Source organism: Opisthocomus hoazin, chromosome 1 (genome assembly GCF_030867145.1).
Source record: "Opisthocomus hoazin isolate bOpiHoa1 chromosome 1, bOpiHoa1.hap1, whole genome shotgun sequence".
Taxonomy (NCBI): Eukaryota; Metazoa; Chordata; class Aves; order Opisthocomiformes; family Opisthocomidae; genus Opisthocomus; species Opisthocomus hoazin.
This window is the reverse complement of record NC_134414.1, coordinates 85,473,608-85,545,696: the sequence shown is the minus strand read 5'-3', so window position 1 is coordinate 85,545,696 and position 72,089 is coordinate 85,473,608.

The following is a 72,089-nucleotide window of genomic DNA, read 5'->3' as shown; positions in this document are numbered from 1 at the left end:
GGAAATGGTTGTTTGGTTTTATATCTTTAGAATCTAAATTATCATCATTGCCATTCAAAGTGAATTCATACGAAATCTTTTTGTACAAATTCTTTGTGATGAATCTGGCAGGGGGAAAATATAGAGACACATGTAGTTGTGTTGCATACAATGTATAACCTAATGGTCATTTTGACTTGCAGTGGGAAATGCCTCTTACGCGAGTCGGTTACTTTAAAAAATGGGTCGTATTTTATTGAGGAATTTCAGGACTTTTGAAAACTCTACTCAGTAAATTTATGTCACAATTTCAAAAGACTAAAAAAATACACCTGTGAAATTTGATGCGTGACCCAGATCCTGTATATGCAGGCCTGTTTTCTAGTGGTAAAGATGTGAATTGGTCTTTATGGAGGGTTGTTCAGACTCTCTTCAGCTGCATTTAGAAGTGTTGCTTACTGAAATTAATGTTTTTTGGTAGAGTTTTTCTCATGTCTCTTTTCACACTTTGGATATGTATTGCACAAATGTAATTCGTGTATTGATTGGAGATGTCTGTTAAGTGAATACACGAAGTTTTGTTGTTTATCTTATGTAACACGATGCTCATGTCACCTTTCTATAACGGTCTTTTTTGGGATTCAACTTATGTGAATTACTCTCCTAAAATAAATGGAAAATTCATCCATTTGATCCATGGTGCCAATTTAAGAAATAATATCTTTTGTAAGATAAAATTATTCTTAACTTTGTGCACAGCCTAGAGAGGATTTTGAATCAGAACATGAATCACAAAATCACAGAATAATTTATGTAGGAAGGGACCTCTGGAGGTCATTTAATACTATTCCCCTCTTTAAGTAGATCAGGTTGTTGAGGGCTCTGTCAAATCTTGCAGACCTCCAAGGAGGTAGACCCCATAGCCTCTCTGAGTAACCTGTGTTGATGTTTGACCATAGTCATGGTAAAAAGAAGTTTTGCTTTTATCTAATCAGAACCTCCCTGCTGCAAGATGTGTCTGTTGCAAAGTCTGTTTCTATCCTGGACATTGAATGTTGGGGACTCTTCTCTAGTGCTGAGGACAGCTGATGGGGAATAGATCACATTCGTAACACTAAAAAAGCTTGTCCTGCATAAGTGGGAGGTTGCATCCAAATGCTGTTGTGAATGGCTCCTAGCCCTTGTCAACTCTTGTCTAGTCCTAGGAAAGGTTTGGAAGCAAAATGTGAAAGCCAAAAAAGTACAAAGGACATACCAGGGATTCTGCTTGTTTAACAGCACAGATCAAGTTCCAGTGCTTGGAACTAGCACTGCTTAATTTAAGTAGCTGTTCCCTAGATCCATTTAATTGAATAATGTAGATATGACCTATAATTCTGTAAGAAATACGAGATAGTAGTGTGTAACTGATATGGTGTGTCACACCTACTGATAGGTGCATTTGTTTTCTTCCACAATAGCACAGATCTAGCTATTCACACACCTCAGAATGTAAGGACAGTCTTCCAATGGTATGGTTAACAGACATGATCACACATTAAGCTTTCAGTTTCTGAGAGTATGTGAAACATGGCAAAAACAAGGGAACACAGTGTTGCTGCTTTGTCCTTCTCTTCGTTTGCTGTGCCACATCGTTAGTACTGTTGGTACTGTTTGGTAGAACATATTATAGTTTCTGTGACTTAGAGAATGGTCTTCACAGAGCAAACTCAAGATCTGTGCAGTAAGGTCATGCATTTTCAGCATAGAATCATAGAATAGTTTGGATTGGAAGGGACTTTTAAAGGACGTCTGATCACAGAATCACAGAATCACAGAATGGCAGGGGTTGGAAGGGACCTCTGTGGGTCATCTAGTCCAACCCCCCTGCCAAAGCAGGGTCACCTACAGCAAGCTGCACAAAACCTTGTCCAGGCGGGTCTTAAATATCTCCAGAGAAGGAGACTCCACAACCTCCCTGGGCAGCCTGTTCCAGTGCTCCGTCACCCTCAGAGGGAAGAAGTTCTTCCTCATGTTCAGACGGAACTTCCTGTGCCTCAGTTTGTGCCCATTGCCCCTTGTCCTGTCTCTGGGCACCACTGAAAAGAGCTTGGCCCCATCCTCCTGACACCCACCCTTCAGATATTTGTAAGTATATATTAGGTCGCCTCGTAGCCTTCTCTTCTTTAGGCTGAACAAGCCCAGATCCCTCAGCCTCTCCTTGTAGGAGAGATGTTCCAGTCCCCTCACCATCCTTGTAGCCCTCCGCTGGACTCTCTCCAGTAGCTATTCATCTTTCAAACCCTTCATCTTAATCAAAACCCCCTGTAATAAGCAGGGCCTTCTTTGACTAGATCAGGTTGCTCAGAGCCTCGTCCAACCTGACCTTGAAGGTTTCCAGGGATGGGGCATCTACTACCTATCTGGGCAACTTGTTCCAGTGTTTCACCACCCTCATGGTAAAAAATTTCCTCCTTACATCCAGTCTAAATCTACTCTTTTAGTTTAAAACCATTACTCCTTGTCCTATCAAAACAGGCCCTAATAAAAAGTTTGTCCTCATCTTTCTTCTAAGCCCCTTTTGAGTACTGAAAGGCCTGGATCCTACTCTTCTCCAGGCTGAACAGCTCCAGCTCTCTCAGCTTTTCCTCATAGGATAGGTGTTCCATCACTCTGATCATTTTTGTGGCCCTCCTCTGGACCCGCTCCAACAGCTCCACGTCTTTCCTGTGCTGAGGACTCCAGAGCTGGATGCAGGACTCCAGGTGGCATCTCACCAGAGCAAAGTAGAGGGGCAGAATCACCTCTCTTGACCTGCTGGCCACGCTTCTCTTGATGCAGCCCAGGATAAGGTTGGCCTTCTGGCCTGCAAACACATCTCTGCTTGCTTTCAGGCTCCTTCTTCTCAGCTGCCGCTGATTTGTCCCTGTATATTGATCAGATTTTTTCAGGTTTCACAAAGACAGTTGCTGCATTTGGGATATGTTTTTAGTATTTGCACAGCTTTACCTGTATCCTGTCAGACACTTCTCAAGTAGATATATAATTTTTACAAAACTATCCCCATTACAATGCTCTTTTCATGACCAGATGTGTGCACCAGATAGGGAACTTGGCAGAAATTTCATGGACTGCCTCTTAACACTTATCAAAATATTTATTGTAAATGTAGCTCTTTGAGTATTGCCAAACATTAGTAGCTGAGAGTTGGCCGATTAACCAGAAATTAATTGTTCTTTTTCAGAAGTCAGCCAAATTAATGCAACATATTTTGCTTAGTAGGAAATACATTAATTTTAGCTGAAGTCTGGTTTTAAATTCAGAGGAGTTGTTACAATGAGAAATGAATGACTAAGATACATATTGCAATTTTCATTTCTTAGCGGACCAGTGGGTTGTTCGGATCTCAGCTAAAGGAGTAGGTAGTTAAAAGTCATTACAATCTGTAGCTTTTCATTGACTGTTGTTACTGAAATAGACTAGTGGAAAATATCTGTTTCCTACTGAGTTTATGGTAATGAGACCAGTACTGTATACCTGTGGATCATTCCAAAGAGTGGAGTTCAAGGGCTGTTTATTTTAGCTTTTCCATGTTCCAGTTTTCTCACTTGACAACAGCATGTATATGTGTTCTGGATCTAGAACTGATGCAGAGCCTACATGAAATGAATCTGTATGAAAGCAGGAACCTATATAGAAGGATATTAAGTAGCTGACTTCACCTAATTTGATTTTTTTCTGTTACGACCCTATCTAATACAATTAAATCTATGTGCATGTGTACCTCCTTTTCTGTGTGTGTCTTCATTATCCATAGCACTAAGTTTTAATTTCTGATTGCATTGTTTCATGTGTTATCTATGCATCTCATCAAGTAAAGCTCTATAGCTTATGAACATCCATCAAACTTCCTCCAGATCTATCTGTTGCAGAGACTCTGTTGCCTTTTTGCCCTACAATCAGCCTCTCAAATGTTCTCAAGTCTGAGGGCTGTACACTCAGAGAATGTGTAAATCCTTGAAACCTAAAACTATTTTATTAAAATGAGATTTCTTTCTTCTGGCATGATAGGATGTGTTTTAATTTTGTAGTTGATGCATGAATAATAATTGCTGCAATATGTTCAATAAGTATGCTTTAAATGTTAGTTCCTCTTCTAGATATTCTGTCTTTTTTGAAGTCTGGCAAATATAATTTAGTGTACCAGTCGGCAATACCTTTAACCCATAATGAACTTTGTATATGCTTTCAGTACATATTACATAGGTAGATAAAACAATATCTACATCAATATCTACATGTATAAATCTAACTCCCAATATCTTCCGCTCTCTGCAGTGTTTGGTAAGCTTTGGAGTTTTAACATACACAAGACCTATGACTGAAAACAAGCAATTCTTCATCTGTGCTCTTTTCCTTGACGTTATTGGTGCTCCAAGTCTGCCCATTTGACCTGTAGGTTTTATTTTCTTAAAAGCACCTTTGATCCTCAGCTGTTTAGCTTCCGCGAATGGAATCCCAGTTTGCCATCAAGAAGCCTGGAACAAAAATTCCATCCACCAGCATGTGTGTGTACCTATATATCTATCTCCAAATATATATGTGTGTATACATACACACATACATACTTGGAGATAGAGAGAGATATATATATTCCACCCATCAGTGTGTGTGTGTATGTGTGTGTGTGTGTATGTCTACAAAATTTCAATTTATACATAAATAACCTATGGCTTAGGCTGATATAACTGACACAACAAGAAGCCATAATATTAGGGATATTAGAGAGATGAACATAAAATTCCACCATATGGTCAATTATACCCCTTATCAGTGCTTCAAGATTTAAAAGACTTCAGTTGTGTGAGAGATATAGACACTAGATAAAAGAAGGATGTTTTAAAAAATAATCTTGCATATAATGCCACCTGAGTCTAGAGGATAATGTACAATTTGTTCTAGCTAGTGTAAGCTAATCACTAGTTCAACAAATAAAATTCTTTAGAACGTGTGGTTTAAAAAGTTCCGTAATCCCTATCTTATTCCCTTCATCTTAAGCCAAATATTTTTGCCAATATATGACAGGAAGAAAAGATATTCTATATTTTTAAGATTTACTATGTATAGCAAAATTATCATTATTGATGTAATACTGTGTCATTCTTTGTACAGGTGGGTAGTGAGCAGTCATCCCACAATATAGAGATATTACAGATAAAACCAAACTAGAATAGATGAGATACAAAAATATATAAAAGACCTATTATGTTTTTTTAGACATTGTATTTCAAATTTACTATGGTTAAATATTACTTTGAACACCTGCCGCCTTCTCTTTCCAACCTGCTTGTTTAGCCATTGTGTCATGACCACTAATTTGATCCTTAAAGTTATTTTCAAAGTGATGAGCTGTAGGAAACTTTGGTAGTTTGGGGCAAATGCTTAATATTTTGGCATAGACTCAGATCATTAATAGGAGGATTAAGAGTTAGGTGGTAAACTTTTGCAATGAGTATCATCACTCCTAGCATACACCCTGAAATTCCATGATCAGTGGCTGCCTAACCTTGCTTTTTTAGGTGTGTAAGTTTCACCTAAAAAAATTATGAGGTATTCAATCATGTCTCACGGCACCCAACAAAGGGAATCTGAATCCACGTAAAAGAAAAGGAAGGTTAAAGAAAGTGTACACCCCCCAATGACCAAGAATGGCAACATCGTATCAACACATGAGAAAGCTGGAGTACTCAAAACTGTTTTTGCCTCAGTCTTCACTGGCAACGTCTCTCCTCACCCCTCCACAGTTGATAAGCTGCAAGATGGGGACCAGAGGGGCAAAGCCCTTCCCGGTGTAACTGAAGACCAGCTTCGGGACCACCTGAGGAACCTGAACATACAGAAGTCTATGGGACCTGACAAGATGCACCCCAGAGTCCAGAGGGAATTGGCTGATGTAGTTGCCAAGCCACTCTCCATGATATTTGAAAGGTCATGGCAGTCAGGTGAAGTCCTCAGTGCCTGGAAGAAAGGAAATATGGTGCCCATTTGTAAAAAATGTATGAAGGATGACCCTGGGAACTACTGACTTCTCAGCCTCACCTCTGTGCCCAGGAAGATCATGGAACAGATCCTCCTAGAAGCTATGCTAAGGCGCATGGAGGACAGGGAGGTGATTCGAGACAGCCAGCATGGCTTCACCAAGGGCAAATCCTGCCTGACCAACTTAGTGGATTTCTATGATGGCATGGCTAGATCAGTAGACAAGGGAAGAGCTGTAGATGTGATCTATCTGGATTTCTGTAAAGCCTTCGGCACAGTCCCTCACAACATCCTTCTCTCTAATTTGGAGAAATCTGGATTTGATGGGTGGACTGTTCAGTGGTCAATGGCTCAATGTTCAAATGGATGCTGGTGACAAGTAGTGTCCCTCAGGAGTCCATACTGGGACCAGTACTGTTTAACATTTTCATCTATGACTTAGACAGCAAGATCGAGTGCACCCTCAGCAAGTTTGCAGAAGACACTAAGCTGAGAGGTGCAGTTGACATGCCAGAAAGACGGGATGCCATCCAGAGGGACAGGGACAAGCTTGAGAAATGGGCCTGTGTGAAACTTATGAAGTTCAGCAAGGCCAAGTGCAAGGTCTTGCACCTGGGTTGGGGCAACCCCCGCTATCAATATAGGCTGGGGTATGAGGGGATTAGAGAAGCCCTGCCGAGAAGGAGTTGGGGGTACTGATGGGTGAAAAGCTGGACATGACCTGGCAATTTCTGCTTGCAGCCCAGAAGGCCTACCGCATCCTGGGCTGCATCAAGAGAAGCGTGGCCAGCAGGTCAAGGGAGGTGATTCTGCCCCTCTACTCACTCTGGTGAGACCCCACTGGGAGTACTACATCCAGCTCTGGAGCCCTCAGCACAAGAAGCACATGGAGCTGTTGGAGCAGGTCCAGAGGAGGGCCACAAAGATGATGCGAGAGCTGGAGTACCTCTCCTATGAGGAAAGGCTGAGAGAGATGGGGCAGTTCAGCCTGGAGAAGAGAATGCTCTGGGGAGACCTCATAGCAGCATTTCGGTACCTGAAGGGGGCCTATAGGAAAGATGGGGAAAATATTTTCAGCAGGGCTTGTGGCAATAGGACAAGGTGTAATGGCTTTAAACTAAGGGAGGGTAGATTTAGACTAGATACAAGGAAGAAATTTTTTACCATGAGGGTTGTGAAACACTGGAAAAGATTGCCCAGAGAGGTAGCGGATGCCCCATCCCTTGAAAATTTCAAGGCCAGGTTGGACGGCGCTCTGAGCAACCTGGTCTGGTTGAAGATATCTCTGCTCACTGCAGGTGGGTTGGGCTAGATGACCTCTAAAGGTGCTTTCCAACCCAAAGCATTCTATGATTCTATGATTCTATGATTCTATGATTCTAAGCTTCTTAAATCTATTCTTTTGCCTGCAGAATCAGGTTACGTTAATTGACAGATGAGAAAAACAAATACCTCAGTTATTACATGATGTATTAACTAGACTCCAGTTAGCATATTATGAACCATATTAATTCCTATCTGTAGCATATTATGAACCATATTAATTCCTATGTGATATAGCTTTGGATAATCCCATCTGGAGCATAAATTTGTATAAATTATAATGAGAAAGTAGGCAAATGGTTATTTTCCTCTAGGATATAAGTTCTGTAAACTGGGCTGAATATGAATATTAACCTAGGCTTTGAACTAGAACTGTGTGGATGGCTTCAAGGAAGACATGGGTCTGTTTGGGCAAAAGAAGGAAATAGGTGCAGCACTGAAATTAGAAAGGACAGAAAATGTGGAAGTTGAAGATGGTTTCTTGCTGCTTTATCTGGTATATACTGTTGTGCTGGGGGAAAAAAAATGGAAAACAAACAAAAAAAGGACTCCTCTTTACTTTTTATTCTCTATATGTAGCTTGTTTGGATCTGTTACTGCTATGTCCTGGGTAATTGCTATGCCCACTGTTGTTTTAGAAAAGGATCAGTTTTGGACAGTCAAGTCCGTTTGTCCTAGAGCTACAATAGTCTTCATTCTGAGTCCTCTCAAAGTATTTGGAGTAAATTTACAACCAAGCTTAGAATATATGTCTATATATAGTGAGGGTGATGAATGATTGATTGTGAATAATTTTCAATATTGATTAGAAATAAACATGACTCATATGTACTTGTACTTAACATAATATATGGTTAGGTTGCAGTCCTGCTAGGAAGGAAATAAATATCCGAAAGAAGAAAGCACACTGCAGATTTTGAGTGACTTTATGCTATTTTGAATGAGTTTGTCATTTCTTAAATATAATGTGATATACCATTTAATAAACATTAAGACAAAGTCTAAAATAATGCATCATATGAAGACTCCTATTATCTTTGAGTGTATATACTTATATGTGTATTTAAACTAACCTCATTTGTTGTGTTGCAGACTGGGCATCACCACATGGACAGCCACTTGGAGAGGATATTTTTCTGTCTACGGAAACACTAAGTTGTAGATAGGATTATATATCCTCATTCTCTCTCCCTTGGTCTATTAAAAATTCATATTAGCATAATTTTATTTATCATTATGGCTGCTTTCATTATAGTGCTGTCAAATGCTTTTTCATTATGTTTAGCATAATTTCTATGTGATGGTAAACTTCCTCTTTTATTTTCTATATTATTATTCTGGCAAGAAAACATTGTCTGTTCTGCAATTTGCATGTTTTTATTTTGTCTTAAAACTATTATTTTTTCTACTGTTCATAATTTCATGGAAATTTGTAACAAATGCTACCTGAGGTTTTTCAAATACATGACTTTCAATTTATGGATGCATTACTTAGTTCATTATGTCCATGAGTATACAAAGCAACATTTAAAACCAGTTTGCTAGGTAAAGACTCAAATCCTTCCAGGTGTAGTGACTGCAAAAACCCACGAAATAACCCTTGTCTATTTTATTGCTAAATCAAATAGAAGCAAGAACAAAGACATTGAGATTTAATCACTTCTATTAAAGAGATTTACTAGAAAACTTGAGAATTCATTACGTATGGTAAATTTCTTTGCATATTAATTCAGTTTATTAGGGCACCTCATGGCTGGTGGGGACACCTCACTGTGGGTCAGGGCAAGCCCTGGCAGCCATGGCCTGTCCCACCCCCAGGCAGGAGCTGGGCAGCCGGGGAGCAACAGGGCAGCCCCAGCCCTGGGCGCTGGGCATCTCTGTGGAGACAGGGATGGACTGAAGCCCGGCCAGCACGTTGGCCCCGTGGGTGGGCCCAGCTCAGCAACATCCACAGCCAGGCAGGGCAGGCTGTGGAGAGCTGGAGACTGGCCCTGCTGTGGCATCACTGGGGCGGGGGCTGATGGCCCCGTGAGGTTGACGTGGGGTCCTGGGCTCTGGGCAGGGTGGGGGGGAGTCCTGGGGAGCTGACATGGGGTCTTGGGGCACGGGAAGGGTGAGGGGAGCCCTGGGGGTCCTGGGCAGGGACAGGCAATGCTTATGGTGCCCTTGGGGCCCAGGCCAAACACATGGCTTTAAGTGTTAAGAAATAATGGTAAATTCGTGTCATTTTTCAATGATTTTTTTAATCATATTTGTTTAATTATTTACAGCATTGTAGTCACCTTGAGTTTTGCTGCTGTCCTATTGATTTAGATGAGTTGCAGTAATACAGTAATTTGAGAAATGTTTTGGAATATTCCGCATTTGTTGTATCATTTTGCCCCTCTTCAGCTGAAGCTAGCTTTGCCTTTTTCCTAAACCAGTGAATGAAAAAAATAGTGATTAGGTCAGCAGGAACAGGAGTTCATTAATAAGTATGGACATGCTTTGTATGTGTGACTGTATGATTGTACGTGAAATCAGATTTAATGTGTCTGTCACATTAAAACATGCAGAGCTGGCATGCTCATCAAAGCTGTTAACAAAACATTGTCTTTGATAGATTTTACTGAGGAAAGATTTGACAAGAGAACAAAGTCTTGAACTGGGAGAACAGTTATAAATTAAATGAGCAGAAGACTCATGGTCAGAGTGTGAATGTGAGGCCACTCTGATTGACTCAGAGATCCATGGAGAGCTCTGTATAATCCTTTGCAGGACCTCCGAAAACAGATGTCTCCACATTCCTGTGGGGAGGAGCGATCTCTCTGCTCAAATGCTGCAACAGGACGGTAGGTGGGATAAATGGATCTTGCTATAAAATGGTACTAAGTTGGAGGGACAGCATTTAATGGCAGGGTTGCAGGAGATGTGCTAACTACCAGGTTTTAAGACAAAAAAACATTTTTTTTCCTTCTTGAATCTGACAGTTTGTTGTGCATATGGGGGATTGAAACCAAAGCCACCAGTTCTATTTCAAAGACATTAGTGAGTACCTAGTAAAAACTAATGGTCTCAGGCTTTTAGAATACTACTATCGGGAGGTTTAATTTGAAGAATTGTCTGTCTGCATCATGATGCCCCTGACATGTAAGTCACATCATATTTGTTCGTAGCTGTCATTTCTAGAGAATTAATGTCCAGTAATTCTAGCATCTGCACATGAATTACCAAGACTTCTATGTAGTTTATAATATCTTTGTAGTAGTTTCTCCACAAATATCTACAGGGAAAAAAAACTAAGAAGATGTTTAAAATAGATAAAGGTTGATATGCTGAACCACTAAATGCTATGATTAACAATCTTTCCTGCAATTATATTAGATCTTGGGACTTTCTTTAAAAGAAAGCTAAAAAACCAGCCTCATACAGATTTATTTTCTGCTACAGTGTAGTATATTGTGAATGTTCTTAAAACCTCAATTTCTTATACGTAGTAATTTTTGTGTTTAAAAGCATAATATTTTAAGGGTATATAATATAAATACATATCTAGTCTAATTCTTTCAATATAAAGAGATCTAGTTTTGTAAAGACATATGTGTTAATGATTTCACAATTAGCCTAATAGGGTGTGTTTTGAACTCCTTAGGAGATCAGAATACAGAATCCTGTCAACTGGAAAGTAAAATTAGATTTGTTGTGTTCTATTTGCTTCTATCAAATAAATTTTACAAGATTAATAGTCATATAGCTGCTCAACTCTTGTTTAAAAGCAGTAGGACATAATAAGAAAACAAGGAATGTACAAAGACACAAGAGCTACGTGTATTACGTTAGGATTCATCTGACCAGGCGAAAGTGTGGCTTATGTCTACATTTGAGCTGCTTGTCTATAATCTCTCTACAGTCAACAAAGAGGAGTAAAGAGGTTTATTTAGATACACACAAGTCTATGGGCCCAGATGGGATCCGCCCAAGGGTGCTGAGGTACCTTGCATAAGTGCTTACCAAGCCACTGTCAATCATTTATCAGCAGTCCTGGCTAACTGGGGAGGTCCCAGTTGACTGGAGGTTAGAAAATGTGATGCCCATCTACAAGAAGGGCCGGAAGGAGGACCTGGGGAACTATAGGCCTGTCAGTCAGACAACATTTTCATTTCTAAAACTCATTCCATTCGAGCTTTTCAAAGAACACCATGAACTTTGAGCAAGTTTCAAGAAGGAAACTTAGATGTTTGAACAAAATTGATCTAAAAATTACACACCTGGACCTAGCAAAGTGACTCTAGGAAATTTAGTCAACCTAATCACAACAGATAAAGAAGAGAGAGTTTGGTCCTAAGATATGTAGCATCTAAAAAGCCAGATCATGAGTAAGGAGCTATTACAGTTGATAGGGAACATTAAACCCAAAAATGTGTTTGCTGTTTTGGCCACCTCTAAGACGGCAGAAGAAAGAAAAGATCTGTAAAGCAGCAAACAAACACAAACCCAACTCTCTCACTTTCATGATTAGCCACTGAGTTAAACAATGAGAGTTGTGTTTTCTATTCTCTGTTGCCAAGTTCAGCTTTGTTTATATTTTATTACTGGAATGAAGAAGTGGAAAATTCTGTATGAGTTTATGACATGGACTCCTACCAGACAACTGACCTGCTGCTGCCAGCTGTCCTCTCCCAGTCCTGTTGGCCCTTTGTTCTTGACTGATAATTTAGCAGGTTGATATGGGGCTGCTTCCAGATATTTTGTATGCAGACAATTAAAGCATTCTTCTGAGAAATGAGATGTGTATTTCAATATTCTTAGACTGTTTGTAGTCCAGGATCTAAACATGCTTTTTTCTGAACAATTTTCTGCTCTCCATCACAGTCCTCTGTATTCTTACTTGTACTACACTGTAAGCAAAAATGCAGAAATGTATTCTGGTGATTCTTTTTGAAATCAAAATAATCTAAAAGTAATCTATTTTACATTGTGGACTCATAAGCAATTGTATTAAGGATGGCAAACAATACATTAGCATGAGAATGAACACTAGAATAGGGATGGGGGAATCAGTCTTCTTTAGCTAACTTCTCAACCAGAGAGAATATATTGTGTAACTGCACCCTTTGTTACAGTAAATGAAGATTTACCACGCCAAGGGTTTGAAATACTTGGCTAATAATTGGAATGATTAGCTGTCTAAAATGATTAGCTGTTGATAGATAAAGAAGAATTATTTTACAGGAGATATAGTGCCTAGAATATTAGAATTCCCTACCAGATGTGTTTTTGACACTATGGAATCTATTTGGACTAACACATCATTTATGATCAATCAAATACAAAATGTAAACAAGAAATATCTTGTGGGGTTTGATTACCCATTTTGGTTGTATAATAGTGGCTATTAGCAGAACTTTGTTTGTGTATTTATTACTCTAAAATGTAAAGCTCTAAAACAGGAGTAGACCATGCAAACTCCTTGAAGTGAATGATTTATTCAGTATGTTTAACCTTGTTAAAATTTACGAAACATCTGCATGTAAGCCCTATAAATTTGTTCATGATAGAATGAATCTTTTTGCTATGAACATAGTTTAAAACACACATCAACAATTTCCAGCAGGAACAATGAACAATTTCGAACAGGAACAAAGCACAATCTTCAACAGGAAATAAAACCAAAAGGATTTGTTTGTAGTAATTGTTACCTCTCCACTGGACAGCTAAAACATTTGGAGTGAGGAGGGAAACGAAAGTGAGTTCAAGATGGCTCATGCTGGTGAAGCTCCAACACTTGATGCATATATAGTGTTATTGATGCAATTGTTCCATTAGAGTGCTCACAAATAATGTCAACAAAACAGGGGCACAGACAACCCACAAACTCTTATGCATATGCATATATGCATGTCTAGATTCACATTGTCAGTCACAGAAAACGAAAAAAGGGGTTATAAATAATATAAATAAATAAATTCACCCTGGCTGTTTTCACCAATGTTGACAAATGTTCTCAATGTATGACAAGAGCTACGCAAGAAAGAACTAAGAAGATGAAACCCAGATTACTCCTTAATGGCAGTCCTGGGATTTGATCTGCTGCCTTCTGTGTCCTTGTTATTGGTGCGTTGAGGGAGACATGTCCTTCAATATACTAAATTCACATCTGTTTCTCCAGTTGGATAGACTTTTAAGATTCAAATGTGATGGTGCAGCTGTTGACCTTCTGCACATGTTGTCTCCTCCTTTGAGGATCAAGAATTAATTTTCTCCTTTTACAGAACAAAGATACAAATAGTTTTCTTCAGGGGCTAGTTTGCATTAGGCTCTTCAGCACACTCAGCTCTGTGGAAAGACAATTTGCAGCACACATTTCCATCCCAAGGTTCAGTCACTGCTCCCTAGCCTAATTTCCCAAAGAGGGAAGGCACCACAGAAGGTCAAAGCCACAAGGGTGCTTTCCCATAGCTGTGAGGTAGGCCAGGTTCACTGGAGGGTGGAAGAGCAGATAATAATTTACATAGTCACCTGCATATAGAGAATTTTGTATTTATGATGTGAACCTGAAGTTCAATTTGCAGACCATACTGCATTAAAATACTGTTGCAGGCATTCATGGTCACACAGAAAAATGTGTTTTTATATGCCATTTTTTGTTTCAAGCCCTCTTGTATATGTGCCTGGTCCTTTAGCTTTCTTTGCTTTCAAATATGTGGTGACTTGTGTGCATGTGGGAGGCTTAGGGAGGCAATTTTCACAGTGAGTCACTGGAAAACTGAAAACATGAGGGAGAGTTACAGTAATTCCTTCATTAAAATGTTTTAAAGTAACAAAATAATATAAATGATGATTTCACCTTCTTTCAACTTATTGATAGTACACAGTAATAATATTTTATGAAAATTTATTCTAACAGTGCATTTTTAGAATGAAATTTTTACTGCGCTTAATACCGTGTTATAACATTCCTTTGTGTTTTAGTGTGTATGCCAGGACATTGTTGGAATTAGGAATGGATGATTTCCACACCCTGAGAGAACTAATGAAAATTAGTATAAGTAGTTCTGTGAGGCATGAAAGATAGTGAGATTTTGGCGAGAAGATGACAAATAAAGGTTGAATTTTGCCTCCACAGAAGAATGAGGAAAGTAGTCAGATTATCTAGCAAGGGCTGTAGAATCCTGTTTGGGGAAAAAGAAAAAAGCTTCTTCATTACATTCCCATGATTTGTTCTAGTCCTGCTGACACAGGCCATTAAAAACCTTGTTTATGTTTTAGAGACTTTTTTAAAGAGCACTTTGGGGCTTTATAGTGTTTGTAGAATGTTCTTTATAGTTAAAATTACATGCTGAGATGGCAGGCTGCTGAGCTAATATATTGTTACACTGATTAAATTGATTAAAAGCTTCATATTTGACAGGCAAATTGTAGAGGCTGAGATCTCTTTATTGCACATTTCAGTAATTCAGCTCATGTCTTGTCCTACCTAATAATCACTTCTCTGCCTCCCTGTTTAGGAATCATCTCAGCAGCGGGTACATCTTCAAACAGCATATTAGCTTCAGATCTGAATTACATGAGTCACAGTGCATTGGCATTACAAAAGGCTTATTCAAGGTAATGGCTTATTCAGTAAAACACTTGAAATATATTCCTTTTTGGTTTTTTTTCCTGTCTTGCTATACTGTAGACAAAGAAAGGAACCCTTGATTTTTAGATTAGAAAATAAGAGATTTCTCTTACTATAGCTGTGGATTGACAGGAGAGGTCATACTACAGAAGCGTTTTATGTCCTACTCAGAACAACATATGCTTACTTACAAATGTGGGACAGAGCAGAGCACAAAACCTTGCAAGAAAGCAGTAAACATATAACAGGCAGATCAAGAAGATGATTCAGTAACTGAAATAAGCTAAAGAAGAGGTATTTTGCAAAGAATGTGGAAATAAGGAGAGTTTTTCCAAAAAAAACCCTGAGGAAATCTAAATTGCTTTAAATAAATGTAGATGCCTACAGACAAATCTTCAGGCTTCTGATGGCTGTGCAAAGTACAAAATGTTCACAGCTTGCCAACAGGAGAGACTGAAGTTAGTCCAGAAATGCGAGTCAGCTGACAAAACTACACAGACACAGGCAGTCAGTGCCCAGCCACAAACTGCACTTCTGCACTGCACATTCCTGATTCGACACAGGCATTAAGCATTTTTCAGGGTAAAAGCAGGCTTGTTTAACCATAGATCAGTTCCCAGCCCAGTGACTCTATTAAATGAAGAATACACTACTTGCCTATTTTACAGCATGAAAAGTAAGAAGATGAAGTGTGTCTACCTGGTTCAGACTGAAGCTCCATTAGCTCAGTACCATGAATTGCTGATTTTGCTCAATGAACCCTACAACCCTGCTACTGTCTATCAGAAATTTTAAAACTTCTGGAGTGGTGGTGACGTTCTGCCTGCTCTTTTCGGATGGCACTGACAAAGTTTCTCTTTGGATTTTACTTTCTGAAACTACTTGCAATGTGGGCCTCACAGTATCCTGTGACAGTGAATTCAGTAACAGAATTATATTCCATTTTAAACCTGTCACTTCATTTGGAGACCCAGTTTTCTTTTATTGTGAGGAATAATAATTAATCATTTCACTCCTGACTTCCTTCCTACCATCCATTATGTCAGAGACCTCTGGCTGTCTCCATACCTTATGCTAGTAAAGCATCCCAAATACAGCAGTGTTTCCAAAACTGCTCTAACAGCACTGGGAGCTGACAGAGAACTTAGTACAGGTGTAAAGACAGTTTAAATGTTGGTCTCTTTCCCTCTGCAAAGATGAATCTAAAAGGGGAAGCATAAAGGAAAAATAGCTCGGGGTTGGCTTGGAAAGAGGTAAGGAAAGCGTCAAGGGCATATAGGACTCTCAGCCACATGAAAAATCGGAAGACTGCATCTCCTAGCTGCTAGAAGTTGACACCCTTTGGTCTTAACATTTATAAATGCCGCTGGAAAGAAGGATAAGAAGGTGTAGTACCTGACCGTACTTGGTAGGGCCTGCTGTGAAGAACAGGTGGCCGGAATCTGATGTGCTTGCCTGACACTAGTGGAATAGACACTGTCTTCAGAAAGTCAGGGAAGGAACTAAAAAGCCTTCTGACCTTTTTTTTTTATTTAAACTATTTTCCAATGAGCAATGAAAATTACAAAGACCTATAAAATTGAGGTGGGAATCCTGTTTCAGAAGTGTGTATTAGATGTGATACACAGATCATAATGAAAGTAATCAATTTAGATTTCATACAGGGCAGAAATGGGGACATATAGACTTGATGGTCATCCTAGCAGCATTTTGACTAGTACCAACAACAAGTTACCAGTCCCCAGATGGATCTAAAATCAGTCCTACACACTGCTGGGCATTATTGATAGGAAGTTAAATTATTTTTCAGCTCCCTCCCTAATCTGTACATGTGTCTGAAGCACATCAGATATTTTTGATCCCACCTGCAAAAGATAGTGTCCACAATGCACAAGTTTGAAACTCTTTAAATCAGCGCTGCTCTCAGCCCAGCAGTGAATTACATGCCTTTCTTTCCTGTATTCCTATGAAAGAACTTGATTCCTATCCTGTAAAGCAAATAAGGGACTATTTCGGAATTACATCATCCAAAAGATCTTCAGCAGATCATTTTCCTTTAAGTCTGAACCAGGATACTGGTGCATAATGTCCTAATATATCTCAAGACAAGGACATTTGGGTGTTTCTAAGGGATAGTTTGACCTGCTATCTAGCCATTGTCAGCAGCTAGGAAAACCCTTACAACGTTTATCTATAGCTAGAAATACAGCACCATATGAACCCAAGAGAAAAATACAAAGTGGAAAGAAAATACATTTCCGATAAGGCTAGTTCTTCTTTCATCATCCACTATAAAAGGCTACACATTGAAGAGGTTTCATTCAAAAAAGTAGAGATTTTACTCATTATCTACACTGAATCAGCCTGTATGCTGGGGATTTGTAATCCCTATTCACTCTCCACCCTTCCTCTCCTGTAATCCACATATTTTCTTCACCAAGGGTCTCCTTGTGAATAAGACATGGCATTTTAGCCAATATTTTAATTTCTACGTTTTGTGCTGTTGCACACCTGTGAAAATACATTTATTATTTGATTACGGAGACTCAAAAGAGAGCCTGGGGAACCTTTAAGCAACATTTTTTAGGATTTGTGCTCTTCTGCAGCCGTTTTAACCCTCCTCTGTCTTCTTCCACGTTTTGTATTATCACCTGTCAGTCTACTTTCAAATGGCAAAGTCTGCAGAAAGTGCAGGCACTACAGAATCAGGGCCAGAAGGTTTGCTGCTATGTTCCTCACCGGAAGTCTGGCCAATTTTAGGAAGAGCAGAGGCTCATATTCAATCATAAGATCATTCCAGATTATATTTTTTTACAGTTTCACCCAGTCTAATTTTTCTGAAATCAGAAATTTTACCATGTTTGTTTTGCTTATTCAGGCTACATTCCTTTTTATTGCTGCAAGGAATCCCCACAGCCTAATTTTACATACCTAACTGGCTTTCCCTTGCTTTCCCCCAGATATGGTGATTCATGACAGGAACGTATTTGAAATAGTCTACCTCTTTTCAGTGTCTGTGTAGGATACCGGTAAGACTGATCTCTTGATGTAAATATCCCTTTCCACAAAGGACTAGCTTTCTAAACAAGTGCACAGTTACTCTGGGACTTGAGGACCTACCAAGGATCTCACTGGTATACAGTAATGTGTTTTGGATTTAGGCAAGATAGAAGTGTATGTGTATTTGGTTAATTGCACCTTGCTTTCTGTTGTGCTGATGTACACCTATTTGTGCCCTCTAAAAGTTTGAAATGTGGACTCATGAAAAGATTTCCATAATTGTTATCTGCTCATCTAATTCCTTACAGTTTGGGCCCTAGACATTTTTAACTGATATTAGCCAATGCGGAAGAAATATTGCTTTTTCTCAGCATCTTGATGATTGTTAATACTTACAGAATGATGAATATATCTTAACAAGTGTATGTCCAGCTGGCTCATGGGAAACAACCACAGATATGTGGAAAAATGAGTGCAAAGACAAAACAGAGCGGTAAATTTTGCATGACATTCATCTGAAATGGTCTCGCTTTCAGAGGTCAACAAATTGGAAGTAATTGTTGAGACTGGGTATGACAGAGCTGGAGAAGGATATGGGGAAATTCAAATGAAGAACATAACATTTCTAGAGCTGTCTGGAGCTGAAGTGACATATTGTCTCAACAATACTCTAAGATGTCATTATTAATAAGGCAAATGACCTGGACAACTACTAATCAATTTGAAGTTACTGGATGAGCTGTTGGAACTAGCCTTAAAAAGACATGTTTCTTATCAAGAAGGGGCTGACATCCTTGGATCATCAAGCTTGCAAAGATACAAAAAAAAAATCAGTGTCCCAGGTTAATTTGGGTCACCACTGGGATCCACATACCTGCTCTTTGCCTACTCATTTCTCAGCAGAGCTGAAATTCTTAAGAAAATTGCCATTACTATATATTTATTATTATTGAGGCAGAGCCCTATGGAAGGTTCCAAGATTCCATTCAGACTAGATATAAGGAGGAAATTTTTTATTAGGAGGGTGGTGAAACACTGGAACAGGTTGCCCAGAAAGGTGCTAGATGCCCCATCACTGGAGACATTCAAGATCAGGTTGGACGGGTCTCTGAGCAACCAGATCTAGTTGAAGACAGCCTTACTCGTTGCAGGGCGGGTGGACTAGATGACCTTTAAAGGTCCCTTCCAACTCAAACTATTCTGTGATTCTATGAATCTATGATTCTATGATTATTTCCAGTGAGAAACTGAATTATGCTAGTAGAAGAACTATGAGCATTAATTTATACTGTGATTCTTCTTCCCATTCTGAAAGATCCAGTCAATTTTCTGATTTTTGGCTAAAGAGCTCTGAAACATGATGAGAAGTTCAATTTACATGCTTTTTGATGGATTTTTGGTGGAGGATCATCAACCTACATTCAGGGCAGAAGTCCAGCCCTGAGGAGACCCTTGGGTCTTGCATTGCTTGTGAATCCCAAGCCATTGAGAAAAATTTTGGAAGGTGGTTTCAGGGGCAGTGACGAATAATTGGAAAAAGGTGTGGACTCCTATTAAAGTTCACTAGTACTTTCCCATCTGAAGCTATGTGGTACAGTCTTGTGGGTAAATAGGGACAGAGTTTTCTCTGGATTTTGTACTACTGCTTTCAACCTAAAAAAGTGGCCAGAATTAAGCAGAGATCTAGAATGATTACTGAGCCACTAAAATATCCTTTCATTCTTTTCCACAAAGTTGTCTTTGCTCAGTTCTTCACAAAATCACAGCTTTCATTTATAGAGTACTTGTAAAGTAAAAAGCCAATGTTTCTGAACGAACTCTATGAAGAAAAGACTTCAACTGTAAAAAAAAAAATTGGACTGTGTTGACAGATCAGTGTAGTCTATCTGAAAGAAATACTCCAAATATTACCTACATAAGGAGTTTGTTCCAAATCTAATAATGATTTTATCCCATATGCTTACTGAAGTCTTAACACTGTTTTAGAAGGATCATATGTGGGTTTTTTTAGCTTAACATTTGACAGATACAGAGTTGACAATGTGGTCATGACACAAGGTAGAATTATGTTTTTATGTGGGCGAAGTGTATCCCTGAGTGGATCGGGAACTTCATGACAGCAAATGCAATGATGACACTTCAGCAGCAAGTCAGAACAACTGACTAAAACATCCTAAAAAGTTTACCAGAATGCGTATGGTCATGATTTGCGATGATCAAATAGGTAGGAAGAATTATTATAAGGACAGCCATATACAGAAGACCGCAAGATGCAAAATAGCATGTAAACAGAGAACATCATGACAGCAAGTCTATCTTAACTTTCAAGAAAATAAAAAAACCCTTTTCTCCTTTTACTATATAGGCAACTGTTCACACCAGAGAATATCAAGTGTTTTCTAAGATTAACTTAAGGCTGAAACTGATGTATGATGCTAAACCAAAATATGGATGATTGAGAAGTGACTGAGTACTGCTTACATTTATCTTCGAGTAGTATTAGAGCAAAGTTGGTTTTTTTCCATTATAGAGGTTAAAAAACAGAATCACTTGATCTCATACATGTCAAAGATTATAACTGAAGAAGTAAGGGTAAACCATAGCAACAAAGATAAAGGAACAGCTAGTGAATGTAAATCATCTAAAACTGTCATGGAAAAGGATTCAATATGGAAAGATGTGCCCTATATTGGTTATCATATTCCTGACTTGATATTTTGGTTTTAACAGGCATAACTACTCCAACCAAATTTAGCTGTATCTCTGAATAAAATGTTTACTTTACGAGAGATTATAAGAATTATTGAAGAGTTGAGTCTTGACAAAAGGCCAGATATGAATGATATATATAAACAATATTGTATGCTGTGATTTTGCGCTCGTGTGTGCACATGTATATACATGCACTCACATGTTTCTGTGGTTCAGAAATCTTGCACAGGAAATGAAGTACAGGTCTATCTCCTAATCCAGCTTCTCTGAATATCACTGAATTTACAGAATTTGTTACATACAAAATTTATTATTATTACTTCAAATGCAGTAATGGAAAAAATATTGAATAAACAGACTTGTGAAGACTGCAGAAACCTGCTAAATATAAATTATACTAAGCTAAGCTTCAAATTCAAATCAATTTAATTATGATTTTTTTCTTTCTATTGCTGTCATTTTGCTTATTTACTTGCAGTTAGCAAAATGTTCTGCACTGAAAAAAATAATTGCCTTTTCTTTATGGCACTCATAATTCAGAAAAGTTGTTTGAAGCAACTGCAAATGAAATGGGTTATATGAATTAATGATAAAGTGTATTGAAATATATTAACTTCAACATAATTTTCAATAAGAAGCTGAAGGTTATGATAATTGAAGTATATGATGCAAGTAAAAACGGACACTTATGATATACAGGTTTGAAACATACTAAGGGAAGTTTTTTCTTCCTGTAAGGTGCCATTTTATTTAAAATTCTGCAATTTATTGTATTAGTTCCAATTTGCATTCAAGAAAACATGGTCACACAGCTTCTGGTGGCTTCTGAGGTGGGAGTTTACTACCCTTCTTTTGAGGAGAACAGTGCTTTCTGCTGTGTCATCCTGACTTGATTCGGATGGGTAAAACACTCTGCAAACAGTCATTCTTGCGCTGTATATGACAGTGAGATGGCATCTGACACTTGAAGATGCAAAGAAGCAGGAACCAGACAGTGCTTCTCTGACTTACCTACAAACAGTGATTATGGAGAAAGCTGTTTTGGAGTCAAGTGGTATAACAGACCAGTAAAGGGATTTAAGCTCCTTGAAGTGTGGCAGGTATCTGGAATAAACTTTCTAGATCATGTTGCCTTGGGGGAAAAATGTTGGAATTTCCCAAAATATGAAAGTTAGGTGACTGAGAATAAGAAGAGGCTTAAATTAACTGGATTTTTCTCAGGTCTTGAAGAGAAAAAGGCCACATCTTTTCTGAAAAATGAGAGAGGCCATGAACCATTGTCTGTCTGTGAGGCTGAGTGGCAAACCATGATTCACATTCACACCCCTAAAACCTCTCCCAAAATATGGTAGAAACATTTGAACTGCCTCTCCAGAACAAACCCTGAATGCACAGGCATAGTCTGGGACATGGTTAGTTATTAGAGGCCAGAAATGTGCCAGAATGCTAATCCGAAGGCAGGGTAAGATGCAGTGTGTTAGAATTCTTCTAGAGTAAGCTGACTGTATGAAGTTTGTTGCTCGCTTCAAATAAGTAAAACCTCTGCAGAGATTACTCTTGAGAAAAATGTCTCACTTTACAGCATGTATTCCTTTTCTAAATGAGGAACAAAACTTTTAAGTCTGAAAAGCATTCTACTTTTTGTTTTTATCTTAGCCTGATCCTGCAAACAGAGCACAGGGACAAAAGAAGTGTGAATCCAGACTCACAGTGGGTTCAGATTGCCTACATTCTTTTCTTTGGTAAGTTTATGCCATTTTTCATTTATGTAGCTTGCCCTTATGCATTGTGTCATAACTCATTCTTAAAAATCCCTTCCAGTTAAACATCAAAAGCTACTTTAGGCTAAAGAATGTGCGTTTAATGGATCATATATTTAGATCCAACTGCAGTTAATGGTAAGCTTATGATTCAAAATAACAGCATAATGTTCTGCTTTGGTTTGTGGACTGATCTCTTGTTTGTTTCATCAATGAGTTGTTGATTCACAACCTCAAGACAGACTGTGATGTTGTACCCTGCTAAGGAGGAGTTGTTCGTTAGTTCTTCCAGCAGCAGAATGATATTGAATGGGTGGGACCTGAAACAAGGACTATGATATAGCATAAAGTGCCTAATTTTGTGTGGAACTGGAAGAGATTGAACTCAAGAGACATTTCTGTTACTAAACCAAGATTAGTAACTGTCTACAGGAAAAATTCAAAACTGCGATTGCAGTTGCTAAGATGGAAATACCAAGTGTTTTTTAGAAAACTTATTTTCATCCAGGCTCTTCAGCAATGCAAAACACTTTGGAGCAAGGCTGTTTTAATACCTGGGATCAGCATAAAAAGCAGATTCTGGAAGGAAACATTGTCCCAGTTGACCAATGCTTTTATTTTATTTAGCTTAGTTTAATTTAGTTTCTTGCAGTATCTAATTCAAAGTGCATGTCTACTTTAACCTGTTTGGTTACATTCCTATTCCTGCCAGCCAGGAAGAAACATGCAAGATCTGCTCCGCAGCAGCCAGAGTGGTTATTGATAGAGGGACACTCCTCACTTCTAAAAGGTGGGAGGGGAGGCTTTCATGAATCAGACAGTGAGGCACCACTTTGGAAGACAAGAAAGAAAAGAAAGGCAGACTAAATGAGCTACAGGAAAAAAGGAAAAGAGAATTTGCAAAACTTCTTCAGAAAGTTTCTGTCTCAGAATTAGTTGGAAGTGGGAGCTCAGGGGACAAGGAACCATCCTCCCTAAGCTGCTGGGAAGCGCACAGAGGTCTCAGAGGAAAAGAAATTACAAAGCTGGGAAATGTCACTAACAATATACCGGTCTGTTTTCCCTCTCTCCCTCCTACTTTCTCCACTTTTCCAATGATTTAAAGTGAGATGTGATTAGCCTGGTGACCCTGGTGGGTGATTTCCCTGAAGAGAAAGTAAACTACGATATTTAAACGTAGCATTTGATATAAGCGTGAACCAAGTCTTGCCTTTTTATGACTGGAAAAGAAGGAAACACAAGAGACTTATGATTTCACTTTAACAGTTGTGCTAATAGCTGGATTGGCTGGTGTCAGAGTGTGCCTGAGACAGGCCTCAGCATTTTTCTGGTGTAAAGGAAGAAATCACAAGAGACATTTTTTTTCCCTGTCATAACCAGGTGTTTGTTACTTGATCTTGGTAGTGGATAGACTTGTGTGTCCTCTTTTTTTCCCCTCTTGCATCTATTGAGCATTTGATCTCTCCCCACTGAACTGTGTTCTTTAAGTTTTTTTCTGGTGTCCACTGAAAGCTAGAAGACAGCAAAATGTCTTTTAGCCAAATACTAGCTATACTGGACAAGTTGTAGTTTTATGCTCCACAAAAAATTAATTGCTAGCAGTCCTCCATATACTTGTGAATTATGAAATTGAAGAGAATTACTTAGAAACCTAGGACTTGCCATACTGGGTCTGGCTTGAGATCCATGTTGTTTAGTATTTTGTTTCTGGGAGTGGCCAGAAGTTAATTAAAGTAGTGTTTTTACAGAAAATTTAAACATGTGATTCCCTGCTCTGTTGCCAATATAACATCAGTTTTGGCAGAGGAAATACATGGCATCTGTTAATAGGCAAGCAAAAGGAGCTTTATGGAGGAAACTAAAATAATATGTCTTCGGCTTTGTTTATGTGAAGTAATTCATGGCTAATTGTAAGCAGATACTACACTTTAATACTGGGTTGCATCCTAAGCTGATGTAAATCTTTTGCTCCATTGCTATCAGCAGGGCTATTCTGAGCTACATATTGTGTGTGATTCATAGTGGGAAAGACTGATTGCGATAACGGAACTTCCAATTCAGATTTAACTTTTCTTCACTATTTCCCTCTTCTGAAGTCTATTTTAATGTCCCTTTCTCTCTCATTTCAAAAAGTTATACTTCATTTGAATTTATAAAGCAAGCTAAACAGAAGCTTAATCTTGGTCAGATTCTCTGCTGTCCTGTACTCTTTGTAGCCACTTCAGAATAAATGTGAATGGTTTCCACTAGTATTTAGTGGCATTTGGTATTCATTTCACCCAAGTATAAATGACAAAAAGGATAGAGAGCAACATATGATAGAAGTACAAAGCCCCAGCAGAAGCAAAGGAAAGAAGAGGCTGTTTCTGTTTGTGATTCTTTGACGGCAGTAAATTCATCACAAAAAGTAGGTATGATTTTGTGAAAAAAAGAGGTGCACCGTATGTTCCACGCTATGTCAGAATGGTCTCTATATAGGATAGTTTATAACAGATAATCAAAAGAGGTGTAAAACCATATCAGCCTTGCATTGTAAAATGTCGATGCTAATTACATGTAAATGAGTATATACTTCCATTCAAATTATGCATCCAAAAGTCAGACTGGCTTCAAAATTTAGAAGAGCAGAGTTGTTCATGATATAACTTCAAGTGTTTTAATATATTTAAGAAAACTTTTAACTATATTTATGTTACATCTGATTTTAAAGATTTATTTTCTAGGAATGTCATACAGAAAAACCCCACCAAGATATGAGATACGAATATTGACATAGATGAGGTACAAAGTTAACTTTCAGTTTCTTGTTGTCTTAAATAGATTATGGCTTTTATCAAGGCTGAGGATTTCTAGCAAAACAAGCTATTTATCTGCTGTCAGTTTTCAGACTGTAATTATTGCTTTTTGCATTGTGTACCAAGCATATCAGATATTCCATCACTTGCTAACACTAAGAATTGTTTTTTTCAAATGTGCTAAGATATGTATACTTTGGCAAAGGAAGAAAGAACACTGCTAGTAAAAGACTCAGCAAATATGGAGAACATTTTTCATAAGTTCCAAAGAAAGGTTAATTAACAAGCCATAAGGGAGTAAATAGGAAAGAGAAAAGATGCTGTGCTAGCATGAAGACAGCAGACTGAATAAAGGCAATTGTATGTGCATTCCAGAGGAGAAATAAAGGCAAGATCTTTTCACTCAGAAAGTTCCTCTGAGTCTGATACAATAACTCTGGCAATAATACCTTAGTGACATCATCAAATCTGAAACTGTATTTGACTTTTGCATTTCAAAGTGTGATCTAAAGAAACTTTCCTCAGTAACTTGCTGATGAGGGAGACTCACCCCCTGCGCCTGCAGCTCAGCTCTAGACACATTACCATGGCAGTCTGGCCTCAAAAGCTGGTTTTCTAGCATTTACGTCAATCTGGCTAGGTCCCAACCAAGATCTCTAAATCAAACTCAGTCTGGCCACTTCAAAACACTTCATCAATATCTGTGATATTACCCCTGGCAATTGAAAGCTCATGGAAAAACGGATTCTTCTCGGCAAATTACGAAAGAGAGCGGAATATACGTCATTGAATAGCTAATACCAGTGAGCTGCTGCTGGAGGATCAGTGTGCACAAAGGGATAGGATGCCCCATCCAGTTAGAGCACTCTCACTAGAGCTGAGACATCCAACATCAATGGCCTTGTAATAGTGTTCAGCTCAGGTGCAAGAGTGCTTGAGTCTGGTTCCTGCTGCCAAGGTTGTGGGGGTTTTGTTGTTGTTGTTGGCATTTTTGGGTGTGGTGGTTATTTAGGTAAGGGTTTGTTTTTTTTTTAAATTAATGCAATGTCTAATTCACAAAACAAGCAAGTAACTGGGAGTTGGGAGATCTGAGTATCCTTAGGCTGAATCAAGAACTAAACCTAGATTTCTTTATTTTCTGGACAAAACATCTAAAAACCGAACAGATATGTAAGAAAGGTTTCTGCAAAGCTGTATTTCAAGTGAAGGAGATGATAATAAGTATGGGGTTTCAAAATTTTTTTTTTACAATCCCTCAAATGCCTATCCTCAGGTGTAACTTGAACACCTAGACACAGCATCTCACATGTGGCTAGGAGCTCAGCTACTTTTGATGAATTTCCACTAAGTCCTTAAATATTTTTCAGGGCTAAAGACTGAAGATCCCAGGTCCTATTAAAAGTCAGTACAACATAGCTTCCTAAATATTTATCAGTTCACTAGAATGGATTACTGTTCACCGTCAGAGACACCCAAGCCTTCCTTGTGCTCATTCCCTGCAAGTGACAAGTGAATTTCAACACAAAGATTCACCTGGAATCACAGACAGCATTTGCAGTATTGCATTATGGCAATTCCTGAAAAGACTTAGTGAGTCATATGGTACTCATTTATGGTGTTGTTACCTAAGTGGATAGGGAAAGGAGCTCATACAAATATTTAACATATACCATTAACTATACCTATAGAAACTCAATAAAGCATATGTTTTACCTGATTCCATTATGAGCAATTAGAGTACCTCCTAGCAACCATAACTGAAATCAGAGCTTATTTGTATGACGCAAAGTGCAAGCATATAATAAGAGATGGTCTTGATCTAACAAGAATTGATGAAAGGTACTAGGTATCAGTATAATATACTGTTATATGTTATAATGTCTTACACAAACTTCTCAAGGGCTTCTTAGAAATTTCAAGAAAAACACAAAAGAATACTTTACATTTTTTAAAACTATTCTATCCTATTCCAAATCTTAGCTGGGGCATAATTAAGGTAATTTCTCCTCTATGATATTTGTGAGTTAAGTGCAAAGTTTAATGTTAATATTCTCTGGCGCATTCACGCGAGCTAATAATGTGTTCATTTGCAGCTGTGTCTATGAAATATGTAAGTCAGATCTCCTTTGGAGCCTGAAATAGTCACTGCGCTGAGAAAATATTCTGGGTCCGGTGGTGAACAACCCATTTGATGTAATCTGTAGCATCTTTGTGCAAATGTTTGCAGTCAGTAGTTGAATGTTTCAAATCTTCAGGAACCATTAGGGGAACTTCAAGTTTAATTCCTGGAAACATTACTACAGAAGAAACTCATCTAACATTGAAGCAAAAAAACACAGGGCAAGTTAATTTGTAAATTCAAAGGCAAACAGAATATTTTGCACTTCCAGATCAGCTCTGAAATTGTATCACAAAGTCCCCCAAAACTGTGATATAGGGAAGATTTCTCTTGGTGTGGTTTGGAAGGGAAATGAAAATTCATGTGCTTTTTTTTTTATTCCTCGTATCATCTAGTTCAGCCACGTGTGTTAGATGGAAACAAACATGTGCTACTGCAGGATCAAAGATGACACAAAAATACATGAATGTTTAAATTACATATTGAGGCAACATGAGGGAAGAAAGTTTTGAAAAACTAGGGCAGATACTGACTTTGGGAACGGCTGTGAGTGTTTCTTAGTCAACGTCGCAACAGCAGGCAGGGGTCTAGCTGGTAAGGTCTGTAGAAAGGCTGGAGCAGAAACCACTCCTGCCCAGAGCAACTGCTGCAGGAGGTGTCACATCGTGTGGCTGGAGTGCTCTAGCCACCTCCTGTGCCCCTGGGGACAGTACCATTCTCAGGCAGCAACCCAGCACAGCCCCGGGGGAGTGAGAAAGGACATTTCATCAGGCCAGCAAGGCACTTTACTTGTTATCCAGCCCACACTCAGAGATTGCAAGAGGCAGAGTCTAAGCTGCTGGTAAACTGGGAATAGAAAGAGATGTATGTGCAATTCACATCCCTGGCAGTTTTTGCTAAACTGTGTGGTGGGGAAACATTGTGCTGTGCAGCTAGCATTCAAAGAAGTTCATAGCCTGTGTATGCAAAGAGCAAGGAGAAGGCAGAGCAAGATTTGCAGCAAGAGTACAAATGCAAAACCCTCACTAGCATTTCTCTTTACTCCTCTTCAAAGTCTGTGCAACAAGTTTTTTTTGTCCAGCTTCAGTCTTAAAATATCACATATTATACCACCAGGAAGGGGGCAGGAAGTCTGCAAGCCACAAAAATGGGAAGAACCTGTTCTTCCTGGGTCTCTGTGTATCTCCCATCATCTTGGCATCTCTTGAATCTTGGATGCTTGTAAGAAGGCCTGGGGTTAAAGAGGCACTGTGTCTCCTTGATTCTGAACTGCAGCTTTCACAGCAGAACAGAGCTCAGAGGAGAAGAATTTATCCTGCTGAAGTGGATTTTTCAGTTTAGGCAGAGCACCAGTAGACTGCCCCTAATCAGAAGTTTTAAAAGAACTAATTGGAGTATATCTGCACTTTGTTATTGCAACCACCTGGGAGGGTAATTTGAGAAGCTAACAGTATATCACAATTGTGTAATTCTGTCTCATTTTTACTCTATTTAGGTAACTGACGATCTAAGTCTTCTGAATGTCACAAGTATTTAAAAATGCTGAGTGTGAAGCAAAAATAGATTTTAAGGCCTAGTTACAAATAAGACTTTCACTTTATTTAAAGATCAAAATTTGAACATATAACTAATCTTAAATTAAATTTTGCTGAATATGGTTGGCTTGCTGGATAGGTGTCTAAATGACTTGACTGAGGAGTTGGGTGATTAGTTCCTTCAGATGCTGCACCATAACATATGCTGGCAGCAGTGCTGCCAGACAGGTGCTCTGTTTCTGTTGGAGGTGGGAGGCAAGATCAATACCACAGGTACTAATGCGGCATTGTTTCAAGATGAGCAACAGAAACACAGCCTAGGAGTGCTCGGCGTAGGAATGCCAAGGAGCATCAAATGCAGACTGAACGCTTGGATCATGTCACACTGAAGAGTAGTATTCTAAGCCACTTCCCAGAGTAATAACGTGGTATCCAACTTGGCAGAACAAATAAAGAGTAAAATAAGCTTGGAGACCAGGAATTCACAGGAAATTAGAGTCTAGTAAGTTTGTAAGAAATTATTTCTATTCAAGATATCCTGAAGGAAAGGCAATTTCATGTGGAATTTCTGAACCCAGACGTCATGGTGAGATGGATACTGATTGTATTGGGCTCTATCTGAGAACCCAGGCACAGTATTTGCTCAAAATAAACAAAAAGCTGCTTAGAAGCTTATATACCTTAACTGCAATAGTTAAAGGACCCAAAATAATAAGAAGAGAAGAATAAACAAGAAAAGAACTCTCAAATTTCCAAATCATTCCCTCTGAAGTATCATATTTTTTGTCTTGAAAGGTCAGCTTTTTCTACAGGTAGCAAAATGCTGAATAGGAAGAAGAAATTCAACACAGAAATATAATAAATCTGAAGTCAATTAGTGCTAGACTATAAATTGTGACAGAATTTGAACGCAACAATGACATCTCCATCAGGGTTGTAAAGTTAAATATTTATGTAAGATTCTAAGTTGAGGCAGCAAAAGCAAGTGCACGATGAAGTTCAATCAATATACAAACAATATAGCTAATTAATATTTATCATAAAACTGAAATGTCAGGGTGTTGCAACTTCACAGAGACTCTTTTTCTTCTTAATAACATTTTCCTTCTTTAAGATTGTTATATTGCTAGCACTTACTACTTTTCCAGACTCAGGTGGATTACTGGTATGATTTGTTAAGACTTCTTTGTACTGTATTTTCTCATAAAGTTTCAGTAAAACTGAGAAATGAAGACTGCAGACAAATCTATAAATTGTTGTCCACTGCTGATGTTCCTGGAACTATAACCTTAACAGTAGCTAGCTACAACGATTACAATTGCTCTTTGTACCTATGCACTTATGGCACTGCCAGGCCTTTCATGTTGTCAGGAAATTGAGGAAGCAATGCACATTGTAGTCAATTAGAGATTTTTGGCATGTGTCTCTACAATAGGTGTACTTCTTAAACTGGCATTTGGGTTACTTTTCAGGCAAAGAAATACTGAAAAGAAAAAAATAATAGTTGGACCTCCATAGAACAGACAAGAATATTCAGTGAGAATGGAGAGTAAGTCAAAAGGTCACTGAGAAGTGAAATGGGATACAAAAAGAAGAAGAAAGGACATAGAAAGTCACAATAAAAGAAGCAGCTTCCATACAATTGCAATGTGTTAGCAGAAGGAGTTTGTTAACGTCAACACCCAGTCCCTCAGCAGCTCAGTAACTGTGTAGCTTACAGGAGATCTCTATGAATTCATTCCTTCACCTATGTGCTGTGCAATCTCGGTGGTTTGTTTTTTTTGTTTTTTTTTTTCCATGAGTGCCAAGGCAAATGTTGTGAATAACAAGGACAGTTCAAAAGCCCATCTGGTCAAGAGATAAAAAAGAGGTGTTATGTCAAGTATTAGTGTACGCTAACCCATTCAGAGAAGGTATGTATTGTTACTGCTCTGTGCTTACATACTCATTCCTTATTACGATTATGGCCAAGCTTTTTCTAGGAAATACAACTTTCTGCCACAAATACACTTCAAATTTAATCCGAACTGAGCAACAGGTATCCCAGAACAGATGCATACACAACTCTGCTGGTAACTTCTCTCCACTGTAGCCATCTATAAATCGGTGCACAGACTTGATTCTCATTCAACTGCTCAGTTTCCACAACAACCTTTAATAAAACTTTTGGACACTCAGTAAGCTCTATAAGTTAGATTGCCTTTGTAAGCAGTATTGTTAACGTCTTTGAAGAAAGGCAATACATTTTTGAGGTAGGAATGTCAAAAACAAATGAGAAAGACTTTGCTCATAATTGCCATGGAAATGATATTTTGGTATGGCCATAATTTCTAATTTTACTATAAAATTTCATATTTGTCAAAGGTTTATTTGAACTTGAATTTGTTAAACTTCTTCATAATCCTTTATTTATTAATATTGTTTAATGCAATTTCTGTTTAGTAATCATCCAGTAAAAATTTGCTTCTAGATTTCAGCTGTGATATACGAGCATACATTTTAGAATAGAATTCCATGGTTTTCTTTCCATGCATTTAAATTCCATGATAATAGCCTCATCCAACTGTGTTTTAATAAGGAACCATGTGAGTAGCGTAACTTCAATTTCAATTATATTTTTCCAACAACAGGAAATTAGTTTTGAACTTAAACAAAACATAACTTACAACATTAAAGTAACACCAGCTGACACGCTTGTCATCATTATTTCTGTTGATGAATCTGCTGTTAAAATCATACCAATTTAACAAGTTACAGCTAAAGCCTAAAGCTTGCAACAAGGAGTATGTGCCATAATTTAACCTAAGGTTTGCTATTAGTAGTCATGAAGCGTGTGATATGCAATGACCCATTAATTGCAACTGGTTCTTTTTTCCTTGAACACATTAGTCAACATTTTCTTGCAGAAAACTGCCGCTTTTTTAACTGGATATTGACTTAATATATAAAGACATTTTCACAGCATATTTGAAAGCTGCTAAGGTCGTTGGCACAGAGATGTTCCACATTTTCCAATACTTCATTATGCAATTAATAATGTGAATATTGTGATATTTGTGTATTGTAGTTCAGAGTTGCTTCAACATATAGGAGGAAGATTTTTTTTTCCCCTGTCTGTCATTCATCTTTAAAAAGAATGACCTGCATTTGTCCATTTTTGGGTTTTGGTTCTGTATCTTATTTTTTTTCAAGGCTGAAGAGATAAAACTATCAGATTCTTTACAAACACAAAATTTTTATATCATCCAATTCCATTAAGAATAAATCCAACAAAATCAGATTTGATGCTGAGCCCACCAACAGCCAGTTTCCTTTTCATGAAAATGAGATCTGAGATTCTGATAATTTTTTTTTAAGTGAAAACATAGATCTCGCCAGCCCTATACTGCACTGTGAATACAACAGCAATGCATTTACCAAGGTGTATCGCCTCATGGTTGAGAACAGACTTAAATATCTACAAATGCGTTAATCAACGTGTTTCTTTACATATACCTTTGGTTCATAGGTTATCTGAAAACTCTTCACTACAATAATTAAAGTCAATATTTCATATTCTCAGTCTGTCCTGAAACTTATTCTCGAAGCTTGGTGAAGTGTCTTCAGTGAGGATGGCCTTGAAATCTTTTTGTGACAGTGTTAGTGACACACAAGTCGGTCTCTGACTGTGTGAATTCTGAAATCGTGAAGTGACTACTAGGTTGTCAGCAGTGTGGTTGCCACAGGAGGAGCAGTGTGCATTTGGACTATTCTAAACTGGAGAAAGGAACAGAGCAGGTGAAGATGTCTCAAAAACTTTTTTGGCTTTTTGTGATTCTAATGAGCTATCTGTGCAAACAGTGTACATAAATACACATTCACACAAATATCACTGATATATTCTTTTATTTTTTTCCTACATTCTTGCGGAAGAAGAAAAATAAACAGAGAGAAAATGTTAAACAAATATTTTTTCAGCCTCAGAAAAAGTGAATAATATTTTGTGGATATTTCAGATTCACGCACATTGCAGTCAAATTCATTTTTTTAAAATAGGAGGTATTATTTGAGCTTTGTTTCTTCACTTCTGAACTTTATTTTTTGAGAATTTGACACTCTCTCTGCTTACCAAATTTTGAGCTGTGGCTAACAGGTTTATTGAATTCTACATTGACAAATACAATATTATGGGAAATCTTTTTAGACTTCTCCAAAACAGCTCTTCAGAACGTCATCTGAAAAGCATGTGCTATACAACATTTCATTTGAACATTATTAAACATAAAATTTAACTTAATTAAAATTTACTGACAAGAGTGTGTTTTTGTCTGTGTACTGCTTTGAAGAGCACAATAAATTGTTCTGAAAAATATGTCACAACCAACAGGATAACTTGTTCATTACATACAATTCCAGAGAGATGTGTTTTAATGGAGGCATGTGTCTTGTTCCTTTCATCTACTAAAATGTCATATTTGAGTGTGCAATAAATGTCATTAGCAAATTCACATAGTTGTGAAGAAATAGAAGAATCATGGTTGAAATTCTGGGCTACTTTATCATCCCGTGACTTTGATGGAGTGCATCATATAATTGACGGAGCATTTTGATAATCTATCACATATGTTTTTTTCAAGTTTCTATTTATGTGAAATAAGTCCTACGAAGAATTTAAATGGATTTTTTTTTTTCCCAAGAAACAGTCCTAATCTAAGGTAGCTTCATGAGTACTTTGAATAGAAACAATATCAATGATAGCAGCTGTAGGTATTACACAAATTAACATGTTGCAAATCTGGAAAGTTCCTGTGGGCATTTCAAAGAAAAAGTATGAACTGCCATTTTTTTCCTGACAATTCAATGCTAAGACGTTTAATTCATTTCTATACAAGATATTGCTTTGAGATGTGAAGTTGAACTGCCCTGTATTTTTCAGAGGGAAACACTGCCTTCAAATAAGGTGAAACTGAATGACGTATTCCAAGTACTTCATCTCAAGGACTTGAGACAGGGGAAGAAATTAAGAAGACCCTGTCTTGTGAATAATGACAAATGAGATACCATTTTAAAGAAGAGTGCATGAAAACAATATACCATTATATATAGTGACCACAATGTCATATTGTTCTGATTACTGCATCCTCCAATTTGCCTGGCTAAATTGCAGGCTTTATTTAATGGACTTTTATTTCAAATGCTGTGAACATCAGAACCAAGTATTTTTTATTATATAGATACTTTTAATCATAAAATTTAATTTACTGCTAAGAGTAAGAGTTTCTGAAAATATTGTTGTTTTTGTTTTTCTGCAATAGAGGGATTAATATTCATCTTACTGATTCTCTTTTTCACAAGTTGTCTTATAATCATAAAATTCAAGATATTATCCTTGTACATGAATGCTTATTACACAGAATTTCACGGTCTAGCTGAATTTTCTGAAGTTGATCATCAGAAACAGAGCTGTCTGATCTCACTAGTCACTTCTGGGAGAGGAAGAAACTTGGCTAAGGTGCAGAATTTACTGTCTCTGAGAGAGTAATTTGAAAAACAATTGAGACTTTTTCTGCTGCCTGAAGACAGTCTTCCTTGTTTGTCACCAGTTACAAGGACTGAAGAGAAGATTAGCATAGATTCTCCCATCTGCTTTTTCATCTTTGAACTGCAGAAGTGATTCGTGGCCATGTTGTCCGAGAGCTTTATAGCTCCTTGCTTAAGATTAAACTTCTTGATTGCCCACTGGATCATTAATTTTCCAGGCAAGGAAATTCTTTAAAAAGATGGTACTGTCTCACCCTCAAGGTCAGGTAGTGTGGACTTCACAGGGTAAATGTAGGTGATACTGAAGACTGAAGACCAGCCTCCGCAGAGCTAACAAGGACAGCGGCAGCAGAGCCAAGAGAGCAGAGGCTGTCCACAGATCCCCTAATATTTCCATGTTCAATGTTTATGTTAGGGATGAAGAAAAGTGCTTTAGCTCTCTTCCAGCATGTGTCTGCTAACTGGTCTGGGAGGAGGATCAGAGGCACAAAGCCAGCAACACCCTGGCCTGCTGAGTTCAATGCAACATTTCAGTAAAGAGCTACAGGTCCAGGAGAGAAGAGACTCCTGCTCTTGGCACAACACCAAATCCTGTGGCCTTCATTCTTGTAAACATTTCCATTAACAGCAGTGGTCTCTGACCTCTGATAATAAATCAGTCTCAGTATTTGTCCTGCAAAATCATTATTGCTTGCATATGTATGTCCCTAAAAGAATACTGCTAGGTGAATCGATATATACCCACCCATGGGAACTCTTTTGAATTTTGACAGCAAACAATGCATTTTTTGTATAATTTCCTGTTAGCACTAGTGATCAGAAAATTAACTTTCAATCACAAGAAAGGACTTCCCTCTACTGACAAAAGTAACCACTTGCTTTATATAACTCTTTGTGTTGCTAAATGAGTTTTCCATTTTTTCAAGTGAGATTTCTGTTCTGGGTCATTAAATATATTCCACAGTTAAGTGCTACCTTATAACTCTCCAGGAAATTAATTCATATACACAAGTGGCACTGATTGCACTGTCCATAGTCTTTCTCCTTTTGACTGTATGCCACAAATGTTGATGATGTGACAGCAGTTTCGCAGTTAGCTCAGTTACCAGCTATTTATAACCGTGCGGCAAAAATTCGCTGAAGATTCAGAACTGAAGGGAAGAGCTTCAGGGCAGAGTTAACTGTGAGAAGTGCCAATGAAATAATAAAGCATCTTAAACTGTTTTGGCGGAATACACAGTGTATGCATATGTGTGTAATATGCAGTTACAGCCATTTTCTTGCATAGTTTTGAATATGAAATGGGATGTATGTAGTTTTGAAAGTATGCTTGTTTATAAGGTAAAACCACAGTTTAAAGATTTTGCATATTTTAGTTGATCATTTCAATATTCTGCCTACCATTCAAAGTCCCTTGACTTTGAGTGACCTAAGTGAATGAAGCTGGACTCACAGAGATTTAGACATCTTCTGAAAAAACTTTTCTAAATATCTGTTTATAGGGAAAGGAAAGATTCAGCTCCCTCAAGAGAACTTTTTTAGATCAACAGAAATTATGTGGTCCAGAGGAAGGTCCCCACGGTGGTGGGGCTGGAGTGCTTTCCCTTTGAGGAAAGGTGGGGAGAGCTGGGCTTCATCATCCTAGGGAAGGGGTGGCTTCAGGAGCACCTACACGGGGTCACTGAGGAAGTGGAGTAGGGCTCCTCACAGCGGTGCAGGGCTGGAGGGTGAGAGACAACAGGTACAAGTTACAACAGGTTCAGTCTGAGTATAAGGAGAGACTGTTTCCCCATGAGGACAGTATGGCAGTGGAGCGGGTGACCCCAGGAGGCTGTGCCATCTCTGTCCTTGGAGGGCTTCATGCCCCAACTGATTCAAGCCCTGAGCAGTCTGGTCTGACCCCAGAGCTGGGCCTGCTTTGGGAAGGGGTTTGGACTAGAGACCTCACGCAGTCCCTTCCAACCTGAATGGTTCTGTGTTCCTTTGTGATCTTTCAAGATAATCAATGAATTTTTCTGTGAATAATGACTTGGTAACTGCTGAATACCAAAGCTTCTTGTTTCCATTGGGCTTTTTTTTTAAAGAATGGATGTAATCAACAGAAAATGTACTGCCTTCTTTGTGAACGTTTCACCAAACTATACTGGAAAGCTTGAAGTGAAGTAAAGAACATGAAGTGAAAACTGAAAAAGACAATTGAGGTGTCAAAAATACATTATAATCTTACGTAACATGTCCTATTCAGAATAATAACCTTATATTTTATCTTCCAGTAATAATAGACAAGACCTTTAAATGAAGTAAATAGTTCTAGTGCTATTGAAATTCGTAGAGCTATGACAATTTATGCAGGCAGAAGATTAGCTGAGATTTATCTAGGGATCTTAGCTGTGAGTATTTCAGCACCAATTGTAAAGTAGCACGCAAAAAGGCACAAAAACATTTATGATGTTTTTTTTTAATGACTCAAATATATCCAGACATCTTCTGATAAAAATGGTACCAAATACTGCCCTGATAACTTTTTCTAGCTTTTTCCCAAATCTTTCTTTCTTAACTTACATTTCTGATAGTACATCTACACGTTTATTCAGAGAGCAACATTTTTTTAATTATTTGTCTCTCATTTCTCCGAAGTCTGTTTTAGGACCAGAACCACTTTGACTGAAGGGTGCTATACAGAATCAAAGGTTTACTGAAGTCAATGTGAATACACTGGAGTTCTCAATGTCTCTAAAATTAAATCTTGACCCATTTAAAGTAAGTGGCCAAACAGAAGCTGAACACATCAGGTCAGCATGGGCCCCACATACTGTGTGGATATGTATCGCTTGGTCTGAGAAATGAAATGCAGTGATTGTCTGTAGTGGCCCTGTGATACATTTATTTCTTTTCTCAGTCCTCTATCATGAAAGTCATGTTTCTATTCTGAGGAACAGGCCAATTTTTAAAAAAAGTGGTAGTTCCTAACACACCCTTGACTAATTTGATTACCAGTATTTCATCTAGAGCTGATGAGTGTGGATGTAGCAGCCACACAGTGTTCTGTTATAATGGAAGGATAGGTAACAAATAAAACAACTTTATTTGTAGATTTAATAATGAGCAATTTCAAAAGGTCCAGAAGTTTTTCACTTTAATACTAGATCATAAAGACACAAATATTTTTTTTTGGGCGTGGGTCTGTGCCTGTAGTTTGTGTATGTAGATAAACTTACATCATCTTTTAAGTGTGTGAATTACCTAGCTATACTGAAATATTTAACAATTTTAAATATTTTAGTAGCATTTGAATTGCACTGTATACGACTCTGTGCCTCAGCTACAGGCCACTGAAGTGAGAATCAGAACTTCATGGTGACATTTTTTTTTTTAATTTTGCATTATTTTCCCCTGCTTACCTATTTAATATTAATAATGCCTTACAAGTTTTGCAGTCAGGGAAAAATACCGAAATAAATGCTGTAAGTAATGTAATGGGCACAGGATCCCTGTTACTGCTAGTTGGCTTGGCTTCATAGCCCAAGCAGAGTTGTGCTTGTTATCATTTGACTGATCCATCTAGTTAATGCTGGAGTGGTTATCAGAAAAAGCAAAGAAAGAGGAAAGTAATTTAATTCTTCCAGGATTTAAGCTACACTAGCTGCCACTAAGAAAAATACTAAATCACTGTCTGTACTGTTTGTACTGTCTGTACTGTCTGTACTGTCTTGTACTGTGCCGTGACAGACAGCTCTTAACATTTTTTCTGTTCCCTTTATTCTTTTAGGGCTAGTGCATAGATACTGAGGAGGAGGAACTTTCCCTAAACACAAGCACAGGTCCACAGATCCTGATCCCTAATCCTCAGGGGCACACCCATGAAATTAACAGTGACATTGTCTCTGATTTTAATGGAAGTTGGATCAAGCTTAGGATAAATTTGAGATTTATTCATCATTCCATTTTATGCTAAAACCCACGGGGAATAATACGTTCCTATACAAGACAACTGTCTTGCTAAAAGTTTTCTTTCCCTTTTGTTGTTCTAACTGTGATGTTTGAATCACCCTTAGACAAAGCAGTTTGTGACTTCTCACAGTGACATTGTGGTTAAAATTACGTTTTCCGAATATTTTGGATGTGACACTGCTATCAAGTTATTGTGGTAAACCACTTCCCTTAAGAAATCTGTCCTGACTTGCCTATGACTTACATCCTTGCTCAGGGACGGTGTTTTAAGTGAATTTGGCCTCTGACCAAGGTTGTGGTCTTCAAATTTTTCTGCAGAACTAGGCTTATTGCTACCTAGGCATTTTAATATGCCCCTGCCTGTGAAATCTAATGAAGTAGTCATAACCACTAATGCTTGCGTCTTTCCAACCTCCCAAGAAGGAAGAAAGCTCCCGTAAGGTTTTGCATAGCTAGCATTACAAAGTAACAATTGCTTAATTTATCCTTTCAGAATGAGTGTAACCTTCATGGGCAATGCAAATAACTACACTGTTCACTTTGGAGAGACCAACAAGAAATATTTCTGCCACTGTTGCTTGTCATTCAGCTAACATGACCAGCAGGAAAACATAATTAGCCAATCGTCGAAGTGTAATACAAATGCCTCTGTATGTGCTTTTCTTACTCACAGAATCACAGAATCACAGAATCACAGAATCACAGAATAGTAGGGGTTGGAAGGGACCTCTGTGGGTCATCTAGTCCAACCCTCCTGCCGAAGCAGGGTCACCTACAGCAAGCTGCACAGGACCTTGTCCAGGCAGGTCTTGAATATCTCCAGAGAAGGAGACTCCACAACCTCCCTGGGCAGCCTGTTCCAGTGCTCCATCACCCTCAGAGGCAAGTTGTTCTTCCTCATGTTCAGACGGAACTTCCTGTGCCTCAGTTTGTGCCCATTGCCCCTTGTCCTGTCACTGGGCACCACTGAAAAGAGCTTGGCCCCATCCTCCTGACACCCACCCTTCAGATATTTGTAAGCATTTATAAGGTCCCCTCGCAGCCTTCTCTTCTTCAGGCTGAACAAGCCCAGTTCCCTCAACCTCTCCTCGTAGGGGAGATGCTCCAGTCCCCTCATCATCCTTGTAGCCCTCCGCTGGACTCTCTCCAGCAGCTCTTCATCTTTCTTGAACTGGGGAGCCCAGAACTGGACACAGTACTCTAGATGAGGCCTCACTAGGGCAGTGTAGAGGGGAAGGAGAACCTCCCTCGTCCTGCTGGCCACACTCTTCTTGAAGCACCCCAGGTAACTGATAAATAAAAATTAGTTCTGTCTTGCAAAAGCTTCAGGCTCTCTGTTCACAGCACTGCTTCTAGCACTGCCAGTGGGAGATTTGGGATGTTGGGAAGACTGGGGAAGTTCAAAACTATTCTAAAATATCCCACACTGAGAACAATGGGAATAAAGATTGGCCTTAAAGAAAAAGTTGGTTCATACTATCAGAAACACAGAATAGAATGGTATTGTAAAGGGCAGTTTTTCATAGCAGCTAAGGACCTGGGGGATTTACATTTTTGTAATCAGTTCTGATTTTGTGAATTTTTATTTGATCTTTCTCAGAAAACATCTGCAGAAGAACAGGCATATTTGACAACCAGATTTCTTGATCAATGAGCTTGCACCTGATGTTTTTGGTCACATAAGGTGGCATTTATCTCACCTAAACCTTGCTCTAAATTTGAATCAGTCATCAAATAAACCTTCAATAGAGGGAAGGTCTCAGGAGACAATTTATCTGACCTCAGTGTTTTCTTGAAGAGGGGTTTTTTTATATATTTCAGAGGAGCATTGTTTAGATGACTTTTGCTACTATCAGTTGTGAAGAAGTCCTCAAGGGACTAGCTCAGACTCAAATGATTAGATGAATATCATCAGCACTGTCCTTTGAGGGGAAAACACCACATCCATAGAAATTTCCGTCTGGATGTTTGTCAGATACCATTTATTTTTGTCTGAAACTCTGAGGTGTTGAGTTCTTCCTTTTTATGATGGGCTTGTTAATGTCTCAAAGCACTGTAGGATGTCCCAAAGTAATGGAGAATGATGCATGATGGTACAAATGCTAGTTACATATAGCTGCCATTTGAAGTCTGATCTCAAATGCAGAGTAGGTTTTACATAACTTGCTGATGAGTACTTTGTGTCATTCCCAGTGTATGTGAAAAAAAAATCTTGTTGTCTTCTTTTTGGTGACTGCCAGCTACATTTAAATAGCTTCAAAAATGCTCACGTATTTTGATATTAAAGATTTCAACTATCTATAATAAGTGCGTGAAAATGTGCAGAGCATTTCCTGCAAAATGCTGAGAATCACCTGCTGTAAATATGAATTTGTATTTTTCTACGTGGATGGAACTGAAAATGTATTCCTTTCCACTTTTTTTAAAGATTAAAAAGACCAAGAATTTTCTTTTAATAAGAAGTGAAATTTGCACACTACTTCCAAGCAAAATATGGTTTGTTTGTCCTTTTAAGAAACCACTGAATAAGCACATCTTGCCTTTTACTCTACTGATTGAATTATATTTTTCATGGTCTTTTTAGCTTGTGCCCAGATTGCATCAGCTTCAGAACATAGCTCTAATGAAATGCAGTATTGTGAAAGTGTTCTGCATAGCTGTCTGTAGTACTTGTCCTAAATAAATACAAATCAAAATCATAAGAGTAGACTGTGCATCAAAAGCCTTCTTTCTCAGTTCTTGGCATCCGTGCGACTTGGCCGGTATGCTGTTTTGCCAGTCGAATCAAGTAAGGTTGATATAATGATCCTACTCAGTCTGACCAACATCTTTTGTGTATCCTTGGAGGTTTTTCTCATCGCTTATGACTTACAGTGGAACAGGGAAGAATTTTACTGTTTGCAGCCCTCAGACACTGTGCAGCACAGTGCTTGGATGAATAGTTTCCTTTAATAAAAAAGATCAGTGCAATTTTTTCTTCATATTCATATCATCCACATGAAAGCAAGAGCTCACACTGTAACCTAATGCTGTTTCTGAGAATAAGAACTCCTCTCACCGATCAAAGGTTTTATCCTGTTTATTCTTCCCTACAAAGACAACTTGCTGATGGGAAAGTTAAGGCTATATTGTGTCCTCTCATCATCTAAAACCTTAACTTACATTATGGGAATTAAACAACTAAATAGATAGCAGAAAGTAGCCTGTAGGTTAATGCTCTTCAACAGTTTTTGATAGAAAAACTTTAATGGTGAAGTGATAATAATTTTTTCTAAGTAGTGCCATGAAATGCAGACAGATATAATTAATCACATGAAATCACAAAGACTTTAAATTATTCCCACTCCCCTCCTTTTGTTTTTTTTTTTTTTTCAAAATAAATTGTCCCTGTTTTTGAAAAGATGTGGGCAAGGTTTGTTTCCTTGCTGACTGTGGCAGTGCATTACACGTCTCAGCTATGCACATAACTGACAGACCCAACAAATATGGAGGACTGGCACCGGGTCAAAAAATGTTCAGAGCAGGATCAGGACATGCCAAAATTAAGATGGGCTATTCAAGAAATCAGTTCAGAATGGCAAAAGGGAATTAAATGGAAGACTATGGTTTTTAAACGATCAAAACCAAATGGAGTATGATACTGTTATGAAGAGCACCTGATGAAAGATGCTGTCAAATAAAACAGACAACTTCTACAAAAAAATAGCGTCTTAAAAATATATCGATCAATATACCTGTAGAGGAAGAAAGCATCTTGTGAAAGCGAAGACAGCTCCAAGTGGGTTGGTTATTATAGTTTCTATGGGCTTGACTCAGGAGCATAGTTAAACTAGAAGAGTAGATAAATCTAGTGTAATTGAATAACAACATGCAACTTTGTTCATGACGCAGTTCTTGAGCAAGTGACCTGGTGTTAGAAGTATCCTTGCACTAGAAGGTTGGGAATTCAATCCCCAGCTGGGGTTAAGGCTCAGCCTTGGTCCCTGACATGAATTTAACTGAAATCTTCTCTGTCTTCAAGGAGCTAAAAAAGTCTTGCCAGTTAGAGTAAATAATGGAAGATCAAAGCTAGCTACCTTTCTGTGCTGAAGTTGCAGGAGAAGACTGATCATCATTTAGCATTATTTGACCTTTAGGCTGGGTTTTCATACACAGTCTGGTATCACTTCAGATAAAAGGACATTTTAAATTGCTCCACTTAACAGCAAATTTGAACTGTAAAATACAATGCATTTTACAGGTATTTTACACAGAATTTAAATATGTTCATACTTTTGCATGATAAACAAATCAGTAACTGGAAAAATTCCTCCCTCCTCTCCTCACTGGGCTACTATATTTTTTTATTGCATCAAATGTGTTATTTCAAGCTACTCTCTGGAATACATTTTGTTTCATTATCTTGCACAGTAAACATAACTCTTCAAACTTCTGTCTCAGTCTTTGAAGCTAGACAAAAACTTTGGATTTTTGATTCACTGATAAAACATGTTTTAATGAGTGAAGAGTCAGAAGAATACTCAACAATTTTGTAACTTCCAAGAGAGAGCAGAAGAAATTTCCCAGAGAGAATAAAAAAATTTGCCATGCAATATTCCCACCCAAGACATTGGAAACAAATCTGGACCAAGTCACACAATATTCTTTCTTCTTTTTTTTCCCCTATTTGTGCACACCAAGATTCAGGTGCAGTTCAGCAGTTCATCTGAGAATTCAGGTCTAGTTTAAATGGATTCTACAGTTTCCTTTTTGCTATTTCAAGAAAGATTCTGGCTCAGGCCTTCAAGGGCACCTCTGGAATGCGAGCTATCCTGTTTAGAGTGGAAGACAGCACCTTGTCAACATACTAAAAGTTAAAATAGTGCAGGCCCTTTGGTCTTGCACAGCATGAAGGACTTCACAGTGCAGTGGTTAATGCAATCCATTTAGGACAGACCTGAGCTCTAATCCTGACTCCCATGACAGTTCAAATATTTTGAAATTCAAAAGTGTAACTGCTTTAGAAGTAGGAGAGCTGAGTGCATTAGTCTGCGCACACTTCTGTCTTCTTTTCCATCTACCCAATGAGTCTTTCATGTGTTTCTGTGCAACATTACAGGCCTGAGAACTTTCTTGAGTTGCCTTTCTTCCAGCACCAGGAGAAGTAGGAGCTTGAGTCAACATAAGCAGGGGATTGACTGCATCTCTGCAGTTTGCCATGAGTGATAGAAAGGACCTTATCTGCAACATCAACTCTTACTCTAGGTGTATTTTTGAAGTGTGAACCCTGATGAGTTTAAATCAAACAGTGCTGAAGTGTTTGCCAGGATGTGTATATCCGAGCAACGAAGGTGCCTCTCAGCTGCTCTGCAGGAGGGAGCAGAGCAGGAGGGAGCCTAGTCCTTTCCCAGCAACCAGCGTGCACCACACTGAGCAGCAAGTGCTCAGCCTGGCCTCTTTCACTCCGAGTCCTCTGAGCAGCACAAGCTGTTCATTTGCTCAGTGTGGACACACTTGGAGATTTTAGTAATTACTTGTCAATTATTTTACTATCTTGTCAATTGCAATGATTTTTTTTCCCAGTGCCTCTCATTTTAAAAACTTTTCACCAAGGGTCTTTCCAGGCTAGCTGAAGCTCATATCTTCCCTTCACCACGTAGCTTATGACTCCACTGAGAGCACTTCTTGGCTGCCACATTTTGAATAGTTTCACGTGCGACAGCACATTCATGTGCGACAGCACATTCATGTGCGATATTACTCGAAATCTCAGCAATACTTAACGAACACTGTTAAATAAACTGGGCTCCGTACACCCTGCTAGGTTTTTGGAGATAGGGGAAGCAAATAAGTGAAATAATATGGAAAAGAAAATCTCCCAAGCACATATAATGGAAGCCAGTTCCAATAAATTCAATACCAAAACACTTGGTTTCACTCTGTATCTGCCCAGCCAAAAACTTTGTTTATGAGCATGCCTGTAGCACTTCAGGGTTTGTGAGCTGCAGTTAGGTCTGAACTCTGTGGTATGAAGAAAACAACATAAAAATCCTAAAGAAAACCAATATTTTTTTCTTTTTAATTATCTCCACATTTTAAGGCTGTCAGGTAATTCAAAAATACATCTTACTATTTCAGCACAAAAAAAGCAAGAAAATACACAACACAAACAAGGTGGAAGTTTCTGTACTGCAAAGTATATATGTGTCATATAACATCTTTGATCAATCTAATTAGTGGAATATTTTTAAAAGCCTATATTTAATATAATATGTTAAAAAATGGAACACATTTTATTATCTGTTACTGTTTTTCTTTTCTATTTCTAAAATGGATAGTTGAATAAACTTAAAAGGAAAACTCATATCATTCCTCTGTCTTGTTCTGGCTTACTAGGATAAAATACAGTGACAAGTATGTTTTAGAAACTTATCCCAATTTCCCCTTGTTTTCTCAAAAAGGCACTCCTATAATTTAGTGACAATAAAATTAGATCCAATTTGGCAAAATCATATACACATGCTTCATGTTCTGAACTTGAGTAGTTTCAATGAAGTTAATGGATTTTAGTTGTTATTGGAGGTAAGCGAGAATTCGTTCTATGAGTGGGCTTCCTCTATTTAGAGGAAATAAAATTTAAACTAAACAGTCTAGAATTAATGATCTTGCTATAAATCAGCTATTTTATTGTAATGCTATGGTTGAACAATTAAATTTAAACTAAGATACAGTATCTACAGGAAATCAAATCTGAAGAATCAGATCTTCTGCTAGTGTAAACTCATACAGAGTAAAGGAAGTCGAAGATGCATTGGTTGAGCCATATGACTCTTCAGTGAAATGTTTCCATGGCAAAATAAAATAACCTTTCCAGTTTCTTGAATATCTTGCAATTAGTACAAAGTTTCGTGACTGTGACATCCCATTATTTATGCCTAGTTTTTACATCCAGGTGATAATCAGTCAAATTACTTTATCTGGAGCCCATGTACACCTGGAGTATTTCTCTTGCATGTCATTTACTAGTCTTTCCCCAAAGAGATTATTCTACCATGCAAAATTTTAAGTGACTCCAGACAGTTACAGACATTTTTGAAAGACAGTGAAATATATTGTCTTTCTTCACATTAGAAATTTATTAATTTCTCAACAGAATAAATCTGATCTTCAAGCTCCAGAGATTTTAAATTTACGTACAATGACAAATATGGCCTTGAAAGCTTCCAAATGGCCTATAAAGCTATACTTTCATGAACAATTTTTCCTCAGACCTGTTAATGAATGACTAAGTCCCAGCAAATACACAGGCTTCAGGATTGCCTATTATGAGATGCTTAGTGGATCCATGTGCCACCTCAAATTTCTGTGAAAATCCTTCTTTTCCCCCTTCAAAAATATGAAACTGCACATCAGTAGGTTTAATCATGTACAAATCATTCTTGGTAACAATACAGATGAATAATAATTCTGCATTTCTGAAGACAAAACCTTTCAGTATTTTACTAAAAAAAGGTGTTTGCCTCATTCTGTTCATCTGTAGTGATTTTAGGATAAAATACACACACTATTTTTAAAATATTGATGGATTCTAACATTATAAACTCAGGTAAAAACTCATAGCATGGAATTCTACTATACACAGAGGGTTATCACAAATATTTGTCTTTGAAGTATATCATGTGGTTATCACCTCTAGAAACAAGGTATATATGGTATGGATATGTATGTGTGTGAGCACACACAGTTATGTGCAGACTCCAAACCTCAGCCAGATATTGTTATTGTTGATTACAAAGAATGTTTGTGAATCAAACACTTAGAATAACCACTCTTTTTGAGGCTGACCACAGCATAAAATGGGAAGATCGATTTTCAGAGTGTTAACTGTTGCCTTTGTTGGCGTGGCGACCTGGTTCAGGAACGGCACGACGACCAACCCCAGGCCGCTCGGGCCATCAGCTCGCAGACACCAATGTGGTGGACGGCAAATGGCGTTTATTGACGGGTAGCACAGTATTATATAGCTTAGGTTTACAGCGTCACTTCCGTCTGCTTACACCTATGGGCTAAACGCTACTGGTTATCAGGAGAGGAGGGGGGGGCCTACCTTTCCGTACAGCACGACATCTTCCGACCGCCAGGCCCTAACTATCCACATTTCCCCCCTCCTTATGCTTAACTAAATAGGTTAATATAAAATATAAAAGTGTTAATACTTAACCTTAAGACTTAAACTTAATATCTGGCCAGACTTAACCTTACTTAACCTTAACTACAATTTAAAAAATGTAAATATTAAAATCTTACGATTACAAAGATAAGGTACCTTAGACAAATGCATTTGTAAATTAGCTAAAATATAATCTTAAAAATTCTATTGTTATTCTTATTCTATATTGTACAGTAGTGTTAAAAAGTATATGCTATAAACTTGAATAGAAAACATAAGGCACAGTAAACAGGTAGAAGTTAACTTTTAGGGACGATTGAGGGTAACACTTGGTAGGTACATTTTTAAAGCAGTTGTTGGTGTTCTACGAACATGATGTTAACTTTCTCTAGCCGACTCTTGACGAATGACACGATCTTGTTCAGTATACAGGGTCCAAAAATTAGTGTCATTACGATCATCGCGATCGGCCCTATCAAGGTGGATATCAGGGTGGTTAACCATGGCGAATGGTTAAACCACGACTCAAACCATCCTTCTTGGGCTTCTTTGTCTCTTTTTCTTTTTTCTAGACCTTCTCTAAGTTTGGCCATGGTATCTCTGACTACTCCGGTGTGATCAGCATAAAAACAGCACTCTTCCCCTAATGCAGCGCAGAGGCCTCCCTGTCGCAAGAAAAGAATATCCATTCCCCTCCTATTTTGTAACACAACTTCTGATAGTGAGGAACTTCCAGGCTTGGACAGAACGTTTGCTGACTTGTCATCTTCTTTGGTCACCGGGGTATACGGGTTACGGGGGTGTCCGATGATCCGGTCCTGTGAACAAAAACTCACAGTTTTCATTAGTTTTATTCTGGCTAGTATGGTGCGAACAGCCACCTGGATCGGGGTTAGATGCTCTTCCTTCGCGACATGCTTAATCATGTCTGCGATACTCGACCCCACTGATAGTGATCGCAGGATTTCTTTGGTTGTCGAATTACACTGCTGATGTAAACATTCTGCTACGAGCGGGCCTTTTGCCTCTGCAGGCAAGGCCGAAGAATCGACCGCTGCTTGGAGACGATCCACAAATGTTGTGAAACTCTCACTCTCACTTTGCTTAATTGTGGACCATGGCGATGGTTTGGCAATGACTCTAGAGGCTATGCGAATAGCTTCTCTGGCCGCACGAGTAGTTGTAATGACTTCATGGGCCTGCAGGCCCTGGGCTTGTGCCTGGGGAGTAATCATTGTGGGATCTGTGCCCATTAACCGCTGCAGGCTGGAGCCATGCAGTGGATGGTCTGCCCCAGTTACTTGGGCTAGTTGCTTTGTACAGTTGTCCTCCCATTCTTGTTTAAAAACGATCATCCTTGCCCCGTCAAAGATCAATCTACAAGTTTGTTTTATATCGAACGGGAGCATATCGTCTCCCCCGAAGACACCATCTATGAGGGCGGAGACAATGGCAGAATTAAGGCCTTTATCTGCGATTGCCTTAACAATCGCTTGTATATCCTTAGGGTTTATCGGTGTGTGGACCCTCTGTCCCCCGTCCGTCACCCGGACCGGGAACGCTAGTGCGGCCGATGGGGTCCAGTCGGCGCACGTAATCTTTATTTTCCTCCAGTCCGTGAGAGGGATTTCTCCCCCTCGCGGTTTCTCTTTAATTTGGATGGGGATATTTTGGCTCTTGACTTTATTTATCTTTGTTTTCTTCTCTTCTAAACTTAAATTAGTTACGAGCCACTCATCCCCGCTTGTGTCTGACTCGGAGTCGGAACTCGACTGACTGGTTACTTCCGGTCTCCAGTACCTTTTTGCCAAGCTCCGGCCCCCTCCCCTATGGGCGGGCCGCTCCTCCCCCCGCCCGGGCCCACCCCGCCCTCCGCTCGGCGGGGTGCCCACCTCACAGGCGCATCTTTTGAAATGCACGCGCCGGTTGGCTCTCTGCCCCCCGCTGACCCCCCTTTCCCCTTCTAGGTCGCTCCTACCGCTCCTCTCCCCCCTGTTCTCCTCCGCCTCCCCTTTGTGTGCGCTTGATAACTTTAGCGCTTCCTCCCTGTTATCACCAAAGGAATTTTCATCCCGCCTTTCCCCTTTGTGCTCGGTGCCATCTTGGGGCGCATAGGGCGGTGGTGTGGCCCAGACTTTATCAGACTCTGTTTCTTTCGCGGCGCCCCTAGCCTCCTCGGCTAACCCGCCCCAGAAGGATTTAGCTTGTTTCTCTCCCTCCGTAAGCGGATCGGGGTCCGGGAGTTGAGGGGACGTGTCGCCCTCTTGCTGATTTTTAGGCTCAGCAGAACCGTTATCGTCTGGGGGGTGTGAAGTCTGTGTAGCTGCCCCGATTCCCAATTTTGGGGTAGCTAACAAACAGTTCTTTGCCGCCTTCCAGGTCTCCTGCTCTTGTATAGCTTTCTGCAGGGCCTGCACGACTTTCCCCCACGACTTAAGATTTTTCCCACAACCCGAGGACATCGTTTCCTCGGCTAACGCTTTAGTGCACTTATCCCACACCTCAGGGTGGAGAATATCCACCGGCTGGTCAATGACCCCAATTTGCAAAAGCCTCGCAACTGTGAGCGTAAAATCTTTGGGCTTACAATCAATTCCCCACTGCTTACGTAATTGCGATACGACCTTCACAAGGGCTTCCATCCTCCTTGTTGGTCCGGGAGCATCCTCCCCGCCGGGCTGGTCCTGCCGCTCCGACCGCCGTTCACCCGACTCCAGGCGAGTCTTTCCCGGGTTTCGGCACCACTTGTTGCCTTTGTTGGCGTGGCGACCTGGTTCAGGAACGGCACGGCGACCAACCCCAGGCCGCTCGGGCCATCAGCTCGCAGACACCAATGTGGTGGACGGCAAATGGCGTTTATTGACGGGTAGCACAGTGTTATATAGCTTAGGTTTACAGCGTCACTTCCGTCTGCTTACACCTATGGGCTAAATGCTACTGGTTATCAGGAGAGGAGGGGGGGGCCTACCTTTCCGTACAGCACGACATCTTCCGACCGCCAGGCCCTAACTATCCACAGTTAACACTTCTTTAGAGAAAAGCTACAGCATATGAGAAAAGTAAAATGGTTTATAAAGAACGTGTGTATTTAGTCAGCCTGGACGTTGCCAAAGATTAGTGATCTTTGACAGCTGTTGTTTGCTCAGTTATTGATGAGATATTGAAGTAAGTTCTGCCAGAGGAATGACAGCCAACAGGCAATACAGACCCTGTGTAGTGCTCAGAGTACTCCACTGGTGTGGGTCCATGAGGACAGAGGAGAGGAGAGGAGAGGAGAGGAGAGGAGAGGAGAGGAGAGGAGAGGAGAGGAGAGGAGAGGAGAGGAGAGGAGAGGAGAGGAGAGGAGAGGAGAGGAGAGGAGAGGAGAGGAGAGGAGAGAGGAATGGAAGGAAAAGGAAAAGGAAAAGGAAAGGATATGGCTCATCCAAATGACATAAGGTTAAATTTTCTGTATCCCTTGTATTTATGGAAAAGAGGGACATGTCCCTCTGTCTTTCTCCCCAAAATGGCAATCCTATCCAAGGAAGTATACGGTAACTAGTAGTACTTACTAATCTTAAAGGTAGCAATGGTTGTCCATAAGAACAGATCCCCAAAATCCCACCTAATGTCTTGACTGGTTTGGTGATGAGTAGATAGGGTACATTATAGAAAGCTACCTTGGGGGTGATACAGTTGGAAGCTTCATGTTCAAGCAGACATGTAACATGAGAGTGTTTCCATAGGCATATAATATTTTTGGTGGTCATTTGAAGGCTTTAGTTACTTTTCGGTACTCTCAAAAAGTACAAATGACATCATACGTGGTCTGGTAATTTAGAATAGTGCTGCATGGTTAGAGAGGTTCTATAATTTAAATACTGGAGCAAGCTGCATGAAGACATGAGCTGAAGACTTCCAATGGTCGAATTATTTTCCTGTGCCCCATCAAGCCACTAATAAAAAAACTATGTCATTATTAATAATAATAACAATAACATTATCCTGTATTTTATTTTATTTATTGATTATACAAGCAAAGTTTTTTGGGTATGGCTTGTTTCTTATTGATATTGATACAAGTGAAATCAAATTAACAGAGTACATAATAGTTAGTCCCTCATGTATACAGCTAAGCTTGCTCTTTATAGTCCTATTTATACCTTTGGTAAGTGGAGAACTCTTTCTTTATTTTCTTTATTGGATACCACTGTACACTAATTCTTTCTCCAACATTCTTCCTTTCACTTCCTAACCTAAAGATTTTTTTTTGACCATATGGAAAACAAGTTTACGTAAACCTACTGCTTGATTTGTTTCAGAGAAATCACTAGGTGCAGGCCACACAGGATTTTGTAACACACATCACAATGTTGAAACTGTCTATATGTGTACAGCTTGTCTTTTTCACCTTGGCTGGAGCTTCTTCTCCCACCTTAAAAAGACACTGAAAACTTTCTCCCAGAAAGATAAGAGGCCCATCCTCATTAGCCTTTCACAATGTACTTTGTACATCAGTTAGGAAGCACTTCGTGTTTATGCTTTATAGCTGCCCTTGAAGGCCTTTCCTGACCTATGTTCCATCGAACCTAACATTTACTTGGATATCATAGAAAGGTTATTTAAAATCTGTGGAGTTCATGCCCTTTAAATTTACATTCTGCAGGGATTAATTTAAAACTTATATTCAGCACTGTGATTCATTTGATGTTGCTTCCTGGTATTAATTTCTCTCCTCAATTTATCTGTTAGAGAACAGCTAAAGCACTCTTGAAATAGCGGGAAAAAAAAGGCATTTTGACCTATGTGACAGACTTCACATCTTGTATCTATGCTACCTGTGATCTGGGCACGAAGCAGATTCGAGGATTTTCCAAAGCAGTGCATTAAGCCTGCTCCAGCAGTGAGGTCTGCCCAATGCCCAGGAAGACAGGCAGGCAGGCAGGCGGGCAACTGGTCCTGGAGCCATCTCAGCTGGTTTCAGGGTTAGGCTGAGCAGAAGGAGACAGAATATGAATGTTTAACCTATGAGCACAGATCATATTATCACATTTTTAAATTTAATGCCACAATGGTTATCATCAAAATACCATGCCATTTGGGGTTGTTAACTTTTTAATAACTTATTGCTTGCAATAAATTCTGAGAAAGTTTGATCTCACACTCCTACCCTAACATGAATTGATTTTTCTTCGCCTTTAAATAAATTACCACTTGAAAAGGCCTGTGTCAGGAGAGTGGAACGCTTGTCAGTTTAGCAGAAACCGAAGGAAATAAAAAACATGTCTATATGCATGTTGTAGGAGTTTGGCACTGAACACAATAGTATCACTCCTGAGTGGTTAGTCACTAAGGTATCCAGCTGTAAAAAAAAAAGTTCAGATTTGGCTTTAAATCAGGACCTACTTTTTTTCAGCACAACTGGAAATGTACAAAGCATAAAATGTTTTTCATGTTGCCAGAAAGGGTTTAATTTACATAAAACTAAGCACTATGTGTATGGGACCCCCCCCCCGACTCAAGTTTTGAGAGAAGATGCTGTTGTGCAGACTAACAGTCTCAATGTTTGCACAAGGTAAAAAACAGAAATCCTTGGCTTCAATAACCAATGGGAATACTCCTAGTTTTATTTTGTGTTATTCATTTAGTATGAAATGAGAATATGCCCAAATAAAACATACTGCAAACAATATTCTCCCCATGAATGAGGTTGTTATTGTGAAGTAGGAAAAATTTTCCCTGAAGCAGGGAAAAAACCCACATTTTTTCATACTTTTTTCATGTCATTCTCCTTTCTGTTATGTATCCTCCTAAGAATGCCTAATAGTTTGCTATCAGCTTTATTTCTGTTTGTTTTCAAAGCTAATAATAACCTTCCTGTAAAAAGTTTACTGCTTTGTTTTTCTAGACTAGTTTATTGGAGAAGTAGAAGAGAAATCCCCATGCATGTTTCCAACAGACAGTGGAAGTTTTATTATTCTTGACATTACTGCTGTTTTTAAATGGACATGTATATGTCTAAAATTAGAAATAAATCAGCACTTGGTCAAGTCTTTTGAAGACTGTTCTGACTAAAACAGAAAACTGCTAAATAGAAATGGCAATGAACAGCTCACTTGCTCAGACATAAACCTTTACACTATTATCTTTCTCTCTCTTAATTTGTCTCTTTAGTCGAAAGTCTTCTCTCAAGGCTTCCAGTCATACACTCCTAGCTGGCTAGCTTGTTCCTATTTTGTGAGTTGCTAATTCCACTTCTAGGTAACTGCCACTTCTTCTGCAGATCAGTTTGTTGCTAGCTCTGTCTGCTCTAATGCTCACCACTGCTACTCTTGTGTGAAATTAATCATGGGACATGCAGTCCCCTGGCCCTCTTTGTTACACTTTCTAAATTTGCTTTTGAATTTAGTAGTGGTCATTCAAAAAACTTTATCTTGTTCTTAATTTCTGCTTGTAATGGTAGTATTTGTATGTAAAGCATATAAACTCTTTCTCCTTTTTCATGAAGTCTTGCTTTGCTTTGACCTTGCTTGTGAGAAAGATCAGACTACACATGTACAGGTCATTTAGTGTATGCGTATGGGAGTTTATTCTGCAAATATTCTTTGCCTGATGACCAGCCAGCTGTCTGACCTTTAAAGAGGAACAAATTCTTTAGAATATTATACTTTCAGAAGGAAACTATAAAAGTAAGGAAAGCTGATAAATTAAAAGCACGCGAAAGCAGAGATTTGACTTGAAATTGGCTGTATTTTTCAGTTACAGACAACTTTCTTGGTGTTTCTACACTAGTCTGTTTCATTGTGCTTTGTCTCTTTCTAACTTCTAGCTTAGGAAAAGAAAAAAGAAACGGCAACTAAGCTCATATGGTGTCACAATGTAAAAAAGATGTTTTAAATGTGATTATAAGTTTCCATGGCCCAGTGCAAATTTACTCAGTGTTCTGATGATGTATTCTAAAGTCTGCTCTTGATATCTGAGTGTGCTTGAGCGCCACTTAGATTTTCCACTTCGGAGCCATGATTTTCCCACAATCTGTAACTGTCGTGCTTGGCTGGAGCAAGAGAAGTACCCAGGTAAGGCAGAAATTCAGTGGGGCAGCAGCAACTTACAACACATAGGTTAGATGAGATTTCAGACAGGGTTGGGAGCTATCCTACAATTCTGAGGCTGTGACAGATAACGTAAAACAATGTCACAGTCCCCAGAACTTGCTGTCATGGCTTGAGGCTTAGTGCAGACTTGCTGTCAGAGCCCTTGTCTAGTTTTTCAGGCAGGTGTGGCAGCACAGTAAGCTCTGTGCTCTCATAGGTATATTATTTACAGCATCCATCAGTCCTATTTTAAAGTTAGGGTGGACATGTGGTAGGTAATGACAGCTTCCGAGCAGCCTCAGGTTGAAAATGGGAGAGCAAAAGAGAGATATCATGGGTAGGATGATGCCTTTATTTTTATTTGGGCCCTGTGCCTATAGGATTCAAGCCTGAAAATACATTCCCTGCAACTGGGTGTCCTTCTTACCCAAAGCTGGGAAACTGTAAGTGCCAGGGCCACAGATTGTGAGGCAGACCCAGAGGAAGTCCACTGCTCTGCAAGAAAATGCTAGAAAAAGATAGCAACGCAAAGACTTTCTCTGTGGCAGCTCTGCTTCCCAAGACTGGGACAACTGGTCTCCATCTCTACAGTCCATAGCATAATAAAATCTGAGCTGTCCTTTTCTAGGGTCAGAACTGCTCAGAAAGTCTGATTTAAGATGGGGATAGCTCATACCAGACATCTAGTGATACCTTTCCTTGCACTGACTTTCTCTGCAACTCTGACCAGTAACTTAGATATCAGAGCTATAACTGGAATGTAACCTGAAGATGTCAATTTAAAAAAAGACAACTGATTCAATACATTCATAGTTTTGAAAAAAGCCTGTCTTGTCCAAAACCACTACTTAGCATCTTTCTTTCCGCTATTCTCACCCTGCTAGTATATTCCAAAAGTTGCTACAGTGCAACCTGTCCTATCTTCTTACTGAAGAGCAAGGAGATGTATTGATAGAACTCACAGGATCTGTTTTGATGTACTTTAACTAATAAGAGGAACTAACCTAAGAATAGCAGTGGTAGAAGAATATGACTGTTGACATTAGATGTGAACTTACACTAATTTGAATTATGTTGGACTATCTTAAAAACATTAAAATGCAAATATGAGATTTCCCTTATGTGTTTACTTAATAATAATATGTTACATTTATTCTGGCATACTCAGAATCTGTGCGCTTCAGAACAGGTGGAAACCACCTCATTTTCCCAGCTGATGACATCACACTGAATTTACTTGTACATAAGATACCGTGAGAAAATATGAAATTGCTAGGAATCGTTTGATAAAAGTAGCTGAAAGAGGGCAGAAGGGACTAATCTGTGAAGATACCCAAATAATGATATCAATAATAATGAGGGAACACAACGAGACTGAATGGTAGAAGGAGAGACTAGGTAAACATAATGGAAGAAAATAAGGAATCAGAAAATATGTAGGTTATATATAAGGAATTTCTGTATGAAGTAAGTCATCCTGACTAATATGAATAACTCTATGTGTTTGCCTCCAAAGAGATTTACTGAAAATGTTGCTGAAAAATTAAAGGAAAAGAACAAAAATATCTGAGATATTTGATGGGGACATGGTAAAGTAACATGGGCTTAGCCAAACACAAAGGGGTTTTTTTTATTTCTGTCATTCATAGTCCAGATTGGCCATCATGGACTTGTGCTTGCCTCTTTCTTTCTCACCATGGGAATAATTTTTATTTTTTTCCTGCCATTCCTTTCTTGCAGGTTATTTTTCTCTCCAGCTATTACCTCTACTGATATGTCTCTTAGGTTTGTCTTTCTCTTACGTCTATGTTCCCTCTGTTGACAAAGGTATTACTGCAGTTTTTATGATAGCTTTATGATTGTTGCTCACTGGAAGTTTTGTGAGGCAACAAACTGTATAAGAATTTATGCTTTTTGAAGCACTTTTCACTAGAAAGCTGTACTGTCCTGAACAAGTGAGTGTGCTCATGATGTGGAGCTGTGTACTGCACATTTTAAGAAAGTCTTTTCTTCTCCCTAATGCCTTTTTTCAGTGTCATCTCTCTAGTCAGCAGAACTACATTTTCCTCCTTTTTATGCCTGTTTTCAGTGTTGTTTTCCTCCTTTTGCTCTCCCCACTTCTTTCTTCCAGTTAGTTTTTGCCTTCTGCAATGCTACTAAGCAAAGTACAGTGCATTGCGTCATTTAGCCAGAAACCAGTTTCAGATGACAGTGATAATTAAAGTCAAACAGTGTGTTTGCTCCTGTTGCCAGGTAGCATATGTGATAACATCCGTACTCCAGGAACATCTTATTTTCCCACTGCAGCCTACACAATGAGCTATGATGGGAGGAAGGTTGGAAGGAAGGTTAGAAGACGTCCTTGTGCTTTCTCACCAGGCAGTTGTTGCTATCTTCCTGTGAAAAGCTTCTTCTTAACTCCTTATCTGTTTGAGCACTGGCTATAATGATTTATTTTCAACTGGTTTTCTGATCCTCTTCTTTGTTTGGTCATTTTTCTCTCTGCTTAGATCACATAAATCGATTCCACCAGTGAAACATATAATGTTTTCCTGCTTCTCAGTTCCTTGCCCCAGACTCCTGTTACAAAAGATATCTGATTCACAGTGACTGTCACTTCCCCGTTATTTCCTCCTTTTCTTGTCATCTGAAAAATTTCTGTGAGAGTTAATTGCTGATGAGATAGCTTTAGCATGTTCTGAAGACCATGTACATTACAGATTTCCACTGAAACCCTCAAAATCTCAAAGCAGATTTGAAAACTCCCCCAAAATACTTGATTCTCTAATTGGCAAATGAGGAGGTAGACAAGTGATATTTGTGCATGGATTTGCAGCAATCATAGAATCATAGAATTGTTTGAGTTGGAAGGGACCTTAAATATAAAACAGGAATATAAAACATTTTTTAATTTCTACATGTATAAAAACATTAGGAAGAGGGAAAAATAAATCTGAGAAAAAGCATACTGGCTTTGGCAAGCGAAATAGACTTTTGCTTTTCTTTACTAACAGTAACTAAAGCTGTTTTTAAGATGATGATATTATTCTGACTGGAATGCGGGTAAAAGACTAAAGTGTTTTAGGCAGAATTCAGGTTGTCTTCTGACTTAATCTTAACCTGTTTAAAACCTGAAAGCTTCAAAGACTCCAAGAAAAAATAAATATCCTGTATTATTGCCAGAGAAAAACTCACTGAATCCTTTCAAAGCTCAGAACGCCCAATGTTTCTCAATTCTTTCTATTTATTACTCATCCTCTAACATACTTTTCTGAATATAATAGATGAGATGTTTTTATTGGACCACAGCTTAGCAGTTATAGCTTTTGGTTTCCTCTAATAAGCAATAAGGAACATAGTTTTGTATAAAGAGACACTATTCCAGAAGGGCTAAAATGTGATGATGGGAAAGAATTCCTCCTCAGAAGATTTTATTAAGTATTCATGTTTACTTTTCATAAAGAAAATACAAACTTTCCATTGTTTTCTTTGATGTTAAAACCGTGAGGAATCCGTGACGTTGCTGGGGATGTAGTGTTAAATAGAAGGTAAGACTGGGCTTTTTCAGGCACTTTGAGAAGTGAGCCTCAGAAGAGTAGCACAACATGTACCGGTCTCCTACAGAACGATCACCATCCTAAATTTGCTTGAAATTTTAATCAAAACCAGCAGTGTGTCTGTGACTGCAAAGATAGGGTTGGATTAGGTCTCACAGCAAGATGAATCCACACAAATGGTTTTACATTCCCTCTCTTAATTCCCCATCTTAATGCCTTTCTGAAGCACAAACTCATCAGGTTGATGAAGTCTACAAGTAAGAAAAATCTTCTTATGTGAATTTTTATTCATTCAGGTTAACCTCTTCTTATTGCAATAGCCTGAAACAGATGACAAATTGATAGGAATATGAAAAGCTTCTTTAATGAACAGTCACAACTTAGTACAATCTAGACCGTGAGGCTACTGACATATAAATCCTTTTCATATTGTCTCAACAATTACAGTGGATTTGTGACTGATAACTGACTGATGTGGATTACTATTTTAGTTTGTAATGTGGTCAGACACAGGTTTTATGGTTGAGAAGTCCATTACATGTCACCACACCAACTTCTCGTCTGTGCTTTTTTAAACTTTCAGGTCACAGGAACGGTTGACATCTTTTGGGTACCAACATGTCAATGTGTGCATGTGATTTCTTACATTGCCAAAAAATTGTACTTTTCTGAGTTTCTTGTTTACCGAGATTTAGTTAACACAACTAGCTAATTCGCCTTTAGCTCCTTTGTCTTAACCGGTAGAGTACTGAAATGTAAGTTGGGAAAGGTAAGTTCCTTCTGTTTTTTTGATGACTGAAACTGGGAAGTCATTCTTGTTTAGAACAAAAGGATATCCTCCCCAGTACATCTTCAGATATCTCAGGTCACATCTCATGGTGTTTTTTGGAATGCATAGAGATTCAAACATACTGTTTAATCTGATAAACATATTACTATTTCTTGAGTGCTCCTGATTGCTACACTTCTATGTCAGGCCTAACACACACTGGGTTTGCATCCATAATGGCTGCTCTGGAAAACTGTAACAAAACAATCAGTCATCAGAACTATTCTGTGAACAGCAAAGTGGCTATATAACTAAAGTTAACATACATATTTCCCATGGTTGCAATAAATAATGGAAGAAGAAAAACCAAACAACTCTTGTGGCTGATACAGCTGCATCGTTCTTTTGATTCAGGAAGGAAAGTGTAATCTAACTTTTCTAATTTCTTTCTGCAGTCAGACTAAAAGGGAAGCCACAAAGAATAGAAAGATGAAATCTTCCTTAGAAGTGAACCTCAGATATGCTCCTCTGAACAGGGGTGGCTTAAAATTTCTTCAGCAAGTGCTCAGAACTCTAGAAATAAGGGTTGGAGCTTGTCTTTTGAAACAGCTAAGTTTCACAATCTGTGTTTTGCAGTGACAATTTGTTTATCAAAATAATTCTAGGCGTTTGACCAATGAGTCAGTTTGACAGGTGGCTGAGATAGACACAACAGATTTACTCTGAGTCTGACCTCATGAATCCGAAAATAGTACACTCAGCTGAAAGCCATATAGCTCCTGTCCAAAATGGGATTGCTAGGATCCTGGGTGTACTTCAAGAACAACAGAAGGCAACAAGCCAACAAACAAACAGAAAAAGTAGGATTGCTCAAAATTTATTTGTGTTCAGTCTAAATTAAATGAAACATGCAAAGAAGGGGACAAATGTGTTGCACTTGTTCTATAGGATGTGTAGCATTAGCAACAGGAAAACATGGCTATACTATCAGACTTAAGGAATTTGTTGGTGGGTGAGGATTATGCCTAAAATACAAGGGACTCAAGGTTTCCAATGGGGGTTTCTTTCGGGTTCTCATTTTTATCTATTAACATGGCATATTTTGAGACAAATGGCCATTTCTGAAGACACTACCATCAACGGGGCTGCAGTGGTGATTTGTCTTAACATTAGATCTCCCCACAACACATTCTGCTGCATTAGATTGTCTCTTTCACAATGTCTTCCAAGAGGATTTAGTCTTGCATTGAATAGCAGAAATCATGCTAAATTCACCAATTAACTATATAATGAACAAGATAATTTCATTTTCCTGGCACTTTGAAGGAAGAAATGGAAAATATTTGTCTCCTAGATTTGGATGACTGTTTCTTGTATTGCTGAACTTTTTCTGAGGGACACAGATATCTAAACTTCATGAGAAGAGAAGTCTGTGAAAATGAAGTGTTTTTTTCACTTGGACATTCTAGTGTTCTTTTCAGTGGTACAAGTACTGATGTGTACCTGAAATAGACATTTTGAAAGGTGCGCTGCTGGACCTTGTGTTAACAAACAAGGAGGGACTGGTGGAGGATGTGAAGGTCGGAGGTAGACTCGGCTGCAGTGACCATGAAATGGTCGAGTTCAGGATCCTGCGTGGAGGAAGCAGGGCGATAAGCAGGATCAAAACCCTGGACCTCAGGAGGGCTGACTTTGCCCTCTTCAAGGAGCTACTGGGAGGAATCCCGTGGGCCAGGGCTCTCGAAGGCAGGGGGGTCCATGAGTGCTGGTCGCACTTTAAACAACACTTCTTCCATGCACAGGAGCAATGCATCCCCCTGAGAAAGAAATCTAGCAAAGGAGGCAGGAGACCTGCATGGTTAAACAAGGAGCTTCTAGCTGAGATCAGGCAGAAGAGAAAGGTCCATGGAATGTGGAAAGAGGGGCAGGCCACTTGGGAAGAGTACAGAAACGTGGTGAGAGCATGCAGGGATGCGACGAGGAAGGCCAAGGCTCACCTGGAACTGAAGCTGGCAAGGGATGTCAAAAACAACAAGAAGGGCTTCTTCAACTACATCAGCAGCAAAAGGAAGGCTAGGGACAACGTGGGGCTGCTGCTGAATGAGGCGGGTGTCCTGGTGACGGAGGATGCGGAGAAGGCAGAGCTACTGAATGCCTTCTTTGCTTCAGTCTTCAGTGCTAAGACTGGCCCTCAGGAGTCCCAGGCCCCAGAGGTAAGAGAAGAAGCCTACAGAGAGGACGATTTTCCCTTGGTCGAGGAGGACTGTGTGAGGGATCGCTTAAGTGATCTGGATGTCCACAAATCCATGGGCCCTGATGGAATGCAGCCATGAGTGCTGAGGGAGCTGGCGGATGTCATTGCTGAGCCACTCTCCATCATCTTTGAGAGGTCCTGGAGGACAGGAGAGGTGCCCGAGGACTGGAGAAAGGCCAATGTCACTCCAGTCTTCAAAAAGGGCAAGAAGGAGGACCCAGGGAACTACAGGCCGGTCAGCCTCAGCTCCATCCCGGGAAACGTGATGGAGCAGCTTATCCTGGAGGCCATCATGAAGCAAGTGGAAGAAAAGAAGGTTATCAGGAGTAGTCAGCATGGATTCACCAAGGGGAAATCATGCCTGACCAATCTGACATGACTGGCTGGGTAGACGAAGGGAGAGCCGTGGATGTTGTCTACCTTGACTTCAGCAAGGCTTTCGACACAGTCTCCCATGATATCCTCCTAGGGAAGCTGAGGAAGTGTGGGCTGGATGAGTGGTCGGTGAAGTGGATAGAGAACTGGCTGAATGGCAGAACTCAGAGGGTTGTCATCAGCGGCGCTGAGTCTAGTTGGAGGCTGGTGACAAGTGGTGTCCCCCAGGGGTCAGTACTGGGCCCAGTCTTGTTTAACTTCTTCATCAACGACCTGGATGAAGAGTTAGAATGTACCCTCAGCAAGTTTGCTGACGACACCAAACTGGGAGGTGTGGTAGATACACCAGAAGGCTGTGCTGCCATTCAGCGTGACCTGGATAGGCAGGAAAGCTGGGCAGAGAGGAACCTGATGAGGTTCAACAAAGCCAAATGCAGGGTCCTGCACCTGGGGAGGAACAACCTCATGCACCAGTACAGGCTTGGGGTGGACCTGCTGGAGAGCAGCTCTGCGGAGAAGGACCTGGGTGTCCTGGTGGACGACAGGTTAACCATGAGGCAGCAGTGTGCCCTGGCTGCCAAGAAAGCCAATGGGATCCTGGGGTGCATCAAGAAGAGTGTGGCCAGCAGGACGAGGGTGGTTCTCCTTCCCCTCTACGCTGCCCTGGTGAGGCCTCATCTAGAATACTGTGTCCAGTTCTGGGCTCCCCAGTTCAAGAAAGATGAAGAGCTACTGGAGAGAGTCCAGCGGAGGGCTACGAGGATGATGAGGGGACTGGAACATCTCCCCTACGAGGAGAGGTTGAGGGAACTGGGCTTGTTCAGCCTGAAGAAGAGAAGGCTGCGAGGGGACCTTATAAATGCTTACAAATATCTGAAGGGTGGGTGTCAGGAGGATGGGGCCAAGCTCTTTTCAGTGGTGCCCAGTGACAAGACAAAGGGCAATGGGCACAAACTGAGGCACAGGAAGTTCTGTCTGAACATGAGGAAGAACTTCTTGCCTCTGAGGGTGATGGAGCACTGGAACAGGCTGCCCAGGGAGGTTGTGGAGTCTCCTTCTCTGGAGATATTCAAGACCCGCCTGGACAAGGTCCTGTGCAGCTTGCTGTAGGTGACCCTGCTTCGGCAGGAGGGTTGGACTAGATGACCCACAGAGGTCCCTTCCGACCCCTACTATTCTGTGATTCTGTGATTCTGTGAAAAGGAAGAACTCATAGTAAAAAATTCTTAGTTCTGAATCTTACTCCTGATTTTAAGTATTTGCTTAAGTTTAGGCATGCAAGTATGAATTCTGAAGACTTCATGCTGGCAATTAAACTTCTGCTTAAATTGCTGCATGTATTTTGATTTGTAATTTATTAGTTCTTGGGTGAAGTACCCATCTTTATAAGACAGCATCAATTCCTAAAGGTGTCCAAAGATGCACTATCTATCTGTCAATAGAATTTCAAGCAATCTGCATTCTACTAAAAAGAAAAAATATGTACAAAAAAGCTAGCCGAATGTTCAAATAGCTTGAAAAGGAACTTTACTTCTGAGCGTATAAGTATGCAGTCATGACTTCTGGTATTTTGTTTCTATCAGCATCGCCCTCTGCTTTGCTGTCATTCACCTCCCTTCTCTGTAGTAGGGAAAAATTTCTCAATGGAATGACAAGTAATTGCCATTGCTGATGAGGTTATATGGTAGGTGATTTATGTTGTAGGATAACCAGATGCACATTTCCCATTTTTTAATCCAGAGCCTAATTAGTTTTAATTGATGGAGAGATAAAATCTCTGGGCTCCTGAAACCTCACTTGGAAGAGGGCAATGATACTTCTGGTCTTAGTTCCAACGTAATGACACCTGGTTCAGGTGACCTTATTAGAAAAAAGGAAATATGTTTTTTTTAACTAGGTACTGAAATATGCTGTCCTAGGCTCAGACAACTCTAACATTTGGTTTCACTGTGAGGGAAAACTTCACTGTTTTCCTTTTCTTCTGTTGTTGAAGAATGACATGGTCTCTACTACGCTTTATTTACAAAAATCCATTTCCAGAGATCAAAACTACACTCCGAGAGAAATATGTCTTCAATTTTTCCCTTCGATGCAGTGGTTTTATCAACATACACAATTTCTTGTAAAATATATCCTAGAGAGAATATAAAAAATAAAAATTTAATGTTTTTCTAAGTGCTCTATCTGATTGATGTATTCCCAGCAGAGTGATTTAACTGTTTCATTCGTGTGATCTATGTGCTAATTCTGATAGTAGAAATTTTACACATTTGAAAAGAGAAATGGGAAAATTTAGGGTGAAGGAGCTGACATTTGGTTATGAAAAACAAAGAAAAAGATCTGTCCCCTCCAGAGCCATTGCCAGTTGGACATTTGACAAAGCCAAATGGATATTTGACAGGAAATCAGTGAGTAATTCTATATTTTACTGTGTAGTGGAGTATATTGTGTTCATTGTGTTCCTGCAGAGTTTGAGTATTCATTTCTTCTTTATCAATATGAAACTGTTTATAACTAATTTGCTTTGAGATTTATATTTTGAGTTGATTAAATCTATTCATTACACACTTTAGGGACTTAATTCAGTCTCCAGATTTGCTGAAATAGCTCCTTATGGACTTCTGCGGATCCGCAGATAAATTAAATTGTCCAAGATCTACTGGCTTAAATGAAAAGATGATAATTTGTAGCTGAAGATCTGTACCCCAACCTTCGTTAGCTTTAGCACATGCAGACCAAAATCACTAACAAAATAACCATTGCTACAACAACTAAATCTTAAAAATGAAACCATCTGGCATCTGTGGTCATTAAGGTTACTCATTTTACACGCATTTATTTAAGAGTTTAGAAGGGACAGATTTGGGGAACATATATATATATATCCCATTAAGCCTGAGAAAGTTATACTAAAAAGGTTAAAGAAATTTATTAGTTATTGGGACTCTTACATGCTGCATTCCTGTCTCCTGTGTCTTCTTTTCCATTAATAATGTAGTTTTAGCTAATAATGTCTGTATATCTTGACACAGACCCTTAATTTTATTTTCTGTTACTTTGAATTTTCTCATTTTCTTGAAATTGAAGAAATCTGAAATATAAATACGTGGGTTGTTTCTAGAGTGTGGCAAACTAGACCAAGTGAGATGAAGCTGATCAAGTCTGCAAACATAACCCAGCTTTGAAGAAAGTAGCACTTGATTTTATGGCCTATAGGTTAAACATTGTTCCATCAAAAGCAGTATTTAAGATTTTCTTTTTGTACTTACCTTTCATCACACCAAGCCACAGTATTCCTGGAAAGCCAGAAAGCAGGAGTCCTGAACATGTGATTAAATAAGGGCTGGTTTACTTAGCAATGAAAACCTAGTTTATTAGGTCACATATATGTAATCTGAAGCAGCAAAGAACAATAACACAGTAACATTTTGCTTTGATATCACAGTGTAAAAGGTAAATTTGACATTCGTAACCTTGTTACAAACTTGTTACAAAAATCGTAGATTAAAATAATGGAATTAAAATTTTACCTATTTACTTTCAGATTTTTCTCTCTATTGCCATAGTTTCTGATGCATTCACAGGAAAATAGAAGGAATACCCAATTATTTAGAAAAGTAGTCTTTATGACAGATATGTTATCATATTTGGAAAGCCTATTCCTGTTGCAAGACAGGTAAGTCACTACATGGAGATTTTTCCAAATCTTGGATGCTATGTTGTTCATTGTATCCCTCCAGAAGGTAGCTGGCCCTGAGGCAGGGCCCCACTCTATGTCTTGGCACAACAATATATTGTAATGAACTGTCTATGTCGTAAGGTTCAGTGCCAACTCTTCAGCTGATTCAGACCTTACTCTATTCTAGAGTTTCTTCAGTCCTGCTGGGTTTTGTGTAAGTCTGCCTAGGTTTTGACCTGATAATGGGTAACCCGGCAAACGCTTGCGTGTCACCTGAAATCCAGAGATAGCCACGTGGCGGGGCACTGGTGTTCTCTAGTGTGCTGTTAAACCTCTGAAGTGTTGCGCATCTCCTTAGTGTCCATGAGCTTGGGGTTTTGTCTAGGGTAAGGAAAAATGTGCACCAGGGTCTTGCACATGTCCTGACTTTGTCAGATAATGTCTGGGCACCCAGGCTGGGCTTCTGGGAGCAAGGCAGGGGCATCTGCGTCATGCATGACACAGACCTCGTGAGCTGTGGAAAGGCGATGTGAGATATGATGGATGAAGAGACACTGGCTCAGGAGGTGTGATGGAAACACACATATTATGGTAGGAAAAGATGAAACAATTATATTCTGAGAGGAAGAATTTTTAGCTTTATTTTGGAATAGAGAACTATTTTAACTGTTTTACAGTGAAGATTTCTCACACACTGAAGACTGATGTAAAATATTCGTTATCAAAATCCTTTGCTAAAGCAATGCTGAAGGCTGTCTTATACTCAAAATTTTTGAGGCAACTCATTTGGTGAGTAAAATGGAAAAAAATTGTAACAACACCAACCGAAACAAAAATTTAGAAACATTCAAAAATAAGTGAAATCAGGTCCCTTTTTGACTATTCTTACTTTCTTCGGCAGGGGAAAATAGGGGAAAGAATCAATATTGGAGTAGGGATAGATAATTTTGTTGTACACTAAATCGATGTCTCTTAATAGGTAACCTAACTAAGGACAGTGACTACGACAATGTCTCTGCTGTTACGTAAAAAATGCCAGGGACCAATCCTTGTCCCTAAAATCAAAGAGCACTGATTGTTTTACATCATGTTGTTTAGTTCTTCCTCTACAAAGCAGATTACAGAATCACAGTCACAGAATAGCAGGGATTGGAAGGGACCTCTGGGGATCATCTAGTCCAACCCCGCTGCCGAAGCAGGGTCACCTACAGCAGGCTGCACAGGACCTCGTCCAGGCAGGTTTTGAATATCTCCAGAGAAGGGGACTCTACAACCCCTCTGGGCAGCCTCTTCTGGTGCTCCATCACCCTCAAAGTAAAGAAGTTCTTCCTCATGTTCAGATGGAACTTCCCATGCTTCAGTTTGTGCCCGTTGCCCCTCATCTTGTCACTGGGCACCACAGAAAAGTCTGGCCCCATCCTTCTAAACACCCAGCCTTGCTATACTTACAAGCATTTATAAGATCCCCTCTCATTTATTATATTAATCAAGATGACAAAAAGGAGCAGAAATAACACACGTATAAAAAATATTTAAAATGAACACATCATCTCTGGATCAACAGCTGAGGGAGAAGAGATGAAATTTGGTGGCTTACTCATATGCTTCATGCCCATGGAGAGTGTGAAAATAAACAGTGTCAGAAAATTACAGTATTTGTAAAAATGCAAAGATGTAGGCTAGGCTGTTTCAGAACTGGAGAATTTATTTTTTATCTCTGACTCTTCTGATATGATATGGATGTCATGTCTTCTTTTACTGTTATACTACTGTTACCGTTAAGTTTTGTATTATTCTAATGCCACATATGTTTATCCATAGAATCAGAGAATACTTTAGATTGGAAGGGACCTTTAAAAGTCTTCTAGCCTAACCCCCCTGCAATGAGCAGGGCCGTCTTCAAGTTGACCAGGTTGCTCGGAGCCCCGTCCAAGCTGACCTAGAATGTCTCCAGGAACGGGGCATCTGCCATCTCTCTTGGCAACCTGTTCCAGTATCTCACCACACTCATTTCTTCCTTATACCCAGTCTAAATCCACCCTATTTAAAACGATTACACCTTGTCCTGTCACAACAGACCTTGCTAAAAATTTTGTCCTCGTATTTGTTACAAGCCCCTTATAACTAGTGATAGGCTGCAATAAGGTCTCCCCAGAGCCTTCTCTTTTCCAGGCTGAACAACCCCAACTCTCTCAGCCTCTCCCCTCACAGGAGAAGTGTTCAAGCCCTCTGATCATTTTTGTGGCCCTCCTCTGGACCCGCTCCAACAGCTCCACATCCTTCCTGTGCTGAGGGCTCCAGAGCTGGACGCAGGACTCCACGCGGGGTCTCACCAGAGCAGAGCAGAGGGGCAGAATCACCTCCCTCGCCCTGCTGGCCACACTGTTTTTGATGTAGCCCAGGATACAGTTGGCCTTCTGGGCTGCGAGTGCACATTGTCGGCTCGTGTCCAGCTTTTCATCCACCAGTACCTCCAAGTCTTTCTCGGCAGGGCTTGTACTATGTGATATATTGCTCATGATGTGATTCACTTTACAGATTTAAGTTGGTTGTCCTTTTCAGTTTACTGCCTTTAAAGAAACTTTTAATCCTTTCTTTATCAGCATATTGAAAAATCACATTGAGCATAGTTTACCCTTCTGCTTTTTCAGCATGCATATCATAACCAGATGCTTGAACTATAATTAAGGAAATCATTCTGTTGATCACTTGCATGCAGGTAAAGAAATTCTCCACAGTACTTTTCAAGCCTTGAGACATTTCAGATATTTATGGTTATATTGTAAGTTAGAATAAGAATGCCAATTGCCTTGTTCTGATCTGTAAAATACTGGATGTTTATCATACAGCTTGTGGGATTTTGAATTTATGTAATTTTAATTTTGTTTTTCATAAAATCACGTTCATTAACACAGACTATAGCTTATTAAAAATATATGTTTCTAATTGGCTTTCAGAAGCATCTTCTGTAAATATGTGGGATTAAATAGAATGTAAAATCAAAACACACTGCCCATACAAATTTCACAGTTCGGAAAGTCCCTCTCTGCTTTCCTCCTCACACACAGTAGATTTCAGAGTGAAAAAATATCCTCAACATTTTCTGTTCTCTCTGCTCATCATTCTTTGCAGATCCCTCATTGTCATTCATTGTACTATTCTATTTCCAGAATTTTATAATTTTGTTCACTGTTAAATAATGCAATGTTAGCTAAATATTATTGTACTCTATACGTTCTTGGAAGTCATATGGTTAGTACAAGTACTCATCTAGAAATGACCTTCAGTTTGTTACAGTACTCATTAAACCACAAAAAGGGAATATTCCTGTACTTTTAATTAATTTCAGAGATGATTTAGCAACAAGCTGCTTAAAATCACTACAATCACTATTAATACACTTAAATCACTATCAATACAATTTAACTGTGGTGTCATAATATTACACATCACTTTTTATACATTAGAAAAGTTCTATTTATTCAAATTAATGATGACATGATTACAGCATCATTCATTTTAAGAAGACAAAAGAGATCAAAAATGACAACTAATTGAAAAATAACGCAAAGTATTTTTTCTTTTGTTCATGCTAGAAGTTTTCTACGGTGCTTGGTTGAGCCCTGCAATGGTTTTGCCTTTGAAAGTCCTTCTGACAACAAGGAAAAAGGGGTGTTTGTGGTGTCAGGTTCAAGACTATGTGGTAGCTTGTTGGCCAGTGAGAAGACACTCAGCAGTAGGCAAATGAATTGATTATGATTTCTCAAGACCAGAAATTCTCCATACAGAGGAAGTGCCTGGCCTAGATAAATGAGCATCCCTCCATGCTGTAAAACTGGAGTTTTCACCAGCAGAAATCTGAATCCTCATTCTTCAGGAACAGTAATCATAGCAGCACATTTACTGTGTTTTTATGTAAATGTACAATTTCATCCCTGTTCGTAAAACCACTGAACAAGTATACAACAAGTCCACCATGTAAATAAAGGACAATCACTGTGTTGCACAGAAGTGGAGCATGCAGAGTCCTCAGTGAGGAGGGAGACGGAATTACCCACATCAGCCCTCAAGAAATCAGTTCTACTTTAGCAGTTACCTACCTTCTCTGCTGTTCTGCATCCCTCATGCGTAGTCCTAAAAACTGGAGTTCATCATAAAACAGCTTTTCCTAGAAGCTATACAAAGGCACATGGAGGACAGCGAGGTGATTCGAGACAGCCAGCATGGCTTCACCAAAGGCAATTCCTGCTTGACCAAACTAGTGGCCTTCTATGATGGAATGACTGCATCAGTGGAGAAGGGAAAAGCTACAGATGTCGTCTATCTGGACTGCTGTAAGGCTGTTGACACAGTCCCCCACAATACTCTTCTCTCTATATTGGATATGGATATGATGGGTAGATTGTTCAGTGGATGAGGAATTGGTTGGACGATTGCATCCAGAGAGTAATGGTCAATAGCCTAATGTCCAGATGGAGATCAGTGACAAGTGGTGTCCCTCAGGGGTCCATATTCATACCAGTACTGTTTAATATCTTTATCAATGACAAAGACAGCATGCTCAGCAAGTTTGCAGCTGACACCAAGCTGAAGGGTGCAGTTAGTTCACTTGAGGGAAGAGACACCATCCAGAGAGACCACAACATGCTTGAGGAGCGGGACTGTGTGAACCAAATGAAGTTCAACAAGGTCAGATGCACAGTCCTGTACATGGGCTGAGGAAGCCCCTGCAATCAATGCAGGCTGGGGGGTGAGAAGACTGAGATCAGCCCTGCTGAGAAGGACTTGGAGGTACTGGTGGATGAAAAGCTGGACACGAGCCGACAATGTGCACTCGCAGCCCAGAAGGCCAACTGTATCCTGGGCTACATCAAAAACAGTGTGGCCAGCAGGGCGAGGGAGGTGATTCTGCCCCTCTGCTCTGCTCTGGTGAGACCCCGCGTGGAGTCCTGCGTCCAGCTCTGGAGCCCTCAGCACAGGAAGGATGTGGAGCTGTTGGAGCGGGTCCAGAGGAGGGCCACAAAAATGATCAGAGGGCTTGAACACTTCTCCTGTGAGGAAAGGCTGAGAGAGTTGGGGTTGTTCAGCCTGGAAAAGAGAAGGCTCTGGGGAGACCTTATTGCAGCCTATCACTAGTTATAAGGGGCTTGTAACAAATACGAGGACAAAATTTTTAGCAAGGTCTGTTGTGACAGGACAAGGTGTAATCGTTTTAAATAGGGTGGATTTAGACTGGATATGAAGAAGAAATTTTTTACAATGAGTGTGGTGAGATACTGGAACAGGTTGCCAAGAGAGATGGCAGATGCCCCGTTCCTGGAGACATTCTAGGTCAGCTTGGACGGGGCTCCGAGCAACCTGGTCTACTTGAAGACGGCCCTGCTCATTGCAGGGGGGTTAGGCTAGATGACTTTTAAAGGTCCCTTCCAATCCAAACTATTCTCTGATTTTATATGAAGCTCTTCTGATGAGTTCAGGTGAACTTCATATATCTCGAGTTTGTACAGTGCTTTTCTTATTTTGTTGACTAAGCGGTTTTTCTTCATACGTCAGACATTGAGGATTTGTAGTGGGATAGGAGACTCACTTTAAAATTCTGCTTTGAAGAGTCTCAGACATAAAAGATAAACTGATTGGTATTTCTGTAACTAGCTTTTTTGTCTTCTTGTTTGTAAAATAAACAAGTGGAGATTAGATGATTTCTACAGAGCTATATTCTTTAAGACTGCAAAATCAGTGGTGTTTGTAAAGCTAGTTTCTTGTTCTATATCAATTCCTGAAGCAATAAATATTTCATGACAGGAAAAGAGAGGATCCTGCAGCAAATTATCAGTCAAAAGATTGGTGATATGAATCCTTAGTTAAAGTATATGTGTACTTACACATTTAGTTATGATCTTTACAGACTATTCAATATAATTTGCTGAGTTGATGTGGACGTGATTTACAACAGAAATTATTCATACTGAGCAGATGCAGAAAATGTTTTGGTTATCTGAAAACACATCACAACCTGAATGGCTTACAGGAAACTACTTTCAATTTATCTCCTAATGCTAACAATCTCCAGGTACACTGGATGTCCAAATGTCCAGATAGTTCATATTCCAAACTACAGACAGCAATGGAGATGCAGAAGAATAACTTTCTACTGACAAAAGAATGGACAGTACTTTATGCCATGAATGTATTTCATTCCAACCCTTTCCTTAAAAATGTAGATATCAGTGAGAAATTGATTTTTAAAAAATCTAACTCTTTTAGTGTATTCTTAGAGAATAGGTAGCGGTTACATAAAGTTCTTGGCAAATGCCATCTCATTAACTCACCAAAGAAATATGTACCTTTATTGTCAGGTCTGTGCACAGTCTGAGTTGTCCTTTGATCTTTTCACTCACCCAGAATTTCTTGTCTAGAGAACCAGATTAATTGAAGAGCCAAACCCCATAAGCCAGGTGAGTTTTTACTGTGGTGATCCAGTCATTCAAGTTCCTGTCTGGATTTCTGTAATTCCTTACAGTTTATGCCTGAGCACACAATACTCACAAATGTTACACTAAGTGCAGCAATCAGCCATAGTGTTGTTTTCCCTGTATTGTTGTACCTGTGCTTAGACCCTCCCATTAATCTTTGGACCTTCTGCAGAGGGGCTCTGCTGATGCTGGAGATTCACTAAGTTTTGCAACGCAATCAGCTCTTCTGAAAATTGTGTTCTACAGAAGCCAGGTGAACTTTAGAATATCACACACTTTATATTGGTGAAGTTGTAACTTTGTGGGATGGGGCTATCTGACAAAAAAATCCTAGGCTCTGAAGTATTGCGAAAGGAAAAATAACAGGATATTTGCAGACTCCCCAGTCTCAATGTAAAATTCACTGTTTTGTTTCATTTCTTCTGTAGCTACAGCTGGGAAGGTTGAGGAAGAAAGCACATAAAAAAAGAGGAAAGAAAAGAAGATAAGAGTAAAGAGAGATGAAAATAAAAGTTTAATAAAAATGAAGGGAGCAATGCTGAAAGTAAGCAGAAAAGAAAAATAATACTCACAGGAGTTGTGTTGACTGTTTATAGACCAGTAGAGACGAAAAAATTTTTTAAAAATTGTAGATTTATAGGCAGGTCTCTTGCAAAAAGCAAGGAGGTAAGCAAACAAACTAACAAGCAGACAGAAACTTTTTAACTATCATAGTGCTCTGTGAGGAGAATAATTACCTTTGCCCACACTTTAGGGAGAGTACATTAAGAAAATGCTCAACAATTAAATGACTTTCTGTGAGGTTAAGGTGAGTAAACTTTACCTGATCAATACATAAAATTCAAGAAATTTTGACATCCAATTCCATTTTCCAGTTACAACATGAGATAAATTAGTGTCTTGTATTCTGTGTAAATAACCACTTGAAGAGCTGTCATATATTTAGTACTGAGAGACATTAAAAATTTCAATACCAACTTTCCAGCAAAATAGCAGAATATCATCAGTTTCCTTAACTATTTTAAAATGTTCCAGAAACAGAAGGTTTAGTCTTCAAAGGTGAAAATAAAAAAACTCTAGCCTGAGCAGCCCAACGGATAATATAGGTTCACAGAAAAATAAACCATGATTTAATAGCCTTGCCTGATCTTGTGTGAAAGAGCTACAGTATTTGGATATGTCTGGGCAAGATGCCGCCTTATAACTATGCATGAGAGTCACACATATTGCAGCTTAATCCATGCAGTATTAATACCTCTTTTTACAGTGTAAGGACTTCTCACTGCATGAAAATGTTCATTTTTGGAGGTAAAACAGAGAAGTATAAATGCTTTTTTATTACAGACAAAGTAATCCTATGTGCCTAGTTCCAGCTGTTGTTAGTATGAGTGTTCTCTGAATCAAATGTCGAAGAAGTAAATAAGGCCTTAGAAGGTGAAATACCTAAA